General features: G+C 46.0%; 3 protein-coding genes across 9 annotated transcripts; 1 reads left to right on the plus strand and 2 right to left on the minus strand.

The window, feature by feature from the left end:
* Positions 1-6,756: 6,756 nt before the first annotated feature.
* LOC100281659 (uncharacterized) lies at positions 6,757-9,996 on the minus strand. 2 transcript variants are annotated; one of them, XM_008674616.4, is made up of 2 exons: positions 9,517-9,996; positions 6,757-8,778 (listed from the first exon to the last, which is right to left on the minus strand). In XM_008674616.4, the coding sequence occupies exon 2, from the start codon at positions 8,762-8,764 to the stop codon at positions 6,944-6,946; it is 1,821 nt and encodes a 606-aa protein (XP_008672838.1). In that variant the 5' UTR covers positions 8,765-8,778; positions 9,517-9,996; the 3' UTR covers positions 6,757-6,943.
* Positions 9,997-10,173: 177 nt separating this feature from the next.
* Positions 10,174-37,995, minus strand: LOC103651179 (uncharacterized). 6 transcript variants are annotated; one of them, XR_004857344.1, is made up of 4 exons: positions 37,798-37,995; positions 26,635-28,236; positions 25,454-25,576; positions 24,821-25,353 (listed from the first exon to the last, which is right to left on the minus strand). XR_004857344.1 is itself a non-coding variant. In XM_020550473.3 (3 exons), the coding sequence occupies exons 1-3, from the start codon at positions 26,706-26,708 to the stop codon at positions 25,092-25,094; spliced, it is 459 nt and encodes a 152-aa protein (XP_020406062.1). In that variant the 5' UTR covers positions 26,709-27,007; the 3' UTR covers positions 24,821-25,091. The 6 variants fall into 6 exon arrangements, 2 of the variants coding, with proteins under 2 accessions (XP_020406062.1, XP_020406061.1); XR_002268188.3 differs by lacking the exons at positions 24,821-25,353; positions 25,454-25,576 and adding an exon at positions 10,174-10,259; XR_002268187.2 differs by lacking the exons at positions 24,821-25,353; positions 25,454-25,576 and adding an exon at positions 11,272-11,600.
* On the plus strand, positions 31,531-35,558 carry LOC100274836 (uncharacterized). The gene is made up of 2 exons (NM_001291654.2): positions 31,531-32,028; positions 35,310-35,558. The coding sequence occupies exon 1, from the start codon at positions 31,610-31,612 to the stop codon at positions 32,021-32,023; it is 414 nt and encodes a 137-aa protein (NP_001278583.1). The 5' UTR covers positions 31,531-31,609; the 3' UTR covers positions 32,024-32,028; positions 35,310-35,558.
* Positions 37,996-72,089: the final 34,094 nt, after the last annotated feature.

The raw sequence follows: 72,089 nt of genomic DNA on the forward strand, positions 1-72,089 counted from the left end.
CCCTTCGCAATTCACAAAGCTGATTGCCCACACGTGGCCCCTTCAGCGCTGGGGCCTGGACATTGTCGGACCGCTACCCACGGCCCAAGGGAACCTCAAGTTCACCTTCGTCGCTGTCGAGTATTTTACCAAGTGGATCGAGGCGAGGGCATTATCCACGATAACATCGAAGACTACCCAAAAATTCTTCTAGCAAAACATTGTTTGCCGATTCGGAGTCCCATCCGAGCTCACAGTTGACAACGACAAACAATTTGACAGCCAGGACTTCAAAGACTTCTGCTTCTCAATTGGCACCAAGCTTGCCTTCGCCTCAGTATATCACCCACAATCCAACGGCGTCGTGGAGCGCGCCAACGGTAAAATTTTCACAGCCATCAAGAAAATGCTCCTCGACGACAAGAAGGGCAAATGGGCCGACCTGCTACCTGAAGCAGTCTGGGCGCTGAACATGACCGAGTGCCGGGCAACTGGGTTCACTCCTTTCCGCCTGCTATATGGATCGGAGGCCATGACCCTGCAAGAAATAAAACATGGGTCACCACGGACAAGCACTTCAGCCATCCCCGACGTAGACGAACCAACTTCGAAGGACCTCATCGACGGAGACCGTGTCTTCGCCCTGCAGGCCCTCAACAAATACCAAGCTCAAACAAAAGCCTGGCGCGACCACACAGTCGTCCCGAGAGAATTCAACGAAGGAGACCTCATACTCGTTCGGACAACTCGAACAGAGTCACGAGGCAAGCTAGAGCCAAAGTGGGAGGGTCCCTTCAGCGTCAAGACGAAGGCGTCCCCCAGCGCGTACAGGCTAACAACGCCATTAGGCAAAGACTTAGAGCATTCATGGAATATTGACAATCTCCGTAAATTTTTTGTCTGAATCCTCAAGGCTAACATGCCCTTGTAATTCACCAAACAATTTTATTCCGGCCCGCACTCTTTTCCTCCCGGGGGCGAGGTTTTTAATGAGGCGGAGCCATGTAATATAAACGCAAAAATCCCCCGCAAAAAATTAAAACAATGTCGAAAAAGACCGCATCGGCGGTCTTCGGCATTCGACCACATAGAAGTCACCGCGAGGGGCACTGCCGGCCTCCCTCGCGTGCGACACTCCACGCAAAAGTCACCTAAGGGTGCAGCCGGACTAGCACGATAAGTGCGAAGAATCGAAGTCTTTTCCAAAAGACTCTCCGTGCAAAAGTCGCCTAAGGGTGCAGCCGGACTAGCACAATAAGTGCGAAGAATCGAAGTCTTTTCCAAAAGACTCTTCGTGCAAAAGTCGCCTAAGGGTGTAGCCGGATTAGCACAATAAGTGCGAAGAATCGAAGTCTTTTCCAAAAGACTCTCCGTGCAAAAGTCGCCTAAGGGTGCAGCCGAACTAGCACAATAAGTGCGAAAAATCGAAGTCTTTTCCAAAAGACTCTCCGTGCAAAAGTCGCCTAAGGGTGCAGCCGGAATAACAAGCACGAAAAATCAAAGTCTTTTCCAAAAGACTCCGCGCAAAAGTCGCCTACGGGTGCAGCCGGAATACTAGTACGAAAAATTGAAGTCTTTCTCCAAAGAACTCCGCATAGAAGCCTACGGGAACAGCCTGATCAACGAAAGCGTGCAGCTTCGTCACACATAATTATGGTTACACACATACAGCGAGGGAATCACACATTACATCGGCTCAACCTTCGGGATGATACCCATCTCCCTATAGTTGAACAACATTATCCTCAATTCCTCACCCGCAAACAGACTTCGCAGCTCCCCTTCACCCACACTCGCCCCAGCTGGCGAGGACAACAATTCCCGTTTGCCAGTCCCATCCACACAAAGACGACCACCCTCCATCTCACCACGATGACGCCTTTCACCTCGCGACAACTCACCCACTCTCCGCTTCGCCACCGCTCTTTGCCGCCTACGCCCAGCACTCACACCAGGATGAACCTCAGCACCCATCACACGCGGAGGAGTCTCCGCCGCAGCCACATCCAACGCTGCAAAATAATCCAAGTCCTCTTCCGAAGACCCCTCCGTCCACACAATCGAACTCCCAGAATCATCAGACTCAATAAACTTAGACACAGAATCATCAGAATCGCCCTCAGCAACCACGGTCGAAGCCGCCACAAAATTAGCATTGTCAGTAGCGGTTGTGTGCGCAGGCCCAAAACCCTGAACCTGCACAGCAACCGAGGTTTAGTACACACACAGACAAAATTTACAAACTCCCAGCACCTATTTAGCCACCTGTGAAGGCCCGGCCGCGGCCGTGGGGTCTTCGGCTGCCAGCTCAGCCACCACCTTCAAAGCATCTTCGGTCGTCGGCGCAGGGGCCGACACAGGGTCTTCACCGGCCACCGTGGGCACGGGTGCAGCCGAGGAGCCTTCACCGGCATCCAGGGACATCACCGGGTTGACCTCCGCAGCCTCGGGCGGAGCACCGACCGGAGCTCCAAGGTCCTCAACGTCCTCGGCATGCGCCATCTGCAGCAACAGCACTCATTCAGCAAACTACCACACACCCACACACATAACCACACATAAAAAGCAACCTTTACCTGCTCTATCGCCCGGTCGGACCGCTCCCTGACCGCCTCCCGACCATGCAGACCCCACATCCTATCAAAGAGTGTCCCCGTTGACTGCTTCACCACAGGGTCTTCGACCTTATAAATATCACGTTCAAAGTTCTCATCTGATTGATCGAAGACCTCGTAGTACCTGCAGCCCTCGCGGGACAATGCATTCATTGCCCCCTCACAGGTGACGAGGGAGGCGAAGGACATGAAACCCTCCACAATGATCGGGAGCACCAGCAGCTCCTCTGGCAACCATTCGAGGAAGTGAAGGCCTGCTTCTCGGTCGGGTGCTTCGAAGTCAACAGTCCGCGCACCCAGCTCGCGGTACGCGTCCACGAACTGTGCGTGCGTCCGCTCAACTTCCGAGCGCGTCGAGGCCTCGGCCTTGTCCACGCGGCTGCACAAGGCGTTGAACCTTGCCTCCAGCTCCTCGGCGCGTTGACTGGCGAGACTGCTCCCCGCCCACGCCACTTTGGCCTCCGCTCGCACAGCCTGCGCTTCAGCGATGGCCTGATTCGCCTCCCTCCTCTCCTCAGCCAGCTGGCACCGGAGGTCCGTCTTCTCGGCCTCCATGGCGGCAACTTTCTCCGCCAGCCTGCGGTTTTTACTTTTCACAGCCGACTTCTCCCGGACAGCATCCGCATGCTGCGCCCGAAGCCTCTCGACTTCGGCAGCCACGTCCGTAGTCAGGACACCCGACGCCACATGGTCGGCAAAGTCGGCCGCCTGACACAAGCACATGAGACTCAAACCCTCATGAAAACAACAAACACCGAAGTCCAACACAACTTACTTGCTTCAGCTGCTGCGACAGCTGCTGCGACGCCTCCCTCAGCCGCTGGGACATGGAACCCGCCACATCCTTGGCGGCAGCGGCTGACAGAATCTCGCCGCTAGCGCAGAAAGGGGCCCACGGGTCTTGCGCGGCACCCTTCGCTCGGACCACCGCCGTCGGCGACGTGGTTGCCGCCGAAGGCGGGACAACAACCAATTGCCCCTCATCCGACCCTACAACATATCACCGGTCAAAGAACCAGCAAAAAAAACTTACCAACAAAATAATCCTCGACACTAATGTTGGTGCCGAAGTCGGCAACACGTCTCCTCGGCGAAGGCAGCTCCCGTCCTTTCGCGTATCCGCCTGGGGGAGGCTTGGTTCCGCCAAAGGCGGCAGTCTTCGCGCCCGCCGACGCCTTGCTGAGTCTGGGTGCGGCCGGTTTCGCAGCTGGCATCGGCTGGCTACTGCCGGAAGCAGCAGCCTTCGCGCTCCCCTGCGCCCTCTTCGCCTCACGCCTAGGATCTACGATTCTGACGACCGCTCGGCGCTTCTGCGCAGCGTCCTGACGGTCCTTGTTCATCACTGCCGACACAACAGCAACAATATTCCGCCCGTAAGGAAACACCTTCAAGTCACGAGCCATGCGAGACGTAAAGAAGTCTTCGCTAGCCGCGCGGTGGATCAGAACATTCTTGGGCCATCGACCCCCGGTAACCTCCAGCATCCGCGCCGAAGACTCCCGGAGCTCGGGCAAAGACATCCTTCCCCCGAGGGCTGCGCACGTCCCCATCAACTCCATAGCAAAACTATCGGAGACCCCCCAGTCCCCCCACTGCAGTACCTAGTTTTCTCTTCTTAGCGGCCGGGGCAGCCACCTGCGAGGGCTCTTCCTCGGTCACGCCCATCGGTTTTTTCCCACGGCGGTCGGTGGTGTCTTCCCCGGGGTAACCATCGTATGTCAAACGGTTCAATTCGAAGACCCGATTCAATCTATCGTTGGCCCCACAGATATCCCAGCTCCACAGACCCTCTGTCTTCGGCACATAGCGCCCCACGATCCTCGCCGCACCGTCTTCCGCTTCGCGCACGAATGCGGCGGGATCCCGACCATGCAAATCCAACGCGAAGGCTGGACTTCGCACCCGCTGCCCGCCCCGGGAAGGCATCTCGCGAGGGCATACTTCGCCCAGCGCCCAACCATGCGCCAAGGGCCACACCCCATACCCGATAAACTCCTCCACTAAGTCGCGTCCGCTACTCATGCGGGCAGCGCACCGAAGGGCTCCCTCGTCTTCATCATCCTCCGCCACCTCAAACTGCGGGTACGCCACATAATAATGGGAGCACATGACGGCCACGGGGAGTCCTGGATGGTCTTCAACTGCGCCTTCGGAAACGTAAAACCAGAAATCCCACCAGTTGCCCCACTTATTGCGGGCGCAGGGAACCAACTCCACTACTTCCATCGAAGTATTGTCGGTCCTCGGCGTAAACGTGCACGATCCAAACTGTGCAATCTCACGCCCAATTTTCCTCTTTTGCCAATGCAGACAACAATGTTTTGCGAAGACCTCCACAGAGGGCTGACCACCATACGAAGTCGTCGCCCAAACATACTTCGCCAGAGCCACCACAGCATTCGACGTCAGCTGGTGGACCTGGACCTCGAATCTCCGCAGGACCTCCGCCACGAATCGATGTGCAGGCAGACGAAGGCCAGCGGTGAAAAAAGCCTCAAAAATGACCAACTCGCCTTCTGGCTCGGGGACCTCCTCCGCCCCCGGGACGCGCCCCACTCCGCTGCCAAAATATCCAAGCTGCTGCATATCCTGAACGCGGACCGAGGAAATCCGCGACACGACAAACTCCACTGTATCACCAGGATGTAACGCCTCCGCCGCCATGTTGCTCAAAGTGTCCTCGGACGATGCGCCGGCCGGCGGTGTATTTGGAGCAGATGAGGAAGAGGACGGTATGGCTACGTACCGTCGGCGGCGGCGGGCGGTCTGCTTGATGCGGGCCAGATCTCCGACGAGCAGGAGCAAGGAGGGCAGGCGAGCGAACGAACAGTTTCAAATGGAGGCTAGGGTTTTGCGGCGCGCAAAAAGAGTACCTGACCCGCGCCGCCCCGCCCCCTTTTTATACACAGGACGCGACGCTTCGGAAAACCCGCAGTCCAACAGTACCGCGTCCATCAACGGTCACATCAAAAACCCCCGCGGAACCACTTCGAGCGAGGGCAGCGTCTCCACCATCTAGCGACGTCTTCGGCACCAGATGACTTAGTCGAACTGGTCCCTCGGAGGGCAAATGTTGGGGCGAAGGCGGAGACGCTACCTTTCGTAATATTAGTTATCTGTTGGGGAGAAGGCGAAAACGCTACCCTTCGCTCGAGGCCTTCGCCAATCTCGCTGCACCAACGGAGGCGAAACGACCGGCGGGTTCCACCCTTCGTCCACTACACTACAAGACGAAGGCCTACGACGAGGTCGCCCACGTCCCGCGTCCTCGTCGAACACGAAGGCCCACGTGGAATTCGGCCCATTGTAACAGGCCCCACACGGCTAAGTGTATTACGGGCCTGATTTGTAATGGCTTTTCTGTAATGACAGTCTGTAATCCCACTTTATGGGAATATTCTAGGGATAGTCTAGGCGCCTGAGGGCACATGCGTCCTTACTCCAAGACGCTAGGCACTCAGGCACCTATAAATACCCCCGTACAGTGCCCTTGAGAGGCTGGAGGAACATAGCTATTGCCATCTCGAGTCAAAACCTTGTTTACGTTGTTTTCATTCCTCCGTTGGATCAACTTGCCCAGGAGAGCGAGTTCCAACATTATCCATACAAAAGGTAAGGACAACATGATAATTATGGGCTTTTAGTCTCTTTTAGCACCTATGTGAAGGACTAAAGACTAAATCATTTTAGTCCATATTTTAGTCCTAGTGTTTGGCAAAAAAAGGACTAAATGGGACTAAAAACTAGAGACTAATATTTAGTCTCTCTAACCAAACACCCCCTAAAATAGAGGGATTAATCTTTAGCAAATGGGGCCTAAGTGATTGGGAGGGCATAGATATTCAGTCAACCAGATAATTTCTTTCATAGGAGTGGCAGTAGTTCTTGTGTTCTTTCATCTCGCCGTTTTTTCTGATTTAAATTGCAGGGGACTACATGGTTAAATCATGTACCGAGTACAATAGATACGGGAAGTGGGTAGCTTGATTAAGTTCTTTAATTTTCGTTGCGACTTTCTATCAAAACATTTATTAGTGTGACGAATTGACCGGTTTCATTCTTCACTGAACCCTTCAGGCTTCAGCTTTCTGAACGGCAGACCAACACATATCCTTCATTTTAGTGGAGGCAAATTAATTACTGTATCACTACAAAAAAAAACAATCGAAAACTATACGCTCCGTTACCAAAGTTTCGTGAACAGTAGAATGCTATCTCTAACAAAATCATTCTAGTTTGGCAGAACAGGATATCACTATACTCATTCAACAGTACCATTAGTCCATTACAAACCAAAGAAGGAACCCAGAAAAGACTGAGGCATCTCTTCTTCAAGAACTGGTTTAATCTTACACTCGACAAGAATGCTGCAGTGTCTTTTGAGTTCCTTCAAAAAGGTCTAGCAAAAGTGTCTCCAGATCCTCCGCCCTGTACTTTACATAACGATCTCGATGCCTTGAGCCATCAAGAAAGCCTGAATATCTTCCCACGAAGGTCCTATAGGCCTGTATAACTTTCAGTGATATTGAAATCCGGACGTCGTCGCGAAGTTGGTCATCTGGGACAGACCATGCTGTCTGAACTCGGTAAACCTCTTCAAAGGACAGATTGAAATTTTTTATCTTCTCCCTGATGGTTTTGCGAGAAGCAGCATCACCAGAAGCACACAAGCCATCATCACTGAGGTAAGAGAGAACATTATTCCATGATGCCCTCTCATATCTCATAGCTTGCTGCTGAAATTTCCTGTTATGAATCCGGATCCAGTCATCACCAAGAAAGCTTTTGAGATCCGAGTTCTTCACTTTCTGAACCATGTAGTGGGTGTTGTTCAACATGAAGATGTTCTGCAGTCGATCATCTCGGTACAATCTAGACCCAGCTTCAAGATTTGCCTCCAAAACTGCAGTAACAGACTGTAGATGCAAAGCTGTTGCCGTGAAATTAGGATATGTATTTGCCATCAACTGAATATCAGAAGTCAGGCATCTTCGATCCGTGTCCTTGAGAAGTGAATCAAGAGGTTTGCTGTATGCAGTGAGAGCCTTTATGTAGTTCATAACATACTTTGTAAGTGGATGCACTTCTCCACGAGCTACTGCATTGGATGAAGTGTATGATTGGATGGCACACTTGAATTCTGCAAATGTCTTCCTTGCAGATTCTCCCAGTTGCAGTAGTGCTTCATGATACTCATTCAGGATCATATCACCGTACTTTGGTTCAAACAAGGATTCAACTTCAGGGAGAAGATCATCCAGGACCTCATACATATCAAGCAATCGAAAAAGCTTTTCTGTTTTGGGGGGTCCAATTGCTACAGATACATAAAAGCTCAGAAGTTGTACAACTGAGTTGAATGAAATCTCAGAGAAGCACAAGTCAGCAGTTGAATCTGTAAGTTCACTAAAGACATGGTTGCTAAGCCGTTTCTCACTTACAAGATATACTCGAATAAAACCACGCATTGCCCGGTTCCATCTCTTTATTAATGAATTCAACTTATTCCAGCTTGTGTTCATAAGCTCCTCTATACTGAGTTTTTCCAGACGAAGAGACCCAAAGTACTCATCTATTGCAGTCTGCCGTGAGTTTATATAAGCCTGTAAACACTCCTTATCATAGCCATTCAGGAACATGAATTTAGCAATGGACTTGACAGCAGAGAGTGCACCGGGTTGAATTAAATCAGGCACAAAATATTCTGGTCCTCCACTGATATCATTCGGTGTTGCCTTCCCATCCGATGGTTCCTCACTAAATGAACTGCTTGAAAAGTCTTCCACACTACCATCCTCTGTAGAGCGAAAAGAGAGAACCTCCTGTTCTAATGGTTGTTTGAAATGTGTAAGGAGATAAATAAATTCCTCTTCAAGTCTTGCCATTGCCATTTCAGAAATTTCATATGCATACACAGTGAGTTCATCCAGTTGTTTGGCTTCCCCACCAGGGTCTAAGGTCCTTAACTTTTCAGATAGTTGTTTGATTTTGCGCAGCACTTCCAAGTACTCAAATGAGTCCTGTGGGTCATGGACGTGCATGGAGTTGTCAAAATCCAAACTAAGAATCTTCTTTCTCAAGGCCTTAAGCGCTTGTTTAATATCACATATCTTATTATCTTCTCCCAGAGTGATGTTTGAATACTGCTTTACTAACTCTGCGGCCATCATATTATGAACCTTCCCTGCATCATATTTAACACAAAGATCAGGTCTAACTCCAACGTTTCAAAGTTGAGACTTCAATTTGGGAAAGCTAGTTACCCAAAGAAGTAAAGATAATGAAAACCATATCATACCAAATAGATGGAAATCGATGATTAAGCATCAATTTGCGAAAATCAAGCATACGATGCTAAAACAGAAAACTCTGAAACTTTCAAACACAATCATGTAAATAGCAGAGGGAAACAGAAACTGGAAAAAAAAACTAGATAAAGCTAGCATCACAATTCACAATTAAAGGTGATAGGGACTAGAGCAAATAAACACTAGTTACATCTCTTCTTTATTTTTTTCTTAAGAAAAAGAGTGGAGAAGTTTGATCATATAATATTCCACCAGCCCGATGGCTTATTAATCTAATTTGCTCTTGTTGAACAGCAGAAACAGGGCAGGTCCTCTTATTTACAAGAACATCTCATGATCTCAATATGTGGAGCGGGTAATACCCACGGAGGGATAGTAATGTTTAGCAGATGAACTTAGCGGTTCTCATATTAGTCAACTGGGAGATAATTGTCATAGCAGCTAGAGTCTAAGAACACTTGTTGGGGAAAAAGGTCCACACGAACAGGGGAAAAAACTCAGATAATTTCACCACCATAAATATCTATTAAAGCGAAACCAAACTGGAGCAAAAGCTAACTGACACTCGAAAGCAAACTATGCAAGAAACCTTTACAGAGCAAGGAGATACTCACCACCGGCACCGAAGAGCTGCTGCGCTTCGCCCACTCCGGCGGTCGCCCACGTTACCGCCGATCCCAGATTCAGAACTCGCCCAGGAGACAAGAGCGAGGAAAGAGGCTCGCAGGGGAAGAGAAAGAGAGGCCCAAACCCCAAAGTACAAAAGGGAGAAAAAGAACTGAATACGATTATTGCGGTGTGGTTGTCAGGTCACTGGAGGTGTGTGGAACAGTACAAGTCAAGTCAACCGAGGGAAGCGATGGCGACGGGAGGGAGGGGAGGACACCGGTGGGGAGATGGGGATGGTCAGCGGACGCAATTGGAACGGGATGCCGTGGTGCCGGGTCTGTCGCTCGATCGTCCTGTAGCTGCCCGTCGCCGTCCGTCCCTCTCCCCGACGGAGTCAAGGACGACAGGCTGCGGCATTCCGTTCCAACGGGAAACGCGACCGTTCCGCGGAAACAGAGGGCGTCAGAGCGAGCTTTCGCACTTGGCTTTGGCCCCGTTTGTTTTGGCTTCTGGCAGCTTCTGGCCACTAAAAGCTGCTGCGGACTGTCAAACGCTTAGCTTTTCAGCCAGCTTTTATAAAATTTATTGGGGCAAAAACCATCCAAAATCAACATAAACACATAATCGGTTGAGCCGTTGTAATAGTAGGAATCTGTCACTTTCTAGATCCTGAGCCATATGAACAACTTTATCTTCCTCCACACGTAATCGTAATGATACTCAGATTCTCCTCACAGCCAAATTCTCCCTACAGCCAAATTTTCAGAAAAGCTGGTCAGAAAAAAGCTGAACCAAACATGCCTTTTGTTTGTTCCGGTTTTTCTAGCTTCTGCACCAGAGCTGTAGTGCTGTACAGACTCTCAAACAATCAGTTTTTTAGTTTGTTTCTACGAGAATCATTTTCGTTAATATCATTATAATTAATATAAACACAGAATCGGTCGAATCGTTGTGATAGAAAAAAAACATCACTTTTATATCTTAAATTCTATAATTTTTTTATTTTTCTCTATAATTAATCTTTATAATATTTAGATTCTCTTCGCAACTAGATTCTTAAAAAAACATATAAAATAGTTGAATCAAACAGATCCTTGTGTACTGTGGACTTGTGGACAAGATGAGTGGAGTTTGGCTTGACTACCGCCACTGACTCCCAGCGTGGTAAGCAAATTAAAAAAAATATACATTATAGTTTTCTAGGTCTCAATACATCTCATTATCTCAAGTAACTAAATAAATATAAAAATATACTTATATTATTTTCCTATTAAAACGACGATGCTAATTCTCGCATTAGGAAAAAAAATCTTAAATAGTTTCATGATAATCATAAATAACGTGTCTTGATTTAGCACCGATCTATTATAACTTATTAAAAAAATTATGTATCATTGACGTTATAAAAATATATAAAACAATCAACTTATTTTACATTAAAAAACTCGACCGGGGAGAGAAAAATCGTTCTCCCGGTATTATATTAAGAAAAGATCTAAACACGGTTTCGATCGACAAAATCCCCGAACCTTGACCCTTCAACACTAGCGGGTCGTTGCGCCTACTCTGCAACGACCTAGCTGGAGAGTGATGCGCGGGACGCAACCCAAATGACACACAACGAGTGGATTTTGTTAATAAAGGCTAAAATTCGCCTCCGAGAGAGATGGAACCCGAGAGAGGTGCTACTCAAAAGCTTTAACCATTACATTAGAGGCCCTTTCACACTAATTTTGCATCTATACTAACCACTTCTGACATTACAAAGGCAATTCAAAATACCCCTTATATTTTTATATAAATTTCTTACATCCATCATTGTTTAAAAAAGTAGTTCAAAATAACCCCCATAAGCCTGCATCTAAAATACTTAATTTGACCCTTATGAAATACACTTTAAAATAATCTTCTAATGTTCTGTCTAATTTACTCAAGTTTACACAATTTAAATAATCATGTAATTTAGATGATGACCCTGGAGGTGCGGGCGAGCGACGGTGCTCCCTTCGTGCGGCAGTGGCGGTTCCCCAAGGAGCGAGCGGCGATGATGACCTTAAAAGTCGCCTAGAGGGGGGTTAATAGGCGAAACCTGAAATTTACAAACTTAAACTCACACTAAAGGTCGGGGTTAGAGTTAGAATTAAATTCAAGTCCGAAAGATTATTTCTCTTGCTAGGAGTTGCTCAAAGAGTGCGGATGACGTATGAGAGCAAGCTCAAATTAATACTGGCAAGGAAATGTTAGAGAGAGGAAAGAGGGCAAACAAATCAAGCGAGTAGACACAGTGATTTGTGAAAGGGAAGTGTGCCTTTGGGCCATTTCTAAGTATTTTGGTGATTTAGTGCCCAACACAAGTGCCTAAGTGTAAAATAGTGGACAAAGTACAAATCAAGGATAAAGGTATATTTCTCAAACTTAGTACATTGTTTTATGGACTAATGTATTGTGTCTAAGTGCTGGAAACAGGAAAAAACCAATTCAAAATGTCTTGGCTCGAGCAGCCAAGACTCTGCTGAGTCTGGGCTCTCAGGCTGTCAACGGTCGACTGCGCCATTTTTGGAAGGAAATCGGGCACCGGACAGTGTCCGGTGTGCACCGGACAGTGTCCGGTGTGCACCGGACTGTCCGGTGCGCCAGTCGACAGAAGGCAAGATCAGCCTTCCTAGAATGCTCTCAACGGCTCCTAGCTTCCTTGGGGCTATAAAAGGGACCCCTAGGCGCATGGAGGAGTACACCAAGCATTCCTACAACATTCCTAAGCACCAAGACCTCGATTCCGCGCATTTGTTTCATTGTGATAGCATATAGAGCTCTAGTGGAGTTGTGAACTCATTGAGTTGTGTTGCGAGCTCTTGTTGCAACTTGTGTGCGTGTTGACACTCTGATTCTTGTGTCTTGTGTGCGTTGCTAATCCTCCCTTGCTCTGTGCTTCTTTGTGAACTTCAAGTGTAAGGGCGAGAGGCTCCAAGTTGTGAAGATTCCTCGCAAACGGGATTAAGAAAAGCAAGCAAAACACCGTGGTATTCAAGTGGTCTTTGGACCGCTTGAGAGGGGTTGATTGCAACCCTCGTCCGTTGGGACGCCACAACGTGGAGTAGGCAAGCGTTGGTCTTGGCCAAACCACGTGATAACCACCGTGCCATCTCTGTGATTGATTTCTTGTGGTTATTGTGTTTTGTTGAGACTCCTCTCTAGCCACTTGGCATTTACTGTGCTAACGCTTAACCAAGTTTTTGTGGCTTAAGTTTTCAAGTTTCACAGGATCACCTATTCACCCCCCCTCTAGGTGCTCTCAATTGGTATCAAAGCCGTTCTCTTCACAAAGGGACTAACCGCCCGAAGAGATGGATCCTAAGGGGAAGGGTATCGTGATCAATGATAAAGAGAAGGAATCTTTCGTCAACGAGCCGAAGGATGACAAGCCTACCGACTCTGGCTCGGGCTATAGACGGAAAGATGGGAAGAAGAAGAAGTCAAGGCGCATCAAGGAGATTGTCTACTACGACGACATCGACGAGTCATCTTCTTCCCAAAAGGACGACGACCACAACGACTACGAGAGAAGGAAACCGGTTAATTCGAACTTTTCTTTTGACTACTCTCGTATTCCGCAAAGTACAAATACTCATTTTCTCTCCATTCCACTTGGCAAACCTCCTCACTTTGATGGAGAGGACTACGGATTTTGGAGCCACAAAATGCGTAGTCACCTGTTCTCTCTCCATCCGAGCATATGGGAGATTGTGGAAAGTGGAATGAAGTTCGATAGCTCGGATAGTCCTATTTTCATTAATGAACAAATTCATAGAAATGCACAAGCCACTACTGTGTTGTTAGCCTCTTTGTGCAGGGACGAGTACCATAAAGTGAGCGGCTTGGACAATGCCAAGCAGATCTGGGACACCCTCAAGATTTCTCATGAGGGGAACGACGTCACCTTGCTCACCAAGATGGAGTTGGTGGAGGGCGAGCTTGGACGATTCGCGATGATAAGGGGCGAGGAGCCAACCCAAACATACAACCGGCTCAAGACCCTTATCAACAAAATAAGGAGCTACGGAAGCACGCGATGGATGGACCACGACGTCGTCCGACTGATGCTAAGGTCCTTTACCATTCTTGATCCTCATTTGGTGAATAATATTCGTGAGAATCCCAGGTACACCAAAATGTCGCCCGAAGAAGTCCTTGGAAAATTCGTAAGCGGGCGGATGATGATCAAGGAGGCGAGGTACGTGGACGACGCGTTGAACGGTCCAATCCATGAGCCTCAACCCATTGCTCTCAAGGCAACAAGGAGCAAGGAGGCGTTACCTAGCAAGGTAGCGCAAGTTGAGGCGGTAGGGCTAAATGATGAAGAAATGGCCCTCATCATCAAGCGCTTCAAGACGGCGCTTAAGGGTCACAAGGGACAGCCAAGCAAGACCAAGACAAAGGGGAAGCGCTCATGCTTCAAATGTGGTAAGCTTGGTCATTTTATTGCTAACTGTCCTGATAATGATAGTGATCAGGATCAAGGGAACAAGAGGGAGAAGAAGAAGAACTATAAGAAGGCAAAGGGCGAGGCACATCTTGGCAAGGAGTGGGATTCGGATTGCTCCTCGTCCGACTCCGACAATGAAGGACTCGCCGCCACTGCCTTCAACAAGTCATCCCTCTTCCCCAACGAGCATCACACATGCCTTATGGCAAGGGAGAAGAAAGTATGTACTCGAAACTCTACTTATGCTTCTTCAAGTGAGGACGAATCTAGTGATGAGGATGAAATAGATTATTCATGTTTATTTAAGGGCCTAGATAGAACCAAGGTAGATAAAATTAATGAATTGATTGATGCCTTGAATGATAAGAATAGGCTTTTAGAAAAACAAGAGGACTTGTTGTATGAAGAACATGACAAATTTGTAGAAGCACAAAAATCTCATGCCTTAGAAGTTAAGAGAAATGAAATGCTTTCTTGTGAATTATCTTCTTGCCATGAGATAATTTATAGCTTAAGAAGCATTAATGATGATTTGAATGCTAAGTTAGAAATAGCTAGTAAATCAACAACTTGTGTAGAAAATGTTGTTATTTGCAATAGATGTAAAGATTTTGATATTGATGCTTGTAGTGAACACATAGCTTCTATTGCAAAGTTAAATGATGAAATGGCTAGTCTTAATGCCCAACTTAAGACTAGCAAAAGTGATTTTGATAAACTAAAATTTGCTAGGGATGCCTACACGGTTGGTAGACACCCCTCAATTAAGGATGGGCTTGGCTTCAAGAGGGAAGCCAAGAACTTAACAAGCCATAAGGCTCTCATCTCCGCCAAGGAGAAAGGGAAGGCCCCTATGGCAAGTAGTACTAAAAAGAACCATGCTTTTATGTACAATGATAGAAGACAGTCTCATAGGAGTTGTAATGCTTTTGATTCACATGCCTATGATTCTTATGCTACGTTTGCTCCCAGTTCTTCCTATATGCATGGTAGAGATATGCCTAGGAAAAATATTCATCATGTGCCTAGAAATAATATTGTTCATGTTCCTAGAAAAGTTATGAATGGTCCCTCTACAATTTATCATGCTTTAAATGCTTCCTTTACTATTTGTAGAAAGGATAGGAAGATAGTTGCTAGGAAATTAGGGGCAAAATGCAAGGGTGATAAAAATTGCATTTGGGTCCCTAAGACAATTGTGACTAACCTTGTAGGACCCAACAAGAGTTGGGTACCTAAGACCCAAGCCTAAATTTGCCTTGCAGGTTTATGCATCCGGGGGTTCAAGCTGGATTATCGACAGCGGATGCACGAACCACATGACGGGGAAAAGAGGATGTTCTCTTCCTACGTCAAAAACAAGGATTCCCAAGATTCAATCATATTCGGTGATGGGAACCAAGGCAAGGTGAAAGGCTTAGGCAAGATTGCAATATCAAATAAACACTCTATCTCTAATGTGTTTTTAGTTGAGTCTCTTGGATATAATTTACTATCTGTTAGTCAATTATGTAATATGGGATATAATTGTCTATTTACAAATATAGAGGTGTCTGTCTTTAGAAGAAGTGATGGTTCATTAGCTTTTAAGGGTGTATTATACGACAAACTTTATTTAGTTGATTTTGCAAAAGAGGAGGCCGGTCTAGATGCATGCTTAATTGCTAAGACTAGCATGGGCTGGATGTGGCATCGCCGCTTAGCACATGTGGGGATGAAGAACCTTCACAAGCTTCTAAAGGGAGAACACGTGATAGGTTTGACTAACGTGCAATTCAAAAAAGATAGACCTTGTGCAGCTTGTCAAGCAGGTAAACAAGTGGGAGGAGCACATCACAACAAGAATGTGATGACCACTTCAAGACCTCTGGAGCTGCTGCATATGGACCTCTTCAGACCCGTCGCCTATCTGAGCATAGGAGGAAGTAAGTATGGTCTAGTTATTGTTGATGACTTTTCCCGCTTCACTTGGGTGTTCTTTTTGCAGGATAAGTCTGAAACCCAAGGGACCCTCAAGCGCTTCCTAAGGAGAGCTCAAAATGAGTTTGAGCTCAAGGTGAAGAAGATAAGAAGCGACAATGGGTCCGAGTTCAAGAACCTTCAAGTGGAGGAGTTCCTTGAGGAGGAGGGGATCAAGCACGAGTTCTCCGCTCCCTACACACCTCAGCAAAATGGTGTGGTAGAGAGGAAGAACAGGACGCTCATTGATATGGCGAGGACTATGCTTGGAGAATTCAAGACCCTCGAGCGTTTTTGGTCGGAAGCCGTGAACACGGCTTGCCACGCCATCAACAGGGTCTACCGTCACCGCCTCCTCAAAAAGACTTCATATGAGCTGCTAACTGGTAACAAACCCAATGTGTCTTATTTTCGTGTATTTGGGAGCAAGTGTTATATTCTTGTGAAGAGAGGTAGAACTTCTAAATTTGCTCCCAAAGTTGTAGAAGGGTTTTTATTAGGTTATGACTCAAATACAAAGGCGTATAGGGTCTTCAACAAATCATCGGGTTTGGTTGAAGTCTCTAGCGACGTTGTATTCGATGAGACTAATGGCTCTCCAAGAGAGCAAGTTGTTGATCTTGATGATGTAGATGATGTAGATGTTCCAACGGCCGCGATACGCACCATGGCGATTGGAGATGTGCGGCCTCAGGAACAATTGGAGCAAGATCAACCGTCTTCCTCAACTATGGTGCATCCCCCAACCCAAGATGACGAACAGGTACCTCAGGTGGAGGCGCATGATCAAGGGGGAGCACAGGTTGATCAAGTTGAAGAGGAAGAAGCACCTCAGGCACCTCCAACCCAAGTTCGAGCGACGATCCAAAGGGATCATCCCGTCGACCAAATATTGGGTGATATTAGCAAGGGAGTAACTACTCGATCTCGATTAGTTAATTTTTGTGAGCATTACTCCTTTGTTTCTTCTATTGAGCCTTTCAGGGTAGAAGAGGCCTTGCTAGATCCGGACTGGGTGTTGGCCATGCAGGAGGAACTCAACAACTTCAAGCGCAATGAAGTTTGGACACTGGTGCCTCGTCCCAAGCAAAATGTTGTGGGAACCAAATGGGTATTTCGCAACAAACAGGACGAGCACGGGGTGGTGACGAGGAACAAGGCTCGACTTGTGGCAAAAGGTTATGCCCAAGTCGCAGGTTTGGACTTTGAGGAGACGTTCGCTCCTGTGGCTAGGCTAGAATCAATTCGTATATTGCTAGCATATGCCGCTCACCATTCTTTCAGGTTGTACCAAATGGATGTGAAGAGCGCTTTCCTCAACGGGCCGATCAAGGAGGAGGTGTATGTGGAGCAACCCCCTGGCTTCGAGGATGAACGGTACCCCGACCACGTGTGTAAGCTCTCTAAGGCGCTCTATGGACTTAAGCAAGCCCCAAGAGCATGGTATGAATGCCTTAGAGACTTTTTAATTGCTAATGCTTTCAAGGTTGGGAAAGCCGATCCAACTCTTTTCACTAAGACTTGCGATGGCGATCTTTTTGTGTGCCAAATTTATGTCGATGACATAATATTTGGTTCTACTAACCAAAAGTCTTGTGAAGAGTTTAGCAGGGTGATGACGCAAAAATTCGAGATGTCGATGATGGGCGAGTTGAACTACTTCCTTGGGTTCCAAGTGAAGCAACTCAAGGACGGCACTTTCATCTCCCAAACAAAGTACACGCAAGACTTGCTAAAGCGGTTTGGGATGAAGGACGCCAAGCCCGCAAAGACTCCGATGGGAACCGACGGACACACCGACCTCAACAAAGGAGGTAAGTCCGTTGATCAAAAAGCATACCGGTCTATGATAGGGTCTTTACTTTATTTGTGTGCTAGTAGACCGGATATTATGCTTAGCGTATGCATGTGTGCTAGATTTCAATCCGATCCTAAGGAGTGTCACTTAGTGGCTGTGAAGCAAATTCTTCGATATTTAGTAGCTACGCCTTGCTTCGGGATCTGGTATCCAAAGGGGTCTAACTTTGACTTGATTGGGTACTCAGATTCCGACTATGCTGGATGTAAGGTCGATAGGAAGAGTACATCAGGGACGTGCCAATTCTTAGGAAGGTCCCTGGTGTCGTGGAACTCTAAGAAACAAACTTCCGTTGCCCTATCCACCGCTGAGGCCGAGTATGTTGCCGCAGGACAGTGTTGCGCGCAACTACTTTGGATGAGGCAAACCCTCAGGGACTTTGGCTACAATCTGAGCAAAGTCCCACTCCTATGTGATAATGAGAGTGCTATCCGAATAGCGGAAAATCCTGTTGAGCACAGCCGCACAAAGCACATTGACATCCGGCATCACTTTTTGAGAGACCACCAGCAAAAGGGAGATATCGAAGTGTTTCATGTTAGCACCGAGAACCAGCTAGCCGATATCTTCACTAAGCCTTTAGATGAAAAGACCTTTTGCAGGCTGCGTAGTGAGCTAAATGTCCTAGATTCGTGGAACTTAGATTGATTTATAGCATACATGTATTTATGCCTTTGATCATGCATTTTGTTGCTTACTTGTGGTGCTCAAGTTGTACAAACACTCCCTGGACCTCACAAGTCCTTTTTGCAAGTGATGCACATATTTAGGGGGAGCTGTGCTACAACTTGACCCTTTGAGACTAATCGTTTGCTTGAGTTTGCGTGATTTAGTCTCAAAGGAGGTTTGAAAGGGAAAGGTGGACTTGGACCATGAAAGACTTCCACTGCACTCCGATGAGAGGGTAACTTATTCCAAGTTCATCTCATGTACTCTTATTGCCTTTGTATTCTCATTTGAAGATTTTGGTGAGGCAATGGGGTTAAAGGGCCAAGATTGATCCCGTTTTGGTGCTTGATGCCAAAGAGGGAGAAAATAAAGGCCAAAGCGATAAATGGATCAGCTACCACTTGAGAGTTTTTGAAAATGAAAATAGTAAAATAGAGCTTTTGGTTTGTCAAAACTCTTTTATTGTCTCTCTTGTCAAAAGTTGGCTTCTTGTGGGGAGAAATGTTGATTATGGGAAAAAGGGAGCTTTTGGTTTGTCAAAACTCTTTTATTGTCTCTCTTGTTAAAAGTTGGCTTCTTGTGGGGAGAAATGTTGATTATGGGAAAAAGGGGGAGTTTTTGAAATCTTGAATTAATTTCTCTTGTAATGACTCTCTTTATGTTTTAACAAGTATGTTTGACTTAGAGATAGAAATTTGGGTTTGATTTGCAAAAACAAATCAAGTGGTGGCAAATGATGATCCATATATGTCAAAATTGAATCAAAACAATTTTTGGGTTCTTATTTGAATTGATTTTGTACTTGTTCTACTTGCTTTATGTTGTGTTGGCATAAATCACCAAAAAGGGGGAGATTGAAAGGGAAGTGTGCCTTTGGGCCATTTCTAAGTATTTTGGTGATTTAGTGCCCAACACAAGTGCCTAAGTGTAAAATAGTGGACAAAGTACAAATCAAGGATAAAGGTATATTTCTCAAACTTAGTACATTGTTTTATGGACTAATGTATTGTGTCTAAGTGCTGGAAACAGGAAAAAACCAATTCAAAATGTCTTGGCTCGAGCAGCCAAGACTCTGCTGAGTCTGGGAGCACCGGACTGTCCGGTGGTGCACCGGACAGTGTCCGGTGCGCCAGGCTGGTTCGAGCGAAGTGGCCGCTCTCGGGAATTCACCGGCGACGTACGGCTATAATTCACCGGACTGTCCGGTGTGCACCAGACTGTCCGGTGAGCCAACGGTCGACCGGGCCAACGGTGGGCCGCGCAATCTACGTGGGACACGTGGCCGAGCCAACGGCTAGAAGGGGGCACCGGACTGTCCGGTGTGCACCGGACATGTCCGGTGCGCCAACGGCTCTCAGGCTGTCAACGGTCGACTGCGCCATTTTTGGAAGGAAATCGGGCACCGGACTGTCCGGTGCGCCAGTCGACAGAAGGCAAGATCAGCCTTCCTAGAATGCTCTCAACGGCTCCTAGCTTCCTTGGGGCTATAAAAGGGACCCCTAGGCGCATGGAGGAGTACACCAAGCATTCCTACAACATTCCTAAGCACCAAGACCTCGATTCCGCGCATTTGTTTCATTGTGATAGCATATAGAGCTCTAGTGGAGTTGTGAACTCATTGAGTTGTGTTGCGAGCTCTTGTTGCGACTTGTGTGCGTGTTGACACTCTGATTCTTGTGTCTTGTGTGCGTTGCTAATCCTCCCTTGCTCTGTGCTTCTTTGTGAACTTCAAGTGTAAGGGCGAGAGGCTCCAAGTTGTGAAGATTCCTCGCAAACGGGATTGAGAAAAGCAAGCAAAACACCGTGGTATTCAAGTGGGTCTTTGGACCGCTTGAGAGGGGTTGATTGCAACCCTCGTCCGTTGGGACGCCACAACGTGGAGTAGGCAAGCGTTGGTCTTGGCCGAACCACGGGATAACCACCGTGCCATCTCTGTGATTGATTTCTTGTGGTTATTGTGTTTTGTTGAGACTCCTCTCTAGCCACTTGGCATTTACTGTGCTAACGCTTAACCAAGTTTTTGTGGCTTAAGTTTTCAAGTTTCACAGGATCACCTATTCACCCCCCCCTCTAGGTGCTCTCAATTTGTTTTACCGAGGATCGGTTCTAAAGAACCTAGTCCCCGTTGAGGAGGCCACAAAGGCCGGGTCTATTTCAACCCTTTCTCTCTCAAACGGTCACTTAGACCGAGTGAGCCTTTTCCTTAATCTCACGGGTCACTAAGACCCTGCAAGGACCACCACACACTTGGTGTCTCTTGCTTCGCTTACAAGCACTTAGAAAAGAAGTGAGGAAGGAAGAAAGGCAATCCAAGCGACAAGAACGCAAATGAACACAAACACACACTCTCTCAAGTCACTAAGTGGTTGAGATGAATTTGGGACTTGGAGAGGGTTTAATCTTTGGACCTGTGTCTTGGAGTGAATGCTCTAGCTCTTGTATTGAATGTGATCTTCAGAAAACTTGGATATCAATAAATGAGGTGGTTGGGGGTATTTATAGCCACCAACCACTTCCTAGCCGTTGGCAAGGGCTGCTGGCGATGGGCGCACCGGACAGTCCGGTGCGCCACCGGACAACCATTGTGCACTGTACGGTGCATGCCACGTCAGCGCAATCGTTAGGGTTTGGAGTAGTTAACTGTTGGAGTCGCTAGTCGTCTTGCTGCACCGGACAGTCCGGTGCCCTCTGACTTCTGTCGTGACACTGTAGCGCACTGTAGCTCTGCACAATCGACCGTTGGCGCGCAGGGAGCCGTTGCTTCGCTGGCTCACCGGACAGTCCGGTGGCACACCAGACAGTTCGGTGAATTATAGCGGAGGCTGCCCTGAAATTCCCGAGAGTGGCTGGTTTGGAGTTGTATGGGCCTGGTGCATCGGACAGTGTCCGGTGCGCCAAAAATCAGCACACTCAAGTCCTTTTTGCTCCAAATAAATTGTGTCCCCTAACTGAATTATTTCTTGGTTTGTGTTGAACCTTATGCACCTGTAATAGATGATATCTAGACAAACTAGTTAGTCCATATAGTTTGTGTTGGATGTCAACCACCAAAATCGATTATAAGAAATAGTTAACCCTATTTCCATTTAAATGACCCTGGAGGCGCGAGCGTCGGCCGTGGCCCAGGGAGCCACGAGCGGCTAGAGGCTCGAGCAGCGGCGACGACCAAAGGTTCGCGCGACAACGGAGGTTCCCTGAACGCGCCCGACAGCGACGGGCCCATCTGGCAATCGCGCAAGGCTGGACCGTCTCTGGCGGCGGTGGCCACACGAGGCGCGGGTGGCTCCGGCAACGTCGGCGGTCGCGCAAGGAGCGGGCTGCGAGGGTCGATGGTCCGCACAACGGTTTAGACGTCCATTGGTGACCAACTCCTCCAATATGGTGGCCTCGGTGGCGTCCTCCAGCGACGACCTTCTCCAATCCTTTGTGTTATGCAAGTTGCTGTTGGTTGATCCTATACTAGGATTTTTTTTCATTAATTATGATGTACAATGTAGTTATTTATGCAACTTTCTACAATGATTTATGCTTTGCGCGATATCAGCATCCAACTTTTATGTGTATGGCTGTGGGAACGAAAATGTCATTCAAAGGTTGTGCATATGCAATGGAAACTCTCAAGACCTACCATAATTTTAGGATCTGCAAAAAAATAAGAGTCATATGCATGTGCCTAGTGGTTGCTAAATTATTTAGATCTGCCATAAAAATAGGACTGCACGCATGCGTCTATAGACGCGCCTAAATGCATGTTCTTGATGGAGGGACAACATACAATCGCGTACATATTTTTATGTCACTTTGTATATACATATATCTATACCAACATCAAGAGGTTTTCAACGTCTTTCATGTTGGATCAATATTTACGCTCATAACTGACAGTTTTTACGCTCGAACATGGAGATGCGTCCACGAATGAACGTAGTGCATCGCATTGTATAAATATCTACACCGTGTAGCGTAATTAGTATCAATATATATATCATAAATTGGTTCTAACAACCCTAAAATATTTAAATAAGTTTTTTTTGTTACCATTCATGCTAATCCATTTTCTTTCATCACACATTCATACCATTCTAAATTTATGCGCATGCAATATGAAACAGATTTTTACGAAGTGTACCGAATTGCATAAATACCTATACTGTGTAGCATAACTAGAATCTGTATATATCATAAATTTGATATAGTGAGTCTATCTGTATGGTTGTTGGCGATCCTATATTTATGGAGCCATTCATTTATGTGCGCATGCAGTGGAAATGAAAATATCATCCAAAATTTGCGCACATGTAATGAAAACTCGCACGATCTGACATAATTATCGGATCTAGCATAAAATAGGATCTCCATGCATGCGCCTGCGAGTGTCGATGTGGTCCAGCGGGTGGGTGGGGTTTTATGCTAACTCTATGAACTATTCATGTTATTTATGTGAACTATTTACGCCATTTGTGCAGAAAAAAATAGAACCATAATTATGGCGAGCATCCCACGTGGGGGGGGTTGAGTGTTGGACCGAGAGTTTTACTGACGCGCGTACGTGGAGAGGTTTGACCTGGTGCATAGCGGGGAACGAGTTATTGGGTGTGGTCCAAAGAGTGGAAGAGTGGCTGGGGCTTCGTGTACTTATTATAAGCCCAGGGCTCCCAATATCCTTTCCATATATATATACTAGTCGGTTGCCCGTGCGTTGCGACGGCTTACAACAATACCCACGTAAACTATCCATAAAAAAATTCAAGATTTTTTTATTAATTGTCTCTGCTCTCTATATAATATATTTTTTTGATTTGGCTAACTGATGTTATTGTTTACTCCATGCAAATATGTTTTGGTACAACACGACCAATAAAGTGAGCTATTCGAAAAGAGTTCACAACGATTGACTGAATGAACAGAGATTATAAAATGACATAATTCCATCATATAGAGACCAAATAAGAGAAAGTTTGTGAGATCAAGTTTCTAAAATAAGTCACATGAAGTCAAACTTATAAAAAAATAGATCAAAATATGGGGTGATTGCTAAAGTCAGGCATCAATAAAAACTGGATGCGCTCCATATAAATTATGCTACTTCGTAGCAATTACTAACGTTTAAAACCAACAAATAACCTTTTATTTTGCTGTTAGTGTGACAAATCATTGCTGCTCCATCCAATTCAGCAACCTCAAACATCATGTAGTCCATTGTGCCAATGTAGTCTCAAAAACGGCCTAATGCTTGCAAGAGCCAAAAATGTCGTGCCGTGCTTAAGCTGTAGCCTCGACCCGTAGTGCTGGCCCGGCCCGACACGATTATTTTTTTATTTTACAAAAAAACATATATACTTATATACAATTTATATTCAATATTAAAAATATCTTAGCGTGATGTTCTACTGGTTAGACAGTTTCACCTAGTGTCTCTCGCCCTTCTTCCATTAGGGCATGAGTTCGAACCTCACCTCCTGCACTGTTTTTTAACATTTTACGCTGATTTAATTAAATAGATCGACGGGCTAACGGGCTGGCCTGACACAGTTAGCAGGCCCCGGGCGTCGTTACGCTGATTTAATTAAATGGATCGACGGGCTAACGGCTGGCCCGACACAGTTAGCAGGCCAGCATGACGTGCCTGTGCCATAGTTGTGGCCCGTGTCGGACGTCGTTTGGCATCTATAGACATGCAACAGATTAATTTGAAATAACTGTGAGGGATTATTTGTAAAAAAAATGACGCATGACGACCGTTGAAACTGATGCTTTAAATATAGTATATATATATATATATATATATATATATATATATATATATATATATATATATATATATATATATATATATATATATATGCCAATTGTTCGTGCTTTGCTACGGGTTTTGAGATATTTATTCAAATATAATTATTGTTTATTTATAAACACTAAGGTATGTATAGTCTGATGGTTAGGCCCAAATTTGTAGAACAGGGAGCGTGGGTTTAAGTGCTTGCTCTACACTATTTTTTGCACGGTGTGGCAGCTACGCGAGCGGGATCTGGCGCTGAGGGTCGTGTGGGGCGGACCCAGAATGTCAGCGTGGAGGGTGAAGCTATGGTAGCATAGGCGCTCACATTAGTTTCTTAATAGAGTAGTATAGATTAGAGAATTCTATAATTATGAAACAAAAATAACTATAATACTATATTATGCCATGTATATGTTAAAATAGATATTTATTTTAAATTTATGAAATATAGAAAAAATGTTTACTTAACAAACTATACAGCAAAAACACTTCACGGATCTTCCATGAATGCAGACGTAGAGCTTGAAACTCCACTCCTGGATAGCGCGTGGAGCAATGGAGTTGACCTTATTTCTCATGGATTTTTTTTATAAGTTGACTTTCAAGTGTCCATAAAAGCTAGTAACTTCTTTAAAAGAAAGTCGCATTGGCAGTGACGGCTACTCGCAACTTCTCATGTCCCTCGCAACGTAAATGCATCCTCCTCGCACCTCGGCACTGGTAAGAGACCGCAAAGGAGGGGAAGCTCACGGTTCGCGTCGCCATATCTGCGTGGGGTGGCCGTCTAGAGGCGAGAAGCTGAGGGGCGTGAAAAAGGCTCTTAATGGGTTTCTCACTGACATACATCCAAGCTAGGGTGGCAACTAGTCCAACTGGACCTGGTACCACTCCACGGACCCAACGTCTCCATCGATCTCGAGCACACACACGGACCTGACGAGGTACGAGACGGCCTCGTCGACCATGCCGAACCTGGCGAGGTCCAGGGATAGGGTGTCCACGGGCCAGTTCTTGTGAGGCTCTCCTCTAGCTCCTCTCTGGACACGAACGCCTCGTCCATGCCGGGTTCCATCAGCACGTACGTCTCCTTCGTGCTGCACAAACCCACGATACGAACCAACAGAGAGTGGTGTAGCATGACGTACTGGTTGGAGTTGGAGGTATAACGACATTGTTTTCTTTCTAGAATTGGACCTGGTCTCCGTGGCGGCCTCGCATTCTCGGTGATCACTTCGACGAGGCCGTGCAAAAGCGCGCCACGAACGCCTTCTTGCGCGAGCGTCGGCGGGGGCAGCTGCAGTGAAGCACTTCTGCTGCCTGTGCATTTGAGGAGACGATGCAGGTCATGTGTTGATGTCCCAAGACAAATTTCTCAAATAAATGGCACTGTTTTTTTTCTTCTTCCCTTGAACGAAACGAGAGGTGGCAGTGGGGTGGGGGCATGAAAAATGGCAGGAGCCAGGAGGAAACAAACGTTGAGGGCTTGTTCGGTCAGCTCTCAATCCATGTGGATTGAGCGGGATTGGATGGATTTGAATTCCAAACAAGTCAAACTTCTTCACAATTTTTTCCAATCCCATCCAATCCATGTGTATTGGAAATAACCGAACAAGCCCTGAAGTGGTGACAGTGTTTGACTAGTGATGCAAAAGCATCTACACTACCATACGCAAGCAGGACTTTCCCACCATGTGATCTAAAAGTCGCTCTTTGTTTTTTTCTCCCTCAAGGAGTCAAGGCTTTGTGTTTGTCCAATTCAAAAGTGGAGAGTCCGTTTGGAGTGCCTGCTAGGTGTGGATTTCGTTGGGGTCATGGCAAAACCCTTTTTTTCATGGCGGGACCGGTCATGGGAAACCGCTGGCCGCGTCTAGAACTTACCTACTCTGGTTATGGTTAACAACTGATGTTTGCAAGTCCAAGCCCTTGTCAAAAAAAAAGGTTGCGCACGCAATGACGCAATCAGTCAAATCCGAGAGAAACTATCCGGCGATGAGATTGTAGCCGGCTCTTGCTATGCCACAATTGTACATGTCGCTTAGAAAGTCAAAAGACTTCGAGCCGTGCTGTTTAGTTGCACAAATACGAACAATTATGACCAAGCTGACTACATGAATTATTCAAGATGTCGATTAAAGGACGCTTCAAGGTCTCCTACCAAAGCCGTGACGATCTAGAGCAGGTCTTAATCTAGAACGGAAGGAATTTTTGAGAAAACGAGTCTTCAATGGAACGCAAGGTCAAACGACGATGAAGCACTTGGCCCCTGGCAGCAGGCAGTGAGTGACTGACGAAGCATCAAACAGAGCGAAGGCGTGCAGCGTGTTACTAAAGCAGCATGACAGAGGATATAGGAGTGATCGGGAATCTGACTTTACCACTGATGAGCAGTCCACCGGTGGAGCCGCACTCCGGCAGCGAGGCCGCCGCCGCCACCGCTTCCATTCTGCATTGTTCTCTAGCTTGTGTGGCTTTGGGATCTTCTTTATCCCTTCAACGGCGTCGTGTGGCCTTAAAATCTTCCGTTATCCCTTCAACGCCTCCCACACCTAAAGCTTTCCAGAGCCCTCTTTCGGGTCATCCTCCTCTGCACCGCGATTTGAGGACAGATAGAGACACGCCACCACATTGCTGAATTGCCACGCTACCGTTGTTGAAGGCCGGACCACTAGTTTCCAGTCGCGTTTCAACAATCTGGCGATGGCAAGTACTCTACAATTGCAGGTCAACTGTGCAATCAGTCAATCACTAAATATCCAGTTCCGAGACCAATTCAATCGACTGCTAGTATTAATTAATGCATACAGTATAATGATATGATACGAGCACACGCCAACTTGTGACTTGTCCATCCTGGGACGCCGAACCATGCTTGCTAGCTACGGTTTCTGTCGTCAGCTACCCATTACGATGCCTTCCGAAAACCAAATTATTCTCACTATAGAAATATGTCTCAGGTTTAACGGCTTTAATTGACAGCATGACTCGTGCTAACAAGTCACCTTTGCAAGGTCAGAGTCACGGTGGTGCACCGTAACATTAAGGCCATGTTCGGTAGGTATGGATTCAATCTCCAAGTGGAATTAATCCAGACGTGGATTGAATGGATCCCTTGTTGTCACTCTTTCCCTAGGTGGTTTAATTCCATATTCATCAATTCCCTGTCATTTTTTCTTGTTCGGTTAGCACATAACCAACAACTCTTTGCTGCTTCTTTTTCTGAAACAGATCGTTGTTGCTTTTTCTTAAACAGAAACAACAAAGGTATGTCTGCCCTAAGTAGTACTAAAGCAGTTTGACATGGTATTATAGGCACTTGTCAAAACAGGGCCAATGCAATTCTGATGCAATCAAAACAGCTCAATCTTGTTGAGTCTTTCCTCGTCAAAACTAAAGCAGGGTGAGTTGATAAAGAAAAAAAATATTTACAATGGAATAAAAATACAAATTGCTTGAATGCATAAAGACCACTAGGCTTGACATCTGCACAAATAACTAGAACACAAACAACTGTATATTCGTAAGAAAGAACCACTACGAATCGAAATAGTAAATCTGGTTACAGTTTGACATGCAGAGTATTAGCCGTTAAAAGGCAACAATATATTCCTACTCCATCTGGTGTCCTATTAGTTGTCGTTTTGATCAAGACATGAATCAAACTTATAAATTTTGACTACAAATAACTATTTTATTATGTAGTTTTGAAACACAATGTTTATATACACCGATTTGTTATAATAAGTACTTTTATAAAAGTATAAATGTTGAGAGTTTATTTGTATTTTAACAAAAAATATTGATGAAAGTTATATTTTGGAGACCGTGTCGCTGTTCTAAATGACAACTAATAGTACATCAGATGGAGTAGGTTCTAACATTTCATCATCTAAACATCAACAATATGGTTGTCCAACTAGTCCAGACCTTAGCTCTTTCAGCAACTCTAGCCACATCTAGCCATCATCTTACCATCCGATCTGCATGTGAGAAATAAAGAATCAGCTTCTACATCCCAAATATGCCGAGGTTCCATGTTCTTGTTTTTAGATATATTTTGGTGACTGGCTAAAAAAACTAAACCTGTCAGATTCAATAATATAAATATATGATAGGCTAAAGTTGGTGCTCGCATCAGAGGTATTCAGAGTTTCAGACCAATCTGTCCATCGTAGACTAAGCTGTTAGAACTATAAGCGCTTGCCACGAAAAAGGAAGGTTATTACTCCAGTCTGCGATATTTGTACGTAGAACAAAATCTCCAAATCTATGCTTCTTTTACGCACAAACCAAATACTTGTAAGATTAGCATATCAGCAGGCCCATGAGAAGTAATGTAACAAGCAAATAGCAAATGAAAATGTCTAATGCTTATCACTTCCAGAGAAACACATGCAGTTTCCTAATGATGGACAAGTATCAAAATTGGATAACTAATAGATTTACTCATCGTTTTCATCTGTGATACCAGACATATATTTATCTTTTTCCTATTCTAGATGCTTTGGGTCCGATGCACATGTTGGGTCCTATTTAATCTAGTTAACAATTGTATGTTTGTTACTTATGGAATCTAGTTTCATTTCAACTGCTAGCAACCTTTTTAGAAATTCAGTTTCATGGCACTCAATTCACTTACCAAGACTTGTGAATTGACGAGAGTTGCCATAGATTGTGGTTTTGCATTTGCCATAATACCTGGCATTTGTCTTCAGTCCCTCGTTTCCAGTAAACTGATGCTTGCTAAGCTATATGTGTTGTGGTACTATAGTACAAGAAACACACTATCAAATGTAGTGCCCCATTATCTTTTATTTTACTGCTACTTATATGAGACAATTGAAAAGCCAAAGAAGAATTTGGCAGTACAAGCGACGTCAATAGATCCTAAGAAAGTACCAGACGTAAAAGTTAGGAGACTCGTCAATAGATCCATGAACATAGCCTTATGGAATCGAAAGATTAGAGTTTCCAAACTTCAGTGCAGTGTAGATTTTGCTCCCAAACCCTAGAAGCCAAGAACCTAGCACGAATCACAAACCCTAGAAGCCAAAAACACCCAACTCCCTAGTTCATGGACAGTAAATGGAAATGAAGAGGAGGAGGGTGTGATTACCGGATAGAAATTAGCCACCGGAGGAGACAGAGACAAACAAGGTCGAGGGAGAAGCTATATCTTCCTTCTCAGCATCGAATCGGGCATGTACCTTGCATAGATCCAGCCAGTTGTTGCAAAGAGGATAAGGTATGGAAGGGCATGCAGATTGTAGTTTGCTGCGTAGGTAGCCCCCACTGCTGCAGCCTAGCGCGCCGCCGCCGTCGCCTCCGCCTCATGAGCCACATATGTCGCCCTCCCTCTCTCGCCTTTGCGTGGAAATGTTCCACGTCCCTGCGGCGTGGGTGAGTTCCCGGGACGAACTTCATGAAAATGGCCGGGAAAAGACGGGAAAAGGATACCAGGTGGGCTAACCGAACACAATTTTAAGCGTGGGCCGGGAAACTTTACACGCCGGGATGATCCACGTGGATTGGACCGTAATCCCTGTCGATCCCGGACCAACCGAACATAGCCTAATGGGTCGTGCAATCTTGCTTGACTCGTGATCAGAGACCTTTATATGCTGAGATCATTTGACTAATTTTTTACTAGGAGGCTATTTGCAGTGACTGAATAATATGACTTACATCAATGAAAACAACAACAAAATCTAACAGTGACTGAATAATATGACTTAACACGTGTAACATTGATGGGCAGCCCAGGAACACTCTCGTCTCTCGCTCAACCTCTTACGGCACACGCACAAAAACAGAGAACCAAAGACTGTGCTGCAATCTGTTGTGAGCCGGTGGTTGCCTCTGTCAGATGTTGTGAATTGTGATGGATATGGCGGTGGAGTGCACGCCTGATCCTGTTGCTGCTCAAGGGGTCAGGGTTGCAAGGCTTCCGGAACGGGAGCTGAAGAAAAGAGAACCGGTGTCTGGGCGCCGGAGCGTTTGAGCGCTGAAAAAAATAGAAAATATAAAAGGCAGCGTACATGTTCCCCAAGTTCTTGGCTTCTTGCGTCTAGCTACTGAGCTTCTTCTGCCTCCAATTCTGTCTCTGTTCTTCACATTTGAGTGCTAGTAGATTCCAACAATTGGAGAAGGAATTTCACCTGTAGTCCTCCATGTTCCCCCAAAGAAAGCTGGTGCGTCGCCTGTGATGCAGAATGAGGAGTAGCGAGGATTGACACCCGACGACGAGACGCCGGTGTGGAACCTATCGAGTAGCTCCACGGGCGGACTACGACCCACCCCCAATTGCATCTAGAGCCTTATTCAAAGGCAAACGACGATTCTTGGCCGCCGGGCGTGACGGGGAAGGTGGTCGACCATCCATTCAACTGATCGTGGAAAGGAGCTCCGGTGGAAGGGATGACGAGGCGACGGTGACGACGGACAGAACGAATAAAGTGGATCTCGCGCCGGAGAAAATGGATCAACTGTATGGCGGCGGCGGGAGGGGGGAATGGAACCGGAAAAGTCTGTCGCAGTTCTTGTACGCGGGAACGGTATTGGGCCGCTTCCTTTTGAGTCTCAAATTTGCTACTTAAAAGAATGAGCTCTAAACTGTTAAGATGAATTTTATTAGAATACGGCTCCTGTTGGAGCTATTTTTTTGGAGCCCTAAATTACAAATTGTTTATGAGTTTATAGTTACTATTGGAGACTTGTAGGGTGCGTTTGGTTAGAGAGTCAAATAGAATAGACTGGCTCTATTCCAGTGTTTAAGAATGGAGCCGTTCTATTCCGCGTTTGGCAAAAAGAATAGAGTCATTCCAATTTTTGTTTGGTTGAAGAGTAAAATAGAGTGAAGCCGTTCCGTTTTTGTTTGGTTCGAGAGCCATATAGGTGTAGAGGGAAGAAAAGGAAGGAGAGCGCTCACGTTCGAGAGAGCGCTCGCATTCGATCGTTTTTATGGAACAGGAGCGTTCCAACTACTTATAGTAAATTTTCATATGGAGATCCAGGAGCCGCTCCACTCTTATTTTGTTGAAAACCAAACATTCAAAAAATTGGAATGAAGCTATTATATTCTTCCCCGTTCCTCAACCAAACACACCCGTAGTTGCTCTAACGAGCGTGGGGACGGCCCTACTGCCGGAATTTGATCGGCATGGGCTGGGCCAGCTCTACAAGCCCATTGTGTTGTGACGGCAATGGTCGCGTAGCTTTTGCCGTTTGGTGCGGCCCACGTTCTCGCCCAACAGAAACCCGAGCCCCATCGCCATTTCCAGCGTCTTGTCTCGCTGTACCGGCCGATCTCCCCATTCTCCCCTCTTCGCCGGTCCCACCACCGCGCCGATCCTGATGGCCTCCGCCGCCTCATCGGCCGTCGGCGCTGGCAAATCGCTGTTCCAGGGGCTCCGCAGGTTCCTCAAGAAGCCGTGGGAGATCACAGGCCCCTGCGCCTCTCCCGAGTACCGCAGCGCGCTGCCTGGCGCGCTCGAGTACCGCGTCAAGTGCCCGGCCACCGTGCGCGACGACCGCGACAAGGCCATCGTGCCCACATCCGATCCGGAGACAGTCTACGATATCAAGTACTTCACCCGCGACCGCCGCCGGAGCCGCCCGCCCGTGCGGCGCACCCTACTCCGCAAGCCCGATCTCGAGAGCTACATGGCCACCAAGCAGTTCGACCCCACCAATGACTTCCCCGTACCATACGTCAACACCACCGTCGAGGAGGATGACAACACTGTCGGCGGTGGCTACCAGAAGTGACTCAGGTGAGAGGTGATGTCTCTTAGATCTAGGTGGCAGCTAGGGTTTCATACTTTGCGATTTGATATATTCGGTCTGCAAAACGAGATATTGCTGGCTTGCCACAAAACTTGATGCAGTTATCTGGACATGTTTGAACTTGACTGTGCTTGATGCCTATGTCGTGTATGATACGTGCATTAGCAAACTGGGTAGGCCTGTTATGCAAGCAGGGGTGACAATGGACTCTAAATTTTACACTATAAGATTTAAGGATTGGATCAGATTAGGACCGGACACTATTTCTATTCATTTTTGAACTAAAATTTGTTTAGTGCCCTGCCATTTTGTGAAGAAGCATTTGGATCGCGATCCATTACCACCCTAAGACAAGTTATCATTTTGTCAGAATCAAACACGCCACATAATATTACATGATCAATGCAGTAGTATTTTTTTTGACAGAGGTAATACCCTTCTTTTATAGAACACATTAAGGGCTTGTTTGAGAGCCAAGGGAATGGAGGGAATTGGAGGGGTTAAAATCCCCTTGTTATTCAAAATTGAATAGGAAGGCGATTTTAGCCCCTCTAATCCACTTCATTCCCCTTGCTTCCAAACATGTCCTAAAGGTCTGATACCCAAGGCATTAGTAATTAGATGCTCATGTCTGTATAGTCTGCATTATTGTCTCATGGATGGTTGTTTCTGTGTTTTTGTTTGTAATTTGGTATGTCCATGTTTATTAATGGTGGTAAGTCGAGCTGCAACAATGGGCCCATTTGAGTCCACCAGGCATTTAGGGCGCATGGTGAGGTGACTCCATATGGACATCTTAATACAATAATGCCAGTAAAATTCAGAAGAAAATCGTGCCTTATATTGCTAATTTTTAGCATAATACCATAATAAGTAGTGCTACTAGAGTGCTAGCACACAACATAAAGTAGCAAAATAGCTCTCTCATCTCTCAGTAGCAATAAATTAGTCTCTATTAACATAATATAACTTTATGAGCAGTGCTACTAGTGCAAAATAGACCACAATCACAAACTCTGAGCATCTAGCAGTCAAACACATGAAGACAGAGCAGTTTACAACTTTACATCCATCCAGAAACAGAAGCAGCACTGCAGACTGCATACTGCCGACTGCAGAGCATATCCAAGTAAAGAGCAGAGACAGTGCACATCCAAGAGGAGAGAAGCCCAAGGGAGAGGAAGAGATGCTTACATACCTGTCCCACGATCTTGCGATGCTGGGCTGAAGAAGATGGGAACCAGCAGAGAAGAGGGAGGACCAGAGGAGGCACAAATCAGGGTCGCAAACCAGTGGAGAAGAGGAAGGGAGGCTCAAATTGTCAAAGAGGCATTAATTGATGGAACAGAAGAGGCAGAGTGGCAAGATTCTAGTGGCGCAATGCCAAGAACCAGGTGTGCACCCTCTTCCGTTTCCATGCCCTGTCAATTGGCGTATGGAGAGGTGGGTTATGGCCTTGTGGAGCCTGTGGGTGCGCGGATCCAGTTGGTCTCCTTCGCACACAAATCTCCCACATTTGCGCCCATTTTCCGTGCATGCAGCTCCTCTCTTGTGCCCACACCTAATCCCCTGCGCCCAAGCTCGTGCGGTGTTCGCATCAGGTCACTTGTGCCTTAAACAGCACCAAATTGTGCCTAGGCAATTTCTTTTGTCGCAAGGCGGATGCCATACCCCAATTGGTCGTGGCGAGGCTGATGATCAGCGTGAAAACTATACTGGATGCCTAGGTGACGACTTTATGGCCCTGTTTGGCACAACTTATTTTCAGCTTCTTCACAAATTTAAGCAGAGGTTCTGCCAAACAGACAGCTTCTGCAACAGCTTATCAGTTCAGCTGCTTCTCAGAATACACTAAAAGCAGCCAACAAGCAGAAGCTGCTTTTCACCAGCTTCTCAGATAAGCTGCTTTTTCAACCAGCACCAGCTGTGCCAAACAGGGCCTATATCTGTTGGTTAATGCTTAAAATATAATTTCTGCAGGTGTAGGGTTTCACTAGATTAGGCATTTTGTTCATAAATGTTTCACTTTATTGTTGTCATTCTCTGAGAAACCTCTATTATTGTGGCTTATATTTGGTTTTGAGATTTGATACTGGTTAATATACTTCTAGATGAATATAAACAAGCTAGATAACTGGTTCCAAATGTTAGAATGTTAGTAATTTATCTTTTGAATTAAGTAAAGTGGAATGGGATAAAGTAGATTTGGAATCCATGCGGATTGTGGGAACAAGAAGTGGACATGATAAAAATGTGGTATGACTTTATACAATCTCACATCTGGAGTCCTGCTTCTTGCAAGCAGGCTACTGAATTTATGCTGTTTAGTGAGATCAATGAAGCTTAGGTTCATAGGCGTATTCCACTCTGCTTGGAAATTGTGCATTTCACATTAGCTAACATATTACTTTTTATGAAAACACCCAATAAGTCACTTTGGTTTTGGGACCCAACCACTACCTCCACATTTTGCTGCAAAGTTCAACCACGCACGCTCTCTATGCCGATTCTTTAACATGGAGCCGTTAATGTAGTTTTTATGAAAGTTGATTACTTACAAAGTAAAAAAAGGGCAGACCCAACATGTGTGCGGTCTGACGAAGGAATAAACCGAGGCAAGCTTTCCCCCGCAAATATGGAGAGGCTGCTTTGAACCCATGACGTGGTTACTTTGTGAGACAACTCTGACTACTGCAATAGGCATGCCTTATAAAAGTGCAAACCTAACATGTTTTAGAACTTGTACCAAATGAATCACTCACGAAAACTTAAGCCTGGCCAAACCTATTGTTGCTATATGTAAAATTTCTCTGCCGCAATATCATAAATAAGCCTAATCCAAGTATTGGAACAAACTTGACTTGATGTGTGACTTGTAGTGGCTCCATGTAGGTGAGAACAGGCAGAATTAGTAAGCGCATGTGTAGTGGGTTGGTTTCGAAAGGTGTAGAGTAGTGGGGTGGGCATTTACAATAAGTGTTTTTATGTTGTGGTATCTCAACATCCAAGTAACATATGGGTAGATTTTAGATTTTCTTTCATGTTTATGTCTTGTTTGGTGATTTTGCTACCTCACTTTCAAAATGTTCGGGTCTGTGGCGTTTGCTTTGCTTTTCATGCCACTGCATTATCTCATTTGCTTTCATGAAATATATTGTGATTTTTTCAAATGCCACCATTTTATATTTGGGCCTTCAACTATAACTAGCTCCAGACTTGAAGTAAAAGTCATATTTGATTATCGCCTTCATATGTGGTTACATTGCAGGAAAGCTTGCTGGTTAATTTGGTAGGTATCCTTTGATTGGACTTCATCAGAAGCGGCACTATTTTCATTCCAGCTATTAAATATCCCCTTTTCTTTTGTTCCTAGTGGAAGTTTTTTGGATGTAAAAGATGACGGTGTCAAATAATATGGCACCTGTGGAGCTCACAGGATGCACATATCTTGTAAATTGTATTCTAAAACTGTCTACCTGATACCATTGTTACTGTTTAATGCAAAATTTAAGGTTTCTATTCCAATGTGCACATCACCAATTAGTTAGGAACTTATGCTGATTTGACAAAAGAACAAAATTTTGAACTTTTTGTACGATTAAAACATTATGTGTGACTTGCGATCCTCATACTTGTATGTAGCGATGTGAAGTCAATTTTACGTGCTCGTGCGTTGTGGGTACGTCGATGTGATTATATGATAGAGCTGGAGTGCTTGCATGTGAATATGTGATCTATTGGTTGAGCCTTATCATGGGCGATTCGATGGATCTAGGCAACTCGGCTTATCTTTTTTTTTATATAGAAAAACTAAGACCACTTTGGATGGCTAAATAAAGAGGCGCTAATTGCAGGAATTTTTTTTATCGACACACATTGTAGTCATTAGCACATTATCTGGTCAATGGGGCAAATTTGAGCTAATTTTAACCAGCTAATTATTAGCCCATCTGGTCATAAGTGACCTTATGCCCTTATTATCCATGCGTGAAGCCATTCTCTTTGCTTTCGTCTCTACTCTACTCTCGTGCCAGCGGTTGCTTTGCGCCTATGCCTGCAAGAAGGTTACCAAGTATGTATCCACGAGCTAGGTTTGTTTTCCATTGTTCCTAGGCCATTGTTCTTATGCCATGTTGGCCATATTTGTTTCTCTCCTAAATTATATATAAGTTAGATTATGATAAAAGAGTAGTAGAGTAACATATCATAAATAATCTGAAATAAGCTATTTAGGTAGCTTATTTCAGTTTATTTATGATATTTTACCCTTCTACCGTTCCACCAGAATCACAACTAGGTTTGTTTTCCATTATTCTTAGTCTGGTTGTGCTCTTGATTTTGGCTGTGACGGCCGGTGACATACGACTACGCATACAGAACATTATAGGTCACAAATTCACAAACAATTAAATTTCTCTGTGATTCGATTGTTATGCACACAGAACATTATTGTTCCTCGACCTTACATCCATTAGGTTGGTGGACGACACTGATGTTAGGGTGTGTCCTATACACGAGATGGTTAACGGGAATTAGGTTAGAGTTAATTCTAACCGTCCATCCGCACCCTTAATCGGGAGGCTATCCTAACCGTTGGATGCAGGCCCCGGTCACACGTCTCCATATAAACAGATTAAGGGGACCAATGGGTTTAGCCAACGCTAATCGCTCGACCACAAACCCTAATCGACATCCACACAGAGGTTTCCATCACCTAGACAATGCGTAGTGACTGGAAGAGTTGTGATCCATGACGACGAGCCCCGTGATTGTCCCAACGGGCACGGGATCCGAGCCTCCACCTACATGCGCCACTGGAGGAGGAGATCCACCATCTATCGGTGACAGGAATCCCCAACCTCATCCTGGACAGAACACGCAAGGAGGTGGAGGCCACAGAGGAGGCGAGTCTACGGTGTAAGACGTCACCGCCATTGCAGCCGTGCCCATAAACAACAACAATGATGATATGCCTACATATACCTTTTAGCAGATTAGATCTACTCATCATTGAGGTTTTCCTACTCATATTGGTATTCTAGGGTCTTAAGAATTGATCCTAGGCACCACATGACCTAACAATGGTATCAAAGCCACCTAAGTAACCTAGATCTCCTAATTCGTATGATTTGAGATCAAATAAGGGATTCTCAGGTCAAGTGATTAACCTCAGTTTTACCTCATTGGTTAATCACCTCGAGAATAGACAAAACCGAGAAGATAGAGAAAGTCAGGAATATGTTTGTGATCTCTGGTTAAGGTTTTTCTAACCCTAAGTTCTTGGATTTAGGCCATAGTAAGAGACACAAAGGTCTCAACCATGAACCCATGAACAAACCGAGTAAGAGGGAAACAAAGCAAAGGGATTTCAGTTTATTGAAACCCTAATCCCCAAAATCCGAGTCATAGTGACTGCATAGGGCTCATGATCCATGGATCCGCGTCCAAGGCAACAGAAAAGAGAGTAAAAGAACACAAGAAATAGATTAGGGATAGAACCTAACTGTTTCCCCCATAACCGAGCAGATAAAGTGCATAAAGGGCATTGTCCAAGCACATAGGTTAGTTTTGGACCGAATCCTTCAATAGATCAATGCATGGGGCCCGGATCTACGCGTTTCACCTCAAGAACACGATTCCAACCATATAAGATATCCATTTCATACATTCATTCACACAGAAAAGAGAATCAAGTTATTGAGGGCTAAATCCGGGTGTAAATCAATAGAGACGGTTGAGAGGCTGTCGGTTCTTACCATGCCGCCGATAGGGACAGTCGCTGGAGCACCGACCGACGGCAGCACGCCCTCCCAAGGGGACAAATAGCAGAGATAGTCGGCCGGAGTAAGCAAAGAAATGGGGAGGCGAGGTGAATTTTAGAGAGACAAAGAAATAAGACAAATAGCAGAGATAGTGAAGCGATGGCCGATAGCCCGCGGTGGGGGAAGTGTATAGATGGCCAACAGGTTGGCCCGGCACGGGCCCGAGGAAGCACGACCCATCAGCCAACGGGCCGGCCCGGGTATACGGGCTGAACGGGCCGTGCCTAGAGAGCCCACGTGTCTGGCCGTTGGCCCAGGCACGGCCCTCTGGGCCACTTTTCGTGCCGGGCCAGCCCGCTAGGCACGCTCAAAAAAACGGGTCGTGCCAGCACCAGCCCGCTAATGTTCCCAAACAGCAGAAAATATAGATAAATTTAGCCAAAGTTAAAAAAACAGCAGAAAATATAGACAAATATAATAAATGAGCTGTTTTGTGCAATGCTGCCTCATTAAAAACTTTTCTAGGTAAAACTCACCCTTGTGAGAAACCCTAGAAAGGAAAAAAGAGTGCAGCCAGCTCAAAGTTTAATCACTAAGTTTGTATCTGTTACAAATGTATTGTTGGGAACTTGTTCTCAAGTGCTATGAATTAAGAACAAGGCAACACAAAGTGTTAAATGTTACCGTCCTTCGTCCATGAAACATTATTCCCTTGAGGATAATGAGCCTTGGACGAAGGTTGAAGAGAGTAAAATTACGAAGCTTAAATCTTCGTAATAGAATTTCAATAGATATTGTAAGACGACATAAAATAAAAAGGTATAGAAGAGGTAAATAAATCATAAACGAATTATATTATATTTACTTCTTATGTTTTTATCATTGAATACCATAGTACCTTTGCCTTGGCAAAAGGTTGAATTCCAGAATATGCGATTGCCGTTATCAGAATGCGTGAACAGCAACAGAATACTGTTCACTATTTATAGGCACAGGACGCAGCCTGTGAGGAATTACAAGTATGCCCCTTATAAAAGCTTACAACATTGACTCAGACCTTCCTGGACTAAAAAGTCATTCTATCTTTAAGTCGGTTTGTACTGTCGAAGCTTTATGAAAAGGAACCTTCGGCCATCTCGTGCAAACAACTTCAGCCGAAAGCTGCTTCTCCCTTGAAGACCTTCGGCGACGAAGCATAGACCCAACATGTATATTACAATACAAAATGACTATCTCACAATCACTCAATGACAAAGGCACAAAGCAGTGAAAGCACAGATCAGATGACCACATCACAGTCTAGAAGACCAGAACTAAGTAGTAACTACCAAAAGTCACTAAGTAGCAACAGGTTCATCTTCATCAAGGAATAAGTTCTGGAATGAGTCCTCAAGCTCTGGATTGTCAACAACATGTTGTTCTCTCTTTTCTCCTAATTCCCAATCTTTTAAGCAAGTCAGCATCTCCACATTCTCAGGCAATAAGCGTCGTCGTCGCTCCTCAATTATCCTCCCTGTCAAACTGAAACAAGACTCTGAAGAGACAATAGATACAGGAACAGACATAATATCCCTAGCCATTATGGATAAAACTGGATATGTTAGCTTGTGGTCACGCCACCAGAGAAGTATATCAAAATCATCCTCATAAGAAGTGACATTGTCACTGTCTAAGTAGGCTGAGAGCTCACAAATAGCAGATGAAGATGAAGCAGAAGGGGTAGAGCTAGGGGGAGGACCAACAACACCTGAACTGGAATCTCCAAATATTCTTCCCCAAGCTTATTTTCTTTTACCTGTATGAATAGAAGGCTGAGCAGCCCTTTGAGCCCTAACTGCACCAAACTTAGTCTCATATTTAGTAAACAGTTTATACAATTCATTTTTGACATCAGCATAATATGTACTATACTCACACCCAGTTCACTCTCCAAGTAAATGCAACACATTAAAAAAACCTCTCATCTGGGACAAGCCCTACCGCGCGAAGGTCGTCGTTGCCGGTGACCGGATTGACATCGTCATCATCCGCCATGGCGACCTTCACCGCGGACGACCGAACTCCAGCACCGTCCCTCAACGGAGCACGCAGTCGCCGTGCCCGATCTACCCCAGAGGAGGAAGACGAGTGTCACACCCGGTTTTAAAAGGCAAACCGAATGCGAACCATGTACGTGCCAGGATCAGTTATTCACGTACACAGCAGTTACATAATATGGACATCATCACACAGTGCTCAAAATAGTATTAAAAGGGAATAATAGTCGATTACATCGTACGTCTGAGACGTCCATATAGTTCTTACAATAAATCAAAGTGCGGAAAAGAAACGTAGATAAACGCGGCCTTCACAGGCAGCCGACTGGGGGTTGCCGCTAACCCACTCCTAGAACTCGTCGTAGTCTTGGAACTCCTGGAAGTCTCCTTCCACAGCTTCATCTTCGCCTGAGCAGTGGTTGCAATGCTGACAACCTGGGGGGGGGTTGGTGTGTAGAGCAAGGGTGAGTACACATCAACATACTCAGCAAGTATCCTGTTTGGCTGTAGTGGACTAGCTTTATGTGGGGATAAGTCAAGCAGTTGCTTTTAGTTGGTCAGATTATTACTTACTAGTAGAAAGCCAAGTTTTAGCATTAACCCAAGTTATTAACCCGATGTACCCTTTCCAAACGGAAAGAATACCACTTACCAGCACCATAGTCATAACTAAAACCATCAATCTCATTGCCACCTGTACCAAAGTATCTCTGATCAAGTACCACTAATCATTGGAGCTCCCTTGGCCGCTCATAACCGTGAGCATGGCTGATATATCAGTTTTCAAACACTCTGCAGAGGTTGTGCACTTTACCCACAAGCCGTGATTCCCATTCTGCCCGGAGAGAGCTACTCCCCATTGACCACTACCTAGGTGGCCTAGCAGGGCATCACTACGTAGCCTTTACAAAGATTCCCCGGGGCTGTAGCCACCCGTTAGGTTTCCTAAATGTACCGCACTCCTCCCCAAGGGACAAATCAACCTTGGCAGAGCGAGCCGCATACACCGAGCCCCATTGACGGCACGACGGCTAAGTGAACTACACCCCGGATCCTCTAATTATTCAGCTAAGGGCATCCCATTCCACCCTCATGGTTGCACTGTTTTCCCGGGCGGTCATCCATAGAACAGGTCCTTACGGAGAGGCACTCGAGAAACCGCTCGAGCCCCCTTGAAGGTCACAAGTACAACATCATAATAAGAGAAGGGAAAACAGCGTATCATAGATAATCTCATCATGTTCATTGATTAGAGTTGAGCAATAGCATAAAGCTAAACAGTAATAATCCAACCCAAATAGGTAAGCAAGGATAGGGATAACAAAAGCTAGTCAAACCTTAGGCATAAATATGTAAAGCGGGAGGTGAATTAAAGAATGAATAGGACAGAGATAGGTCAAGGGACACTTGCCTCCACCAACCGACTGTTGCTCAGGGGCTTCTCCTGCGAGTTCCTCGGGCTCTTCAACCGGATCGTTCTCTATGCGAGCGCAAACATACATACATCCACACATTTAATACAAAAGAACAGTACACCATACAATAGAATGCAATAAGTAAACAGACGTTCCACGCGGGCTCGCGAGTACGGTTAAGAGAGAAAGAGGAAAAGACAGTCGAGAAACGATCACGTTACATGATTATAAATTAACTACTCGCTTAATGGAAGGAAATTTAATGTAGACACTATGTTTAGCGTAAAGTAAAGTCATGTTTCATGTCTAATTATTATAAGCAGGTGGAGATAGATAAAAAGAATGGTCGCGTGGCGAGACGCGCGACAAAGCTCTCTAAAACAAATTAAAAAGTTAACGACTCGTCGCGCGACCGAGCACGCAACGAGACACTTCGCCTTAGATACGAGGAGACGTTAAACGTCGCGCGACGAAGCGCACGACGGCATACGTCGACTAAACTGAGTCCAAAGTGGAACGTCGCGTGAATACACACGCGGCGTTACACCTTAAACAACCTGAAACAAAAATGCATCGTCGCGCGACGAAGCGCACGACGCACACAAGATAGAATCTGAATTTAGACAAATCCGTCGTGCGGCGAAGCGCGCGACGCAACACGCTAATTAACGAATAATCACCGCGAGCGCGGGCGAGCGAAGATACGGTCGGGCGAGGCCGGGACGGGAACGGGCGGCCGAACGGGGGGGGGGGGGGGGGGGGGGGGGCGGTTGAACCGGCCCAGGGGGCGGTTGAACCGGCCAGGGGCGGCCGAGCCGGGGGGTGGGGGCACGCGGGCGAGCGGGGAGGTCGGGCGGGGGCCGAGCGCCGCCGGGGAGGCCGGGACGGGGCCGAGCGCCGCCGGGGAGGGAGGGGGAGGGGCCGAGCGGGGCCGAGCGGGGAGCCGCCGCGGGACGGACAGGGGCAGGCGGCCGAGCGCCGCCGGGGAGGGCCGAGCGGGGCCGAGCGGGGGCCGCACGCCGCCGGGGAGGGAGGCCGGGCGGGGAGCCGCCGCGGGACGGGCAGGGGCAGACGGCCGAGCGCCGCCGGGGAGGGCCGAGCGGGGCCGAGCGCCGCCGGGCAGGGGCAGGCGGCCGAGCGCCGCCGGGGAGGGCCGAGGTTGGGCGGGGTCGCGCGCGGGCAGGGGGAGAGGGAGGGCGCGCGCGGGGGGAAGAAGAGGAGGGGGAGGGAGAGAGAGAAGAGAAGGGGATGGGAGGGGAGCTCACCTCGGGGTCCAAAATCCGGTGATCGCCGTCTCCAAATCCTAGGGCACCACGGGGAGAGAGAGGTGGAAGAGGGAGAGGAGAGGTTGTTGCGCGGGAGATCCAAATGAGAGAGAGAGAGGATGGGGGCGCATGGGGGGGGTTTGGGCGCCAGGGGCGCGCAGGCCGGGGCGGGCCGGGCCGGCTGAGCTGGGCTGGGCTAAGTTGGGCTGGGCCGAGCCACTTCGCGGATTGAAAACCCACGACGCGCGCGGACCACTAAACGGACTTAAAACGCGAATCAAAATCCGGAACGGAACGAGACGAACACTCAACATCAGACAAAGAAATGTGCTTCGGCATGATGCAACACCCATGACACTTAGGTTTTGGTTTATACATGACACGGACACATGCCGTTATACTGGTTTGAAATTGGGAAGAAGGAGCAAACGGGGAAAGAGAAAAGAGAGTAACGCCCGAATTTGGTGAGAGAAAAGAAGAAAAAAATTCTACCCCCAAATTCAGGGCGTTACAAACCTATCCCCCTTAAAAGAATCTCGCCCTCGAGATTCAGGGTTGGCTAGCAAAGAGCTCGGGGTATTTAGCCATCAGATCATCTTCACGCTCCCAGGTTGCTTCTTCCTCGGAGTGATGATCCCATCTGACTTTGCACATTCTGATGGTCTTCCTTCGGGTGACTCTGTCTGCAATCTCAAGGATTTGCACTGGCTTCTCAACGTAGGTCAAGTCCTCCTGGACTTCAAGACCTTCCACTGGCAACTGCTCTTCTGGCACACGCAAGCACTTCTTCAACTGAGACACATGAAAGACATCATGCACAGCAGACAAATTTTCGGGCAAACTGAGCTGATAGGCCACTTCTCCACGTCTTGCAAGAATCTGATACGGGCCAATGTAGCGGGGTGCTAGCTTGCCTTTCACTCCGAATCTTCTGACTCCTCTGATCGGTGACACTTTCAGATAGACAAAGTCTCCGACTTCGAAACTCAGCTCTCTTCTTCTTGTGTCTGCATAGCTTTGCTGCCTCGATTGCGCTATCTTCAGATTCTCTCGAACCATCTTGATGTTCTCTTCGGCTTCAAGCAAAATGTCTGGCCCAAACACTTGCTTCTCTCCAGGCTGATTCCATTGCAACGGAGTTCTACAACTCCTTCCATAGAGCGCCTGAAATGGTGACATCTTCAAACTGGCCTGATAAGTGTTGTTATAGGAAAACTCCGCATAAGGCAATCTCTTGTCCCATTCGGACTGATCTTGCAACGCACAGGCTCTCAACATGTCTTCGAGAATTTGATTGGTTCTTTCGGTCTGGCCATCTGTCTGCGGATGATAAGCTGAACTGAAATTCAGATGCGTGCCCAAAGCTTCATGCAACTGCTGCCAGAAATGAGAGGTGAACTGCGTTCCTCTGTCTGACACTATCTTCTTTGGCACACCATGAAGACAAACGATCCGAGACATATACAATTCTGCCAATACTGCACTGCTATAGTTGGTCTTGACAGGTATGAAGTGGGCTGACTTGGTCAAGCGGTCCACTACTACCCAAATGGAATCGTAGCCGGCTCGAGTGCGAGGTAATCCGACTATGAAATCCATACCAATTTCATCCCATTTCCACTGAGGGATCTGCAACGGTTGCAACAATCCAGCAGGTCTCTGGTGCTCTGCCTTAATTCTTCGACAACTATCACACATAGCCACATGCTCTGCGATCTCCCTTTTCATTCCGTACCACCAGAATTTCTTCTTCAGATCCTGATACATCTTCTCACTGCCAGGGTGAATCGAATAGGCTGTCTCATGAGCTTCCTTAAGGATCAACTCCCGAATAGACTGGACATTGGGAACACACAAGCGGTCTTTGAACCATATCACGCCTTCTGCATCTTCTCGAAAATCTTTGCCTTTGCCATCTAGAATCAGTCGCCGAATCTCACTGATCTTCTCATCACTCTTCTGCGCTTCTTTGATTTCGCGCTCCAAGGTAGGTTCCAACTCGACTGTGACTCCTCGCGAATTGTTCAGAAATCCGAGACTCAACCTGTCAAACTCCTTGGCCAACTCATAAGGCATCGGACGAGCGACCATCAGATTGACTTGACTCTTTCTGCTCAAAGCATCTGCCACTATGTTTGCTTTGCCTGGATGGTAATGAATTTCCAACTCATAATCTTTGATCAACTCTAACCATCTTCGTTGCCTCATGTTCAACTCTGACTGAGTGAATATGTACTTCAGACTCTTGTGATCTGTGTAAACATCGCATTTCTGTCCATACAGATAGTGCCTCCATGACTTCAGTGCATGAACCACTGCTGCCAACTCTAGGTCATGGATTGGGTAATTCTTCTCATGAACCTTCAACTGTCGGGACGAGTAAGCCACAACTCTTCCCTCTTGCATCAACACACATCCCAAACCTGTGTAGCAAGCATCACAATACACCGAGAAGGGCTTGTGCACATCAGGCAAGACTAGGACAGGCGCTGTAGTCAACTTCTCTTTCAGCGCTTCAAAGGCCTCTTGGCATTTCTGGGTCCACTTGAACTCAACTTTGTTGCCTAGCAACGCTGTCATAGGTTTCGCAATCTTCGAAAACCCTTCAATGAATCGCCGATAATATCCGGCCATTCCAATGAAACTCTTGATTCCTCGAGCATCTGTTGGCGCTTTCCAGTTCAGAATGTCTGCTACTTTCTTCGGATCCACAGCCAATCCTTCTTTGTTGATTATATGACCCAAGAACAGGACTTCACTGATCCAGAACTCACACTTGCTCAACTTTGCATACAACTGGTGCTCTCGCAATCTCTGCAACACCATCCTCAAATGATCTGCATGCTCTTCTTCGCTTTGAGAATAAACCAGAATGTCATCAATGAATACCACCACAAACTTATCAAGGTAATCCATGAATACACTGTTCATCAAGTTCATGAAGAACGCTGGCGCATTGGTCAAACCAAATGACATCACCGTGAACTCATACAACCCATACTTGGAAATGAATGCCGTCTTCGGAATGTCCGAAGGTCGGATCCTGAGCTGATGATAACCTGACCTCAGATCAATCTTGGAGAACACACTGGCTCCTCTCAACTGGTCGAACAGATCTTCTATTCTGGGCAAGGGATACTTGTTCTTGATCGTGACCTCATTCAAAGCTCGATAATCGATGCACATCCTCTTGGTGCCATCTTTCTTCTCCACAAATAGGACAGGGGCGGCCCAAGGCGAGGTGCTTGGCCGAATGTAACCTTTCTCTGACAGCTCATCAATCTGCTTCTTAAGCTCAACCAACTCTGGTCCAGATATCCTGTAAGCTCTCTTAAAGATAGGGGCGGTTCCAGGAAGAAGCTCTATGGCAAATTCAACTTTCCGCTCTGGTGGCATACCCGGTAAGTCCTTTGGAAACACATCCGGGAACTCGGACACAACCTTGATCCTCTCGATCGGGTCTGCTTCACTGCTATCGACAGCTATCTGATAACAACTTCCTTTCTTTGGCTCAGGCGGGACTAACTCGGTCACCACTTCCTCTCCTAGTGGAGACACCAACTTGATGGTCCTTTTATCACAACTGATAACTGCCTGATACTTATCTAGCCAATTCATCCCTAGGATGACATCTACTCCCTGAGTACCCATTACTATAAGGTTGGCGGGAAACGCTATCCCCCTTATTTCCACACTTATATTCAAACAAATGCTATCGGCTCGAATTCTACCACCGGCTGAGTCAATTTGAATGGGGGTTGACATGGTAGTAATTGGAAGATTATGTGCTTCTACCCATGATGCAGTAATGAAAGAATGCGTTGCTCCAGTATCAAATAACACTTCTGCAATATGGGAGACGACTGGGAACATACCTACTATCATGCCGGGGGTCTCCTGAACTGCTTCAGCCTCCAAGTGGTTCAGTCTTCCATGATTATAACGCAGCTGAGAGCGATTGCCTGCTCCAGGCTGAGGCACATTCTGCTTCGCTGGGGCATTGGGGCCTGACTGCTGCTGGGCTGCCTTCTTCGGACATTGCATCACCCAGTGGCCTTGCTCTCCACAGTGGAAACACGCCCTGTTTCCAACCTGAGCTGGTGCTGCCTGATTGCTCTGCTGGTTTGCTGGGGCAGGAAGACGATGTGCCTGCTGATTCTGCTTCTGAAACTGACCTCCTGACTGATTGCTCTGACGGTTCTGGTACTAGTGCTGAGGATACTGCCTTTGAAACTGCTGATGCTGCTGAGGTGGACGCTGGTTCTGCCTGAACTGCTGAGGTTGATTGCCTGAGAAACGAGGACGGCTGCTGCTTCCAGGCTGGGGTCCACTGATCTTGCGCTTACGATCCTCCATTTCCTTACGCTTCCTCTCCGTCATGATTGCTCTGTCAATCAGGTGCTGGAATGTCGGGAAGGTGTGATTCATCAGTTGGTACTGCAGAGGGTCAACCAAGCCTCTCAGGAAACGGTACTGTCGCTTGGCGTCGGTGTTGACATCTTCAGGAGCATAACGAGACAGTTGCGGAAACCTGTCTCGGTACTCACTGACCGACAATGGCCCTTGCTTGAGAGCCAGGAACTCCTCTTTCTTCACTGTCATCAGACCTGCAGGGACATGGTACTGACGAAAGCTTCCTCTGAACTCTTCCCAAGTGATGGCGTCAGGGTGGGCATGGGTGGCGAGGTAAGACTCCCACCATGACTGGGCTGCTCCTCTCAACAGACGAGGACCATACAGAACTTTCTCCCTGTCATCGCACTGAGCTGTATGCAACTCCCGCTCCACAGTGCGCAGCCAATCTTCAGCATCCATGGGGTCAGAAGAATGAGCGAACGTTGGTGGATGACCTCTCATGAATTCAGCACGCTTGTCTCTGGGCATCTGAGGCATCTGAGGCTGAGGTGGGGCCTGCTGCTGTTGCTGCTGCTGCTGCTGAATGGCGGCCAAGGTCTGACCGATGGCTTGAACTGCCTGAGTCTGCATCAGAAACATCTGCTCGATGGACATCGGGGGCGGGGGCGGCAGGTGCTGCTGCTGGGGCACCTCTTCCTGTTGAGCGGCTCGCTCCTGCTGAGCACGCCTTCCTCCTCTGCGCCTGTTCTCTGACATCTGCAGAATGCAACCACACATCAGAACTGATCTGGCAAATCTTGCAGCATAAGGAAAGAGAATAGAATTCTTCAACAGCACTGAACAGATGAGCATCTTCACTGATCTCCAACACAGACCACACATCTTCTCAGATAAAGAGGAAAGGAGAATAATGGGTTTCCCAACTATATAACTAACTCCATTAACATAATAGGTAAACCAAAATGCAGGGGATACCCACACTCTGGTGACAATCATTACAAAGATCCAAACCAAACATAGTTCATCATGACAAACATAAATGCACAGGATATAGCAAACTACCCTGTCTAACTAAGACTAACTAAAACTGAGACTAACGCTAAGACTGAAGCTTCTATGTATATATATTTCGTATTAATTACAAGATCCAACTCTAACGATCTATGGTTCTAGAGTTATCTTGGTCTTGCAGTCGGGATTGCCATAAGACTGGTGTCCACGCTGAGGTGAGCGGTACGGGTGCTGAATCCTGACGGGAGCGGGGGAACCACCATCCAGGTGACGACGTTCCGCGCGCTCAGCCCGCAGCAGGGCGATCTCAGCACGAGCCCTACTCAGCTCGTCTAATGCATGGTCCAGCTCCGTGTTTAGCACGACGGCCAGGTTGACTGTGCTGCTCAACCTAGGATTGCCCTCACCGACAGGTGAGACAATCACGCCTCCTGTGCTGCCAGATGAACGGCGGGGGTAATACTTCAGGTCAAGACCATCAGCTGCCCCACCGAAAACCGAGCAGTAGTGCGAAAGCGCACGCCGTGCAGCATCTTGCATGGCTGCCTCAGCCGAGTCCCGCTCAGAGATAGAATAGTGCTCTGAGCAGACCTCAGCACCCTGGAGACTGTTCTCCGGACAGCGCACCAAGCAGGTTGCCTCCCAGCGGTCCGGGTGGACCCCGCGACTATGCTGGTAGACCACACAGCGATACTCGACGGACCAAGTATGCCGGTCAAATACCCGACGTAGCAGGGTGTCGAGCGCATCGTGGAAGTGACACCCGCGAGCAGCGTCGCGAGTGATGGGTCGAGCAACCCATCCTTCCGGCTCAAGGTTAGCAGAGAAGTCGGTGTCGTGGCTCGAGCTGTCGTCGCCATCTCCGTCGTCTGGGTCTCCTCCAGCAGCTACTCCAGAAGCTGGGACGCCCAGTGGTGGTGCAGGGGGCGGCTCCAGAGGAAGCACAGGGGAGCAGCTCCTCACAGACTCTATCTCCTGGTGGAGCGAGAAAGAAGAGCCCTGCTGCTCCTGCTCCTGTCGTCGACGTTCCTGCTCCTCAAGCAGGCGGTGGTGCAGTCTCTCCAAGTGGCTAGACTGTCCGGCCACGGGACGGCGAAGCGGACGCTCAGCAAGGCGGGAGGGTAAGAAGGGGATGACTGACTTACGTGCAGTGTGTCTAAGTCGAGCCATCTACAAAAGACATCGCAAGCAAAAGGGTGAGAACAGAATCAATATGACCAGCAAATAATGAATCATAAGTGAATGAAGGATTAGAATAAAACATGTTTTTCAGCAAGGTATAATATATAGTAGAACATAGGTTTGGTCGGTATGACCAACTTTTGAAGGGATGACAAAGTCAAGGAAGGGACAGAGGTCTATAGTCCTTAGAACGACCATTCTACTCTAGGTTAGCGGTCCTACAGTCAGCACGGCTTTGATACCACTTATGTCACACCCGGTTTTAAAAGGCAAACCGAATGCGAACCATGTACGTGCCAGGATTAGTTATTCACGTACACAACAGTTACATAATATGGACATCATCACACAGTGCTCAAAATAGTATTAAAAGGGAATAATAGTCGATTACATCGTACGTCTGAGACGTCCATATAGTTCTTACAATAAATCAAAGTGCGGAAAAGAAACGTAGATAAACGCGGCCTTCACAGGCAGCCGACTGGGGGTTGCCGCTAACCCACTCCTAGAACTCGTCGTAGTCTTGGAACTCCTGGAAGTCTCCTTCCACAGCTTCATCTTCGCCTGAGCAGTGGTTGCAATGCTGACAACCTGGGGGGGGTTGGTGTGTAGAGCAAGGGTGAGTACACATCAACATACTCAGCAAGTATCCTGTTTGGCTGTAGTGGACTAGCTTTATGTGGGGATAAGTCAAGCAGTTGCTTTTAGTTGGTCAGATTATTACTTACTAGTAGAAAGCCAAGTTTTAGCATTAACCCAAGTTATTAACCCGATGTACCCTTTCCAAACGGAAAGAATACCACTTACCAGCACCATAGTCATAACTAAAACCATCAATCTCATTGCCACCTGTACCAAAGTATCTCTGATCAAGTACCACTAATCATTGGAGCTCCCTTGGCCGCTCATAACCGTGAGCATGGCTGATATATCAGTTTTCAAACACTCTGCAGAGGTTGTGCACTTTACCCACAAGCCGTGATTCCCATTCTGCCCGGAGAGAGCTACTCCCCATTGACCACTACCTAGGTGGCCTAGCAGGGCATCACTACGTAGCCTTTACAAAGATTCCCCGGGGCTGTAGCCACCCGTTAGGTTTCCTAAATGTACCGCACTCCTCCCCAAGGGACAAATCAACCTTGGCAGAGCGAGCCGCATACACCGAGCCCCATTGACGGCACGACGGCTAAGTGAACTACACCCCGGATCCTCTAATTATTCAGCTAAGGGCATCCCATTCCACCCTCATGGTTGCACTGTTTTCCCGGGCGGTCATCCATAGAACAGGTCCTTACGGAGAGGCACTCGAGAAACCGCTCGAGCCCCCTTGAAGGTCACAAGTACAACATCATAATAAGAGAAGGGAAAACAGCGTATCATAGATAATCTCATCATGTTCATTGATTAGAGTTGAGCAATAGCATAAAGCTAAACAGTAATAATCCAACCCAAATAGGTAAGCAAGGATAGGGATAACAAAAGCTAGTCAAACCTTAGGCATAAATATGTAAAGCGGGAGGTGAATTAAAGAATGAATAGGACAGAGATAGGTCAAGGGACACTTGCCTCCACCAACCGACTGCTGCTCAGGGGCTTCTCCTGCGAGTTCCTCGGGCTCTTCAACCGGATCGTTCTCTATGCGAGCGCAAACATACATACATCCACACATTTAATACAAAAGAACAGTACACCATACAATAGAATGCAATAAGTAAACAGACGTTCCACGCGGGCTCGCGAGTACGGTTAAGAGAGAAAGAGGAAAAGACAGTCGAGAAACGATCACGTTACATGATTATAAATTAACTACTCGCTTAATGGAAGGAAATTTAATGTAGACACTATGTTTAGCGTAAAGTAAAGTCATGTTTCATGTCTAATTATTATAAGCAGGTGGAGATAGATAAAAAGAATGGTCGCATGGCGAGACGCGCGACAAAGCTCTCTAAAACAAATTAAAAAGTTAACGACTCGTCGCGCGACCGAGCACGCAACGAGACACTTCGCCTTAGATACGAGGAGACGTTAAACGTCGCGCGACGAAGCGCACGACGGCATACGTCGACTAAACTGAGTCCAAAGTGGAACGTCGCGTGAATACACACGCGGCGTTACACCTTAAACAACCTGAAACAAAAATGGATCGTCGCGCGACGAAGCGCACGACGCACACAAGATAGAATCTGAATTTAGACAAATCCGTCGCGCGGCGAAGCGCGCGACGCAACACGCTAATTAACGAATAATCACCGCGAGCGCGGGCGAGCGAAGATACGGTCGGGCGAGGCCGGGACGGGAACGGGCGGCCGAACGGGGGGGGGGGGGGGCGGTTGAACCGACCCAGGGGGCGGTTGAACCGGCCAGGGGCGGCCGAGCCGGGCGGGCACGGGGGCGGCCGAGCCGGGCGGGCACGGGGCAGGGCGCGGGGGCGGCCGAGCCGGCCATGGCGGCCGAGCCGGGGGGTGGGGGCGCGCGGGCGAGCGGGGAGGCCGGGCGGGGGCCGAGCGCCGCCGGGGAGGCCGGGACGGGGCCGAGCGCCGCCGGGGAGGGAGGGGGAGGGGGAGGGGCCGAGCGGGGCCGAGCGGGGAGCCGCCGCGGGACGGGCAGGGGCAGGCGGCCGAGCGCCGCCGGGGAGGGCCGAGCGGGGCCGAGCGGGGGTCGCACGCCGCCGGGGAGGGAGGCCGGGCGGGGAGCCGCCGCGGGACGGGCAGGGGCAGGCGGCCGAGCGCCGCCGGGGAGGGCCGAGCAGGGCCGAGCGCCGCCGGGCAGGGGCAGGCGGCCGAGCGCCGCCGGGGAGGGCCGAGGTCGGGCGGGGTCGCGCGCGGGCAGGGGGAGAGGGAGGGCGCGCGCGGGGGGAAGAAGAGGAGGGGGAGGGAGAGAGAGAAGAGAAGGGGAGGGGAGGGGAGCTCACCTCGGGGTCCAAAATCCGGTGATCGCCGTCTCCAAATCCTAGGGCACCACGGGGAGAGAGAGGTGGAAGAGGGAGAGGAGAGGTTGTTGCGCGGGAGATCCAAATGAGAGAGAGAGAGAGAGGATGGGGGCGCATGGGGGGGTTTTGGGCGCCAGGGGCGCGCAGGCCGGGGCGGGCCGGGCCGGCTGAGCTGGGCTGGGCTAAGTTGGGCTGGGCCGAGCCACTTCGCGGATTGAAAACCCACGACGCGCGCGGACCACTAAACGGACTTAAAACGCGAATCAAAATCCGGAACGGAACGAGACGAACACTCAACATCAGACAAAGAAATGTGCTTCGGCATGATGCAACACCCATGACACTTAGGTTTTGGTTTATACATGACACGGACACATGCCGTTATACTGGTTTGAAATTGGGAAGAAGGAGCAAACAGGGAAAGAGAAAAGAGAGTAACGCCCGAATTTGGTGAGAGAAAAGAAGAAAAAAATTCTACCCCCAAATTCAGGGCGTTACAACGAGGCATCAACATCTGACCTACAAAAGAGCAGAACAATATACAATTAGGGTTAGGGTTTACGAAAGATCTAGGGTTAGGGTTTACCTGTGCTACCGGAGCCCGATGCCGGAGAACACGGGGGCCACCCAAACGACACACGACAGACAGAGACCGATTAGAGATGACGGCGAGCGGGGGAGGGCCGGAGGGGAGGGCGAGACGACAACACGAACTCACATAGTTCACCGAGAGAGAGGGGATTGGATAGGGGAGAGGGGTTAGGGTTAGAGAGGAGCTGGTGGATCGAGGTCACCGGCGTCGGGGACGGAAGTCGAGGTCGCTGGATCGGGGCGGCGCCGCGACGGAGGGGATTCGCCGATTCGCCAAGTCAATCGCCGCCGAGTCGGGAGAGAGAGGGAGCAGGGAGCGAGCGGGTGCGAATACGAGTGCGAGGGACTGAGAGGTGGGGCCCATGGGGCGAGGAGCCGAGGAGTTAAGGGGGCGGCTGGCCACGGCGTCGGCTACGGGCCCCGACCGGGCTGTCCGCACGGAGCAGGCTGTGCCATGCCGGCCCACGTGCTTGGCCAGCGGCCCAGGCACGACCTGCTCCACTGGGCTGTGCCAGCCCGGGCCCATTCCATACGTGCCGGGTCGGGCGCGAACCGGGCCAAAAAAACGGGCCTCGGGCCGGGTTAACGGGCCCGTGCCTCATGTACATCTATAGGGAAGTGGAAATTGAGGCTAGGGTTTCACCCCCTCCGCTTTCTCAGTGTTATTATATAGCCAGGGTACAACACACAAGCTAACTAGGGACACTGGATTGTAATCGGACGGTCAGGATAAAGGAGGGGAGGGGCACACCCGCACACGGGTCGAAATTGCAGCCTAAACCCAGGCCGCGGCCTAGGCGCGTACAACCGCTTCTCCACCATTCGAGTGGCCTAGGTGGGCTGGGCCAAAAGGCCAGTTTGGCCTTTTTTTATTTTTCAACGAATTTTGATTTTGATTTATTTCCTAGAAAAATAAAATAGAAAAACAATTAGTAAAATAAGTCAGAAAATTTTTAGAAATATTTTTTCTGATTAAAAAATTACAGAGATATTTATGGAAAATTTTATTTCCGATCCGTACTTTGGTTAATTTTTATGCAATTTTGGTTAATTATGAAATAAACGTGAATTAATTATTGTTTAAATTGCATATAATTCAGAAAATCTATGGTAATTGAATATTTTAACTAACATTGGATATTGTTACCATATTTTGTAAAAGTTTTATGTTTTTAGATCACCCAACGATAGTTAGAATTTTAGAACCAAAAAATTTGATTATCAGCATAGTTATTATTTGACCAATGTTAAATATTTAATTCATGCAAGTTCTATACTTCACTATTTTATTTCAGTTGTCTTAAATATTTTTCTGTTTAATTTAGCAAAGGTGCACACACTACCATGCTGATTGGCTAGATAGCGCATATTAAATCGCTAGATGTATTAATTACATTCATGGCGGGAGGATGTTGACATGATAACCACAGTAGGTGAAATAGATTACTCACTGTGGTTTGAGAAACCCACATAGGCCATAATGTGTAGACCTCAGTATGACCATAAGTGGATGTTGTACAACATCGATAAGATCTAGTGGGAAAGATCCAACACTAAGTGCATGATCATCATCATGAGAAGCATCAAGGATCCTATTAAGGGTTCTATACCAGATTGTGAGACAACCAAGTAGTATCTTCAGAAGGTAGCTTCTCATTTTACGGGGTCCTCCAAGGCATATGCATGCTCTTTGATGATAGAGTTTGTTAATGCAAAGTACGATGGAAATGGTGTTAGGTCATTCATAAAGAAAATGATCTCTATCGTTACTAAGATAAACAAATACCTCGGGTCTTCCATGCATGAGAAATTTGTAGTGTTCATGACCATGAAGTCTCTACCAAAGGAGTGTGAGACATTTCATGTTCAGTACAACACCGGTGTAAAAGATAAGTGGAACATAGATCGATTCATGGCACAGTGTGTCTAGAAGGAGGAAAGGTTGAAGAAAAAAGGAGACTATGTCAATCTTGTCAAAAGAAATATCCGCAAACAGAACGAGAACTCTAAGAAAAAGTTTAAGAAGCAGATGAAGCATGATCAACATGCTTCTACAAGCAACAGTCAGCCAAAGCAGTCAGGAAATTTCTCAGTTCATAACACCTGCTTCTACTGCAAGAAGACATGGCATTACAAGAGGAAGTGTCCAGACTTTCTACAGTACCTCCTTGAGAGCGTTAAGGACCAAGTTACTTTTGTAGATATGTCTTTATACTTCAATTATCCCAGTTATTCTTGGTGGATTGACTCATGTGCAAATATTCATGTTGTCAACTCTCTACAGGGACTCCGTTCAAGCCAAAGGCTCCTAAAGGTCCGAAGAACAATTAGAGTGGCAAACAGGATCAAAGCAGCAGTCGAGGCCATTGGAGATCTATATCTTGGTTTACCTAATGGTTTTGTAATGTTGTTGAGAGACATACTCTATGTTCCTTCCATGCGGTTCAATTTCCAGATTAGATGATCAACACATTTATTGTCATTTCGGTAATAGATAATGTATTATTTAGTTTGATAATAAAGATGTTGGTCTCGCCATTAGACGAGACATGCTTTATTTAGCTTCGCACAATGATGTTGTTAACGTCTTAGATACATCAGAAAAAGATCCAACCAATAGTGACAAGAAAAGAAAAAGAAGTGGAGAAACCTCATCTAAATTATGACACTATCATTTGGGCCACATTTCGAGGGGAGAATAGAGCGTCTAGTTAAAAAGGAGATTCTCCATTCTTTAGACTTCACAGACTTAGAGCAATGCAGAGACTACATTAAAGCTAAATTTGTGAAGCAGATTACGAAAAATGTTAAGCATATTACGTGAGTATTAAGCACAGTACGAGGCAAACTTATGTTGTTCAATTGATACTCTCTAAGGTTCCACTAACAGTGAAACCCCTACTATAAATGTCGCATCACCCAATGCAACTACTACAGAGCAAGATGCTTCATCTTCTGTGCAGTCTAGCCCTTTTGAGCCGCTTACACATGAGAGTTCAGAAAAGTGTGGTAGTGTTGCACCAAGTGACGCACCATTGCAGGAGCCCCAGAACAAACTAGAATAAGAACCAGAGCCAAGTCTAAGAAGGTCTAGACGATCTATGATTCCTAGTGACTATTTAGTTTATGCTAGTATAGACACAAAAAGTGATGAGATATATGTTAGTGAGAACATTGATGCAGAAGGTGATCCTACTGCATATGAAGAAGCTATGAGAAGTCCAAATTCATCCAAATGGGTTTCAACCATGGAAGATGAATTGGAATCCATGAGAATGAATAAAGTTCGGGAATAAAAGATCATTCTCCAAGGAGCCAAGACAGTAGGTTGCAAGTGGGTCTACAAGACCAAGCATAACTCCAAAGGGAACTTAAAAAGATACAAGTGAGAGCACCTAGAAGGGGGATGAATAGGTGATCCTGTAAAAATCAATACTAAACAACACAAACTTGGTTTATGAAATGTTAGTGAAGTCAAAACCAAGATGCTATGACTAGAGAGGGAGACAACTTCTTCACTTAATTGCTCTTTACAAGATGAGTATTAAACTTAGAGCAGTTATAAAGTGAGTAGAAGTGAAGTCAATCGCACAAGAATAAAAACAGTTGACACGACGATTTTTATCTCGTGGTTCAGCCAAGTGAAACACTTGCCTAGTCCACGTTGTGGTGTCCCAACGGATGAGGGTTGTACTCAACCCCTTTCAAGTGATCCAATGATCCACTTGAATACCACTGTTCTTTTTATCTCAAGTTTATCCCCTTTGTGGGGAATCTCCACAAGTTGGAGCCTCTCACCCTTACAAGATTGATCACAATGAAAGCACAAGAGTAAGGTGGGAATAGGAATACACGCAAGAGCTAGAGTCGCAGCAACGACACGCACACAAGTCAACAAACGAGCAAAACACAACGCAACGAGTTCACAGCTCAAACAAGTGCTCAAATCTCAAAGACAATGAATTGGGTGCATGTTTGTGAAGTCTAGGCGTCTTAGGATGTTCAATGGAGGTTTGATGTTCTGCTCCATACGCCTAGGGGTCTCTTTTATAGCCCCAAGGCAGCTAGGATCCGTTGGAGCTCCATTTGGTAGTCAATAGTTGCCTTCTGTCCGTGGGCGCACCGGACAGTCCGGTGCACCACCGGACATGAACAATGTGCGATCTCCTTCCTTATTTGGTGAAGCCGACCGTTGTAGCCAGGTTCCCCTTGGCACACTGGACAATCCGATAACACATCGGATAGTTCGATGCGACCTGGTGACTGTTGGCGCTGGCCACATGTCGCCCGTTGATTGCGCGCTGATTTCGCTACCGATCGTTTGAAAGGGAAATAGGGCTCAAACCTTTTCCTAAATGATTTTGGTGGTTGAATGTCCAACACAAATAATTGGACTAACTAGTTTGCTCTAGATTATATATTCTACTGGTGCCAAAGGTTTAGCACAAACCAATAAAAAGATCAAAGTTAGGGTTCAAAAGAAAGGAGCAAAAGAAACCGAAGAGCACCCTGGTCTGGCGCACCGGACTGTCCGGTGTGCCACCGGACAGTGTCTGGTGCCGAGGGTCGTACGACTTCAAACTTGCCACCTTCGGGTTTCTGGAGAGCCGCTCCGCTATAATTCACCAGACTGTCCGGTGTGCCACCAGACTGTCCGGTGCACTAGCGGAGCAACGGCTCCAGCGCAATGGTCGACTGCAATGAACACCTGCAAAAGTGCTACAGTGCACGGACAGTTCGCGCAGAGTCAGAGCAGCTGCCAGAAGGCGCACCGGACAGTGAACAGTGCCTGTCCGGTGCGGCACCGAACTGTCCGGTGCCCCAAGAAGTCAAAGCTCCAACAGTCGAAACTGTCAGAACCCTAACGTTTGGGTGACATGGCTGGCGCACCGGACTGTCCGGTGCGCCCATCAACAGCAGCCTTCCCCAATGGTTGAATTGGTGATTGGGTCTATAAATACCCCCAACCACCTCCACTCCAACTATCCAAGCATTCACTACTTCTCATTCAATACAAGAGCAATATACACCACTCCAAAGACACAATTCAAGAGATCGATCCACTCAAAGTCTCAAAATCAACTCTAGCGCATTTAGACTTGAGAGAGGACCATTTGTGTTTTCTTGTGCTCTTGTTTGCTTGGTTGGCTTTCTTCCTTCCTCATTCTTGTTCCCAAGTGTTTTGTAAGCAAGGCAAGAGACACCAATTGTGTGGTGGTCCTTGCGGGGTCTTAGTGACCCGTGAGAATTAAGGAGAAAGCTCACTCGGTCTAAGTGACCGTTTGAGAGAGGGAAAGGGTTGAAAGAGACCCAGTCTTTGTGACCACCTCAACGGGGACTAGGTTCTTTTGAACCGAACCTCGGTAAAACAAATCACCGTGTCATCCGCTTTATTTCTTGGTTGATTTGTTTTCACCCTCTCTCGAGGACTTAGATTTTATTCTAACGCTAACCCCGGCTTGAAGTGTGCTTAAAGTTTGTAAATTTCAGTTTCCGCCTATCCACCCCCCCTCTAGGCGACTTTCACCGTTGGCGCGGGCGGCGCTGGCTCACCGGACAGTTTGTTGCACACCGGACAATCCGGTGAATTTTATCCGCAGCGTCCCCAACAATTCCAGAGGGCGACGAGTTCATCGGCGCGCCAGCCAGGGCACCAGACACTGTCCGGTGAACACCATACATTCTGGTGAACCCGTAGGCTGGTGCAAGTCTGGCTGGGCACTTCCAACCTTCTCCAATCCAATCTTGTTGGGGGCCTTCGTCTTCCGAAGGTCCTCAAAAACATGATTTAACAATGTTTCCCAAGTGTAATATATATACAAGTACCTTCGGACTCGGAATAAAACTGTACATAATATGAAAAGCATGGTCGAGACGAAGGTTGATGCAGCTCCGAAGCTATGCGCAAGGGAGCTTCGACTCAGTGGCAGAAAATGGAACCGACTTAAAGGGGAAAAGGCTATCTAGTCCTCGTTGGATTGTCCTTAAGTCAATAGTAAACATAAAGGGCATGAATGTAATTTTACACAGGCTACGCCCTGTGCCTATAAATAGATGAACAGTACCCCCGTACTGTTCACGCTGACTTGTATTCATTCGTGTGTCACGCTTGGACTTTTGCCTTATGTCAAGCTGAAGGTACAAATGTAATTCAATATTGTTCATATTCATTTATGATGATTTATTAAAAGATATACTAAAGATGTTGTATAATTATTCATGTTGTTTCTCATGTTTCATATGCTTCTTCTTTCATTAATATATACTGCAATGATGAAGGTACGTCCTTCATGACCTTCGGCTGAAGATCATTATATCCTAAGGGAGATAATGCTTCGGAGGACGAAGGGCTTTAATCATTAACATTTTGTGTTGCCTTGTTCTTAACTCATAGCATTTGAGAACAAGTCCCCAACAAATCCCATTTTATTTGACAAGGTTCCTAGCACTTAGAGGAATATGTTAGTACTAAAAACAATTCACTAAGGCTAGATACATACCTTGATTCTTGATTTGCATCTCTTTAGCACTTTAGCACATATCCACTAAAACAATATGTGTTGGGCATCTAATCACCAAAACATTTATAGAAATGGTCCAAGGGCACATTTCCCTTTCAACAAGGCTAGACTGGTGGCCAAAGAGTTCACAAAGATAGAGGGCATTTACTACAATGAAACCTTCTCACATGTCTCAACAAAAGATTCATTCAGGATCATTATGTAATTAGTGGCCCATTTTGACCTGGAACTCATTTGATGAATGTAAAGACAATATTCCTAAATGGATAGTTAGTAGAAAACATATTCATGGCACAAACAAAGGGTTTTGTCATGCAAGGAAAAGAAAATATGGGATTTCACTTAAGGAGGTCCATTTATGGATTAAAGCAGGCCTCTAGATAGTTGTATCTCAAGTTTGATGAGACTATCAGAAAGTTTTGTTTCGAGGAAAACAAGGAAGACAATTGCATTTATGCAAAGTTTAAGAAAGGAAAGTATACCTTCCTTGTTCTGTATGCCGATGACATACTTTTGGCTAGTAGTGATAAGGATCTACTAGATAATATAAATTCGCCGAGATAGACATAAGAGGGTATTATGACTCTGATAGAAGACATACATAGAAAACATACTAAAGAGGTACAGTATGCATCAGTGTAAGGCCTCACCTGCGCCAATAGTCAAGGGTGATAAGTTTGAGGATTATCAATACCCTCAGAATTAGTATGAGAAGAATAAGATGAAGTCAGTACCATATGCTTCTACTATCGGAAGCATTATGTATGCTCAAATTTATACTCGCCTTGACTTAGCATTTACTACCGGGATGCTTGGAAGATATAAAAAAATCTAGATATAGATCACTAGAAAAGCAGTAAAGAAGGTTCTAAGGTACCTACAGGGTACTAAAGGTCTCATGCTAACATACAGAAGATCTAGTTCCTTACAAATAGTTGGCTATGCAGATGCTGAATAGGGAGGTTGTAAAGATACACTAAAGTCCACTTTAGGGGTATGTATTTGCACTCTCTAGGGGAGCTATTTATTTGAAGAGTTGCAAACAGACAGCGAGAGCATCGCCGACAATGCACATTGAGTTGATAGCTATGTATGAGGCAACTGGGTAGGCGATATGGATCAAGAAATTCATACCCGGATTATGAGTGGTTGATACTATATAAAGACCACTAAGAATTTACTATGATAATGAGTCAACTGTATTTTTCTCCTATAACAATAGGTCAAGTGGCGCTGCCAAGTATATTGACATGAATTGTTATATTGTTAAGGAGAAGATTCAAGATCAAACCATTAAAGTTAAGCATATCGGAACCCAATAGATGCTAGCGGATCCAGTCACAAAAGGCCTCCACGCTGTGTGTTTAGACAACACGTAGCCGACATGGGTTTAAGGGAGTGTCTATGATCTTGAATCACAATGGCTACATATTGCAATTTAGTAAAGTATTTTTCGTTCTGAAGCAGGGGAGCATTTTGTAGTCAATGAGTGCGGTGATACTTAATCGGTCATCGTCACACATGGGTCTCTTTGTGTAAACTTGTCAAGGGTTGGAATCTAGAAAAGTTGAGTGTAAGGAATGTAGAGAACAAAGGGGAGATTGTTAGGGTGTGTCCTCTGCACAAGCTGGTTAACAAAAACTAGGGTAAAGTTAATCCTAACTGTCCATCCACGCCCTTGATTGGGGGCTATCCTTCCATTGGTTGCGGACCCCGATCACACATAGCCATATAAATAGATTAAGACTTAAGAGGGTCAGCGGGTTTAGTTAACGCTAATTGCTCGACCACAAACCCTAATTGACATCCACACAGAAGTTCCCATCAACTAGGCATGTGTAGAGACTAGAAGAGTTGTGATCCATGGCAACAGGCCCTGTGATTTTCCCAATAGGCACGGGATTTAAGTCTCCACCTACTAGCGCCCCTAGAGGAGATCCACTACAGACCGACGAAGGGGATCCCCAACCTCAACTTTGATAGAACATGCAAGTAGGTGGAGGCCACAGAGGAGGCGGGTCTATAGTGCAAGATATCGCTGCCATTGCAGCCACGACCATGAGCAACAATAGCAACATTATGTCTACCTATACCTCTTAGTAGATTAGATCTACTCACCGTTGTGGTTTTCCTAGTATGGATTGGTATTCTAGGGCCTTAGGAATTGATCCTAGGCACCACAGAACCAAACAAATGAGCCACAAATTGATGAAGTTGGTGAGTTGATGGCCGATAGCGACTGGCCCGGCTCCAATGCCAGTCAATTCAGTGGTGCACCTACAAACTAGTTAGTTCAACTAATACTGATTGCATTGGAGCTGAACCTATCGGTACCGACTACTGCGCTGGAGAACTGATTGATACCCGAACCGAATCGGTCGGTACCAGTCGTCTTTAGCTACAAGTCATGTTCTAATTGGTTCACGTCGTTTTGACAATTTCAAGCCTAAAATATTAAAAAAATATTGGAGTTTAGGTTTAAATAGAGGGGATGTTTGGGTTTATTCGCACCCCTCACTCTTTATTTTGCTTGTCTTCTTTCATATTGTCGCCTTCCACTCTCTATTTGATCCTAGGTGGAGTTTGAACTTTTAAACATTCATCGACTTGATCAACAACCAATATTCATAACTTCTCGACACCCCTGTCAATGTGAGGGAGGTCTTCATTGACAACATTTCTCACATACATCATTATCGGGACAATATTTCTATCTGTCTCTATTCCTTTACTCCACAACCTCTATTTCCATACCAATATCCTCGTCCTTCGTATCTCTATCGACCTTCCATGGATGCTCCTCTTCTCTCAATAAAAATCCTACCACTAATGTTCCTCCTCCTACCACTAAAGCTCCTACTATCAATGCTACTTGTCCACCACCATTCACTTATCCATATCCTCCTCCATACCCGTATGAATATCCATATGACGGTCCTGTGTATGGATTCTATGGTGCTCCTCCTCCATATGATGTTCCATATAGTGCTCCTCCATTGTTCTCTGTTCATGCATGGTGGTATTATTGGAAGCGATGGGAACTAATTCCCGAGGTGCCTTTGGGGTCCGGGCAAGAGGGGCGTAGGGGTCGGTACTCAAGGTGCCTTAAGAAACAGGACAAGAGGCCCTAGGGGTTGATACTCGAGGTGTCATCTGCCATGGGGCCAGGGAAAGAGGTGCCCCATGATACTCGAGGTGCCCTAGGGATCGGGACAGAAGGTGCATTAGATGCCATTGTCTGAGGTGCCCAAAGATTAGGGCAGGAGGTGCCCTAGGGCCAATGCACGAGGTGTCCCGAGGTGTCGGGGCATGAGGTGCCTGTGAGGCCGATGTGTGAGGTGCCCTATGGTGCGAAAGGGGCCTAGGGTTGTATTGTTGAGAGAAATATCCTCATCCTCCTCCTCTTCTTGCATTTGAATTTCCCCCGACTCAAGCTTATCCTCGTTCCTAAGAAATGGTCGCAAATCAAAAATGTTAAATGTCGGTATGTCCCCAAAATTCGTAGACAACTCAAGTTTATATGTATTACCATTAATCCTTTCTAAGACTTTAAAAGGTTCATCAACCCTATGCAATAACTTAAATTTTCTTAAATTAGGGAACCAATCTTTCCTAAAATGAAGACAAATTAAATCACCTGGTCCAAAAGTGTCATGTTTCTTGCCATGGCTACCAGCCAACTTATATTTCATGTTCATACTTTAAATCTTCGCTTTGGTTGTCTCATGTATATATTTTGATCATAAACTGTGCATGTTGGTTAGCATCAAAATTCAATTTCTCCAAAGATGGGGGAGGTAGCAAGTCAATAGGAGCATGAGTCATGTTGGTCACTTATTAGGATTCCTGTGGAAAACCAAGGCATGGCAACACAATTAAATTAACGGGGTTCCCTCCCCCTTTTGATTTACTTAAGATGAAAGAGTAAATCAGAACAAAGATATTCAATGTAGTATGGAAGTGTGAAGATGTATCAATTGAACAACATTAGTTTGTCTTTTTATTTCTTTCTTAGTTACAAATGATTACAAGGATACCTTGAGAAGATTCGAAGGTGACTCGAGTGAATTCAAGTCTTCAACTTTGGTGATTGATGCCAACATCCCAACACACAACCAAAGCAAATATGAAGTATGAAATTGTAACTAGTTTGTAGTTGGACAAGTGTTCATAAGCTACTTAAGTGAAAGCAGTTCTAAGTGAATATGTGTGTTTTTATATGATTAAAATTTTGGACCACATTTGCACCACTTGCATTGATTTTTGCAAACTTTTGATAAGATTTCAAAAGTCATTTTGCTTTTGGTCGAAAGTATAAGAATGGTTTTTAAAGCATTACTAAGTTTTGGAGAATTCTTCCCATTTCTCAAATGCTTTTCTTTTGGCCAGATAAATGCCCCCTAAATAAATTATCCCCTTTTGGTGTGAAGAATTTTTCTCTCCTCTTAGATGTGAAGAGGTTTTTCTCAGAAGACAAGTAACAATCTAGAAGACTAAAAGGTTTTGAAAAACAGGGTGGTGGTGCAGTCCTTTTGCTTTGGCCTAGTAATTTCTCCTGCTTTGGCATTGAGCACCAAAAACGGAGAAAATTGAAGGACTTTACAACAAGAATATGGAATTTAAGTACATGAGTTGAGCAAGGAGTGTTGATGCTGAACGAATATGCAATGGAAGCGTTACCTTTGCCTGCAACTCCATTTACCTTTCAATTTAAGATTATGTATAGAAATAGACTTCACATTAGTCTTAACTTTAGCACATGAAGGATATGAAATATGCAAATGTACCAAATAAAAGAGAGAAACATGATCGAAGGTATAATGAATAAGCAATGTGTGCAATATCTCAAACCATGTTCCAAGAATCAAGTACATTTAGTTCAGTTCTAAGTTCACAAAACCTCTTCATCTAAGGGCTTGGTGAAGATATCAGCTAACTATTTATGGTGCTAACATGGTCGATTACGATATCTCCCCTTTGCAAGTGATCTCTCAGAAAGTGATGCCAGATGTCTATGTGTGTTGGGGGCCTTCCTCTTTCGAAGGTCCTCAAAAACATGACTAACCATTTGTTTTCAGTATAATATTGATTATCGCAGGGAGCTTCGGCTTCATGATGGGAGTGTTCCCCTTCACCAAAGGTCTTCGAGACAAAGACATAGCCCGAAAGTGACAACAATGAACACCAAAGCTATAGCCAAAGAAAAAACAACTTTGGCTTAAAGTGATACCGAAGATCAAACATGGAGCTGAGCTGAAGAGGAAAAGACTAGCTAGTCCCTAATGACTTATGTTACAGTTATGAATAAATGTTAAGGTCATAAATGTACTTTTACCCGGGTTGCGTCCCGTGCCTATAAATAGGTGAACAGTGCCCCATACTATTCACGCGGGTTTGTAATTGCTCTCGTGTCAACACATTCGAACAAGCCGAAGGTATCAATGTAATATAATTTCTGTTAATGTTCATGTGTATATCACATATGTATATGAATGAATATATGGATTACATATATTGTCTTTATGTACTCTTATTTTCATAGATGATGAAGGTATGTACTTCATGACCTTCGTCTGAAGATCATTATATCCGAAAGGAGATAATGTTTCGAAGGACGAAGGTCCTTAATTATTAACAATTGTGTTGCCTTGTTCTTGATTCACAGCATTTGAGAACAAGTGACCAACAATGTGCTTAGTGTGGTCGTGATCAACAAAATTATCTGCCATGCGGATTGCACTCTCATTATCACATATGAGGGGGTCTTTGCTCAACTTGTAGTTGTAGTCCCTAATGGTTTGCCCCATCCAGAGCAATTGTGCACAACAATGTCCTGCATCAATATACTCGGCCTCGGCGGTGGATAGGACAATAGAGTTTTGTTTCTTTGACAACCAAGAGACCCAGGATCTTCCTAGAAACTGACAAGTCCCTAATGTACTCTTCCTATCTACCTTACATTCAACATAATCGACACCAGAATATCCAAGAAGATCAAAGTTTGAACTGTTAGGATACCAAAGCCCAAAGTTAGGACTATGAACTAAATATCTCAAGATTCTCTTCATGACCCTTAAGTGGCATTCCTTAGGATCGACTTGGAGTATTGCACACATGCATACAGAAAGCATAATGTTTGGTCTAGAAGCACATAAATATAGAAGTGAACCTATCATAGACCGATATACCTTTTGATTTACAGAGTTACCTCCTATGTAGAGGTCGAGATGCCCATTTGTCCCAATAGGAGTCTTGAAGGGCTTGGCGTCCTTCGTCCCAAACTTCTTCAGAATGTCTTGAGTATACATCATTTGGGAGATGAAAGTGCCATCCTGAAGTTGCTTGATTTGAAATCCTAAAAAGGACTTCAACTCCCCCATCATGGACATCTCAAACTTCTGAATCATGATCCTACTAAACTCTTCGCAACATGACTTGTTAGTAGACCCAAAAATGATATCATCAACATAAATTTGGCATACAAACAAGTCTCTATCAATGGTTTTAGTAAAGAGTGTAGGATCTGCTTCTCCAACTTTGAAGGCATTAGAAATAAGAAAATCTCTTAGGCATTCATATCATGCCATCGGTGCTTGCTGAACCCCGTAGAGCGTCTTTGAGAGCTTATGTCATCAGAGGAATACTTATCATCTTCAAAGCTAGAAGGTTGCTCAATGTACACCTATTCCTTGATAGGTTCATTGATGAAGGAAATTTTTACATCCATTTGAAACAATTTGAAATCATGGTAAGTAGCATAGGCTAATAAAATGTGAATGGACTCAAGCCTAGCTACGGGTGTAAAGGTTTCATCAAAATCCAAACTTTCGACTTGTGAGTACCCCTTGGCCATAAGTTAGGCTTTATTCCTTATCACCACACCATGTTCATCCTATTTGTTGTGGAATAACCACTTGATACCTACAAAATTTTATTTAGGATGTTGAACTAAGTGCCAAACCTCATTTCTCGAAATTGTTGAGCTCTTCTTGCATTGCCATCACCTATCTAGATCTCTCAGTGCATCATCAATACTGAAAGGCTCAATAGAGAACACAAAAGATTAATTCATATAAATTAGCAATTCGAGAGCGAGTGATTAACTCCATTTGTATATCATCGAGAATCGAGTCATCAAGGTGGTCTATTTGTGTTGCTTAATGGACCCTTGGGTGTGGTAGTCTTGGGGCTTGAATCTTCTGTTTGTCCCCTTTTCTTATTCTTCTTTATCATATCCCCCTTGATCCATGCCACCATCTTGAGCTTGCTCATTGTCTTAAACTTGATTACCATCACTTCATCTTGCTCTTGATCTTGTTCCTGAGTTGGAAGTGACACTTGTATGGAGGATGATGGTTGATCTTGTGCTTGTGTAGGCTCCTCGGGCACTTGTGGGCACAAATCTCTAATGGACATGTTCCTTAATGCGGTGCATGGGGCCTCCTTATCATCTAGCTCATAAAGATTAACTTGCTCTACTTGAGAACCATTAGTCTCATCAAACACAATGTCACAAGAAACTCCGACTAATCTAGTGGACTTGTCGAAGACTCTATATGCCCTTGTGTTTGAGTCATAACAAGGTAAACAACCTTCTACCACTTTAGGAGCAATTTTTGAATTTCTACCTCTTTTAACAAGAATAAAGCATTTACTCCCAAAGACTCTAAAATATGAAACATTGGGCTTTTTTACCGGTGAGGGCCTCATAGGATGTCTTCTTGAGGATACGGTGAAGGTAGAGTAAATTGATGGTGTAGCAGGTAGTGTTGATTGCCTCCGCCCAAAACCGAGTTAATGTCTTGTACTCCTCAAGCATGGTCCTCGTCATACCATGAGTAGGGGTGACAACGGGCTTTAAATTTTACATTATAAGATTTAAGAATCAGATCAGATTAGGATCGGGCCCTATTTCTATTTATTTTTGAGCTAAAATTTATTTAGGGCCCTACCATTTTATGAAGAAGCATTTGGATCACGATCCATTACCACCCCTAACTATGAGAGTTATATTCTTCCTTTCTACAACATAGTTTTGCTGAGGTGTGTAGGGAGAGGAGAACTCATGTTTGATTCTCTACTCCTTAAGAAAGCCTTAAATTTGAGCATTCTTGAACTCCGTCCCATTATCACTTCTTATCTTTTTGATCCTCAAGTTGAACTCATTTTTACCTCTTCTCAAGAATCTCTTCAAAGTCCCTTGGTGAAAGGGAAATGTGCCCTTGGGCCATTTCTAAGTATTTTGGTGATTTAGTGTCCAACACAAGTGCCTAAGTGCTAAATGGTGGACAAAGTACAAATCAAGTAAAAAGGTATGTTTCTAAGACTTAGTACATTGTTTTGGAGACTAACGTATTGTGTCTAAGTGCTGGAAACAGGAGAAATCGAGTTGAAATTGAAGATGGCTTTGTTCAGCCGAAGTCAGCTCAGTCTGGGTGCACCGGACTATCCGGTGGTGCACCGGACAGTGTCTGGTGCGCTAGGCTGACTCAGGCGAACTTGCTGCTCTCGGGAAATCGTCGGTGACGTACGGCTAAAATTCACCGGACTGTCCGGTGAGCCAACGGTCGGCCGGGCCAACGGTCGGCCGCGTAATCCGTGCGCGACGCGTGGCCGAGCCAACGGCTAGAAGGGGGCACCGGACTGTCCGGTGTGCACGGACAGTGTCCGGTGCGCCAACGGCTCCAAAGCGCCAACGGTCGGCTTCGCTAAAGAAGGAAAGAAATCCGCACCGGACAGTGTCCGGTGGTGCACTGGACTGTCCGGTGCGCCAGGCGACAGAAGGCAAGAATTGCCTTCCTGGAATGCTCTCAACGGCTCCTAGCTGCCTTGGGGCTATAAAAGGACCCCTAGGCGCATGGAGGAAGACACCAAGCATTCTCTAAGCATTCCTAAGCACCAAGACTTTGATTCCGCGCATTTGATTCTTTGTGATAGCAACTAGAGCTCCATTTGAGTTGTGAACTCGCCGGGTTGTGTTGTGAGCTCTTGTTGTGACTTGTGTGCCTGTTGGTACTCTGATTTCGTGTCTTGTGTGCGTTGCTCATCCCTCCCTTACTCCATGCTTCTTTGTGAACATCAAGTGTAAGGGCGAGAGGCTCCAAGTTGTGGAGATTCCTCGCAAACGGGATATAGTAAACAAAGCAAAACACCATGGTATTCAAGTGGGTCTTTGGACCGCTTGGGAGGGGTTGATTGCAACCCTCGTCCGTTGGGACGCCACAACGTGGAGTAGGCAAGTGTTGGACTTGGCCGAACCACGGGATAAACCACTGTGCCATCTCTGTGTTGATCTCTTTGTGGTCATCGTGTTGTGCAAGTTCTCCTCTCTAGCCACTTGGCTTAATTGTGCTAACTTCTAATCTAGTTTTGTGGATTAAGTTTCAAGTGTTTTACAGGATCACCTATTCACCCCCCCTCTAGGTGCTCTCAATTGGTATCAAAGCCGTTCTCTTCAAGAAAGGGACTAATCGCCCGAAGAGATGGATCCTAAGGGCAAGGGGATGGTGGTCAACGATAAGGAGAAGGAGTCCTTTGTCAATGATCCAAAGGAGGACAAGCCTACTGACTCGGGCTCGAGCCACAAAAGAAAAGATGGGAGGAAGAAGAAAACAAGGCGCATCAAAGAGATAGTCTACTACGACAGCGACGAATCCTCTTCTTCCCAAAAGGACGACAATAACGACTATGAGAAAAAGAAGACGGTTAATTCAAACTTCTCTTTTGATTATTCTCGTATTCCTCAAAGTACCAATGCTCATTTACTCTCCATTCCACTTGGTAAACCTCCTCATTTTGATGGAGAGGACTACGGATTTTGGAGTCACAAAATGCGTAGTCACTTGTTCTCTCTCCATCCTAGTATATGGGAGATAGTAGAGAGTGGAATGAAATTTGATAGCTCGGATAGTCCTTTGTTTATCAATGAACAGATTCATAAAAATGCACAAGCTACTACTGTGTTGTTAGCCTCATTGTGCAGAGACGAGTACCATAAGGTGAGCGGCTTGGACAATGCCAAGCAGATCTGGGACACCCTCAAGATCTCACATGAGGGGAACGACGTCATCATGCTCACCAAGATGGAGTTGGTGGAAGGCGAACTCGGGAGATTCGCGATGATAAGAGGGGAGGAGCCAACCCAAACGTACAACAGGCTCAAGACCCTCGTCAACAAAATAAGGAGCTATGGAAGCACGCGATGGACGGACCACGACGTCGTCCGCCTAATGCTAAGGTCCTTTATTGTACTTGATCCACATCTGGTAAACAATATTCGTGAAAATCCTAGGTACACCAAGATGTCGCCCGAAGAAATTCTTGGGAAATTTGTAAGCGGGCGGATGATGATCAAGGAGGCGAGATACGTGGATGATGCATTGAATGGCCCAATCCACGAGCCTCAAACTGTTGCTCTCAAAGCGACAAGGAGCAAGGAGGCACTACCTAGCAAGGTGGCGCAAGTTGAGGCGGCCGGGCTTAATGAGGAAGAAATGGCCCTTATCATCAAGCGGTTCAAGACGGCACTAAAGGGTCGCAAGGAGCACCCCAACAAGAACAAGACAAAGGGGAAGCGCTCCTGCTTCAAATGTGGTAAGATTGGTCATTTTATCGCTAATTGTCCCGATAATGATAGTGACCAGGAAAAGAAGAGTGGAAAGTGGCAAAAGAAGAAGAACTACAAGAAGGCGAAGGGCGAGGCACATCTTGGAAAGGAGTGGGACTCGGATTGCTCCTCGTCCGACTCCGACAACGAAGGACTCGCCGCCACCGCCTTCAACAAGTCATTCCTCTTCCCCAACGAGCATCACACATGCCTCATGGCAAAGGAGAAGAAGGTATGTACTCGAAACAATACTACTTATGCTTCTTCAAGCGAGGATGAGTCTAGTGATGATGATGAAATAGACTATTCATGCTTATTCAAGGGCTTAGATAGAACTAAGATTGATAAGATTAATGAATTGATTGATGCTTTGAATGATAAGAATAGATTACTAGAAAAACAAGAGGACCTTTTATATGAAGAGCATGATAAATTTGTTAGTGCACAAAATTCTCTTGCTCTAGAAGTTAAAAGGAATGAAATGCTTTCTTGTGAACTATCTACTTGTCATGAAACCATTTCTACTTTAAAAGGTGTTAATGATGATTTAAATGCTAAACTAGAAGTAGCAAATAAATCTAACTCTTATGTAGAACATGTTATGATTTGCAATAGGTGCAAAGATTTTAATGTTGATGTTTGTAGTGAACACCTAGTTTGCATTTCTAAATTAAATGATGAAGTGGCTAGTCTTAATGCCCAACTTAAGACTAGCAAGAGTGAATTTGACAGGCTAAAATTTGCAAGGGATGCCTACACGATTGGTAGACACCCCTCAATTAAGGATGGTCTTGGCTTCAAGAGGGAAGTCAAGAACTTAACAAGCCATAAGGCTTCCATCTCCACCAAGGAGAAAGGGAAGGCCCCTATGGCTAGTAGTGCTCAAAAGAACCATGCCTTCATGTATCATGATAGGAGACATTCTAGAAATGGTTATAGGAGTTATGATGCTTTTGATTCTCATGCCATGGTTGCTTCTAGTTCTTCTATTATGCATGATAGAAATTTAGCTAGGAGAAATGTTATTAATCACATGCCTAGAAGAAATGTTGTTCATGTTTCTAGGAAAATAATAAATGAACCTTCTACAATTTATCATGCTTGCAATGCTTCATTTGCGATTTGTAGAAAGGATAGGAAAGTGATTGCTAGGAAACTAGGGGCAAAATGCAAGGGAGATAAAACTTGCATTTGGATCCCTAATGATATTGTCACTAACCTTGTAGGACCCAACAAGAGTTGGGTACCTAAGACCCAAGCCTAAATTTGCCTTGCATGTTTATGCATCCGGGGGATCAAACTGGATTATCGATAGCGGATGCACAAACCACATGACGGGGGAGAAGAAGATGTTCACCTCCTACGTCAAGAATAAAGATTCCCAAGATTCAATCATATTCGGTGACAGTAATCAAGGCAAGGTTAAAGGCTTAGGCAAGATTGCAATCTCAAATGAGCACTCTATTTCTAATGTATTCTTAGTTGAGTCGCTTGGATATAATTTGTTATCCGTAATTCAATTATGTAATATGGGATACAATTGTCTATTCACAAATGTAGATGTGTCTGTCTTTAGAAGAAGTGATGGTTCATTGGCTTTTAAGGGTGTATTAGACGACAAACTCTATTTAGTTGATTTTGCAAAAGAGGAGGCCGGTCTAGATACATGCTTAATTGCTAAGACTAGCATGGGCTGGCTGTGGCATCGCCGCTTAGCACATGTGGGGATGAAGAACCTTCACAAGCTTCTAAAGGGAGAACACATGATAGGTCTAACTAATGTTACTTTCGAAAAAGATAGACCTTGTGCAGCTTGTCAAGCAGGGAAACAGGTGGGAAGCTCTCATCATGCCAAAAATGTGATGACAACATCAAGACCCCTGGAGTTACTTCATATGGACCTCTTCGGACCTGTCGCCTATCTAAGCATAGGAGGAAGTAAGTATGGTCTTGTTATAGTTGATGATTTTTCCCACTTCACTTGGGTATCCTTTTTGCAGGATAAATCTGAAACCCAAGGGACCCTCAAGCGCTTCCTAAGGAGAGCTCAAAACGAGTTTGAGCTCAAGGTGAAGAAGATAAGGAGCGACAATGGGTCCGAATTCAAGAACCTTCAAGTGGAGGAGTATCTTGAGGAGGAAGGAATCAAGCACGAGTTCTTCGCTCCCTACACACCACAACAAAATGGTGTGGTAGAGAGGAAGAATAGGACGCTTGTAGACATGGCGAGGACGATGCTTGGAGAGTTCAAGACCCCCGAGCGCTTTTGGTCGGAAGCCATGAACACGGCTTGCCACGCCATCAATCGGGTCTACCTTCATTGCCTCCTCAAGAAGACTTCGTATGAGCTACTAACCGGTAACAAACCCAATGT

Source organism: Zea mays, chromosome 3 (assembly GCF_902167145.1).
Source record: "Zea mays cultivar B73 chromosome 3, Zm-B73-REFERENCE-NAM-5.0, whole genome shotgun sequence".
NCBI lineage: Eukaryota > Viridiplantae > Streptophyta > Magnoliopsida > Poales > Poaceae > Zea > Zea mays.

Excerpts from the sequence above, each read along its gene's own strand:
- LOC100274836 (NM_001291654.2), top strand. The coding sequence starts at position 31,610 with ATGGCCTCCGCCGCCTCATCGGCCGTCGGCGCTGGCAAATCGCTGTTC.
- LOC103651179 (XM_020550472.3), bottom strand. The coding sequence starts at position 26,708 with ATGCAGAATGGAAGCGGTGGCGGCGGCGGCCTCGCTGCCGGAGTGCGG. Across the intron at positions 25,577-26,634 it reads CGGTGGACTGCTCATCAGTG|GCAGCAGAAGTGCTTCACTG; the intron begins GTAAAGTCAGAT and ends TCAAATGCACAG.
- LOC100281659 (XM_008674616.4), bottom strand. The coding sequence starts at position 8,764 with ATGATGGCCGCAGAGTTAGTAAAGCAGTATTCAAACATCACTCTGGGA.